Source organism: Ochotona curzoniae, unplaced genomic scaffold (genome assembly GCF_017591425.1).
Source record: "Ochotona curzoniae isolate NIBS_2020 unplaced genomic scaffold, NIBS_Ocur_1.0 contig_3819, whole genome shotgun sequence".
Lineage (NCBI taxonomy): Eukaryota > Metazoa > Chordata > Mammalia > Lagomorpha > Ochotonidae > Ochotona > Ochotona curzoniae.
The window spans coordinates 8,794,696-8,865,597 of NW_024466004.1; positions in this window are offsets into that span (position 1 = coordinate 8,794,696).

Consider the following 70,902-nt stretch of genomic DNA (forward strand, 5'->3'; position numbering starts at 1 on the left):
GTGGCCACTTGGGGAATGAATTATCTGACAGAAGATCTTCCTCTCTGTCTCTCCTCCTCTCTGTATATCTGACTTTCCAATAAAAACAAATAAATATTAAAGAAAAAAAAGATTCAACCCATGCACTCTGGGTGCTTCGATTAGCTCTGATACCATTCCTTCTTCCGATGTCCTGCTAATGTGCACCCTGGGAAGTGGCAAGTGATGGCTTAAGCAGGACCTAGAATGAGTTGCAGGCCAGCTGTTATGGACATCTAGGGAGTAAACCAGTGGATCAAAGGCTCTCTCTTTCTCTCTCTGCCTTTCAAATAAATACACAGATTTTTAAAATTCATGGAAATGTATGAAATAAAAGAAAATATGTGGTTGTATACCAATCAGACAATTGGGCTGTTTGGTTGTTGAGCTTTCTTTTTATTCTGAGCTTCAAGCCCTTTTCAGTTATATGATTTGCAAATGTTGTCTCCCATTGTATGGACTGCCCTTGTACCTTGTGGATGGTGCAGAAGCCATACTCATTTTCATGACTGGCCTTTGCTCTTGGTGCCAGCACTATGAGCTCCTTCAGCTGGGTCCCAGAGAGTCTCATGGTAGCCTACATGTCCCTGCACTGTGATGTCCTGTTTACATGGCTGACATTCTCCACCAGGTAAAGCACTCCTTAGGGGCCAGGACTCTGTTTCCTTGGTATAGAAGATGGCAACAGCAGGAGCACAGGGCCTAGCACACAGCAGGAGCACAGGGCCTAGCACACAGCAGGTGTACAGGGTGAAGAGGTGGATTGGACCTGTGTCTGATGCCAGGTGCTTTAGGCTGGGCATAGATGGTAGGTGGGAGAGGCATGGGCTCCCAGCACTGTGGGAGAGGGACACACAGGCAGTGGACAGCGACACGGCCAGGGCACAGACTCTGAGGCTGGAGTGCCAGATTCCAAACCTGCCTCGCTGGCTATTCAGGCTTGGACAGTGTACTCAACCCTTCTGTGAGGGCCTTGGCGTCTTGGCCAATTGTGCCATGGAAAAAAGAATGAGCTCCCACTCAGAAGGTTGGGTGTGAGAATCAAACGACTCGTAAAACCCGCAACAGGACGCAGCCCATGGTAAACACGGATCTGGGCCTGCTGATGTCACTGTGACTTTCAGCGTGGTCTCAGCTCTTTGCAGGTGGGCTGCTCTCTGTCTCCCACTGACCTGCACAGACCCCTCTGGGAGGTGAATTCCGGGCTCTCAGCTTTTCACGAAGGGATTCGGAGGCTGGGCGTCTGTGGTGGCAGGTCAGTAACCTCAGGCCTAGCCACACCTCGGCCATGTGAACCGTCACCTCACCAGAGCAGGTGGCAGGTCAGGAGGGTGGGGGCCGAAGGTGGTTGACACTCTTTGCTTTGCTTCCCTCTTTCTTCCTGTGTCCTGAGTCCTAGAATCAGGGGGCTAAAGGGTGGTCCTAGGGGCTTGGAACATGCATACCTTGTCTGTTTTCTTGACAGGGGTGGCATATGGCTCCCTTCTCTCTTGGTCTGGGATAGGAAGAGAAAGCGGCCCCATCCTCCAGCAAAGAGGGGCTCCCCTAGTTGGTCCCTGGACCCTCCTGCTATTCCCATAAGTACCCAGGAGCCAGGTCCCAGTGACCAGGGTGGAGGAATGGTCCTGTTCATCCCCTAGGCTACCCCACTGCCCTCCATTCCCTGGTCCCTGCCGCCAGGGCCAGCTGGATCCCAGGGGCCCCAGGCAGTCAGCTGTGCCCTCTGTCCAGGGCTTAGCCCTCGCTGGGTTCCCAATGTCCTGACTCCCCTGACGTCAGTCGCTTCGGATCCTGTGACTCGGCCCGCCCCGCTCTGAGGGCCCTTGTCCTTGAAGACTTTGGCCTGCCTTGGCTTCAGTGTGGCAGGTGGCGTCAGGTGGCAGTGGACGGTAGAGAGCCTTGGAGGTTGGCTTAGGGGCGGGGGCAGGGCTGGGGGTACCAGTTAGCCCTGTGTGGCTGACTGTAGGTGAGTCATGCCTGCCTGGTAGTGGGGGAGGGGGAAAAAGAGGAGAGAGGGCAGGGCATGGGTCCAGGGTATGTGTGGGTGTGGAGGGGTTGGGGAACTGGGGTTCACTCTGCAGAGGCTCCCATCTTCTGAGAAGCCAGTGGCTACTCTGTGTGTATGTGTGTGTGGTTTGGGGTGTGAGTGCAGAGTTACGGTGTGGATTATATATGGTGAGGATGCCGTGTGTGCTCCTGTGTACCTGTGACTTCTCAGTCCCGTGACTGTGTTCCCTCCTTGGCTGGGGTTGCGGGGGGAGCTGTCTATAGGGCAGGGGGTTGGGCTGGGTTGTCAGGGCAGGTGTGCTGAAGGGACTGGTCTGGAGTGTGACACCAAGCTTGGATGGCAGCAGGGGGGTAGGTGGCAGGGAGAAGAGGTCAGAGTAGAGAATGACCACAAAATGATAGTGTACCTTGATCTCTCTTTATTTTAATTTAACCTCAGCTTCTGCTAGTGCTCATGTTGTTGGGTAACTCTTAGGAGTGGACATGGAATCTAGGGCCTCCTGGTGTCAGTCACCCCAGTTGGCGACCATCATGTGGCCATCCTGGGCCACCGTGCCAGGCAGGTGAGGGCATGGGGTATGCACGTACGTGTGCCATGTCAGCCCAACTCTGTCTGTGTGCATCTGTGGAGGAGCCTGTGGCCGGCTTTGTTGGTGCTGAGGTGTATACGTCTGTGTGTGTCTCGCCCTGGGCAGTGCCTTCAGAGCCAATCTTATTTTCTTGATAGGTGGGGGGAGACAAATACTAGATCCACGTTTTTAAGATTATGCCAATGGAAAGAACACTGGAGAACTCAAGTCTAACAACACATGCCTTTGGCAGACTGTGAAAACTCAACCTTCTTAAACAGTGGAAAGCACAGGTGCTGCTTTAGTCCTTCTAACAAAAAGCGAATGGTGTTTTGATCACTTGCTTTCATTCCCATCAGCTAAAAGTAGCTCTTACTTGCTCATTGTCTTTCTTCCCTCACTGGAATGTAATCTCCCTGAGGGTAAGGAGTTCTGTGTCTCTTGGTGGCTTCTGTGTTCCTGGGACCTGGAATGGTGCAGACCAGCTCAACGGGGCTGAATGTGGTTTTTGGATAAGTGAAAGGGGAGGTGTCCAAGAGAATATAGAGTTGAGGTGGAGCCCTGAAGGGTGAGTGCATGTTAACTAGGTCAACAAAGGGTGAAGACTGTGGGTACAGCTCGTGCAAAGGTCCTGAGGCAGGAGGGGCGGAACCGACAGGTGGTTGGTGTAGGTGCAGTGCTGTGCGAGGTGTGTGATTAGGGTTTCCCCAGCAAGGAAAGGGACTTCTGAAGGACTTGAGGAGGGAATGTAAAGATCAAAGTCATGTTACTAAAGAAGCAAAGCTCCTTTTACTTCCCTTGTTACTGAAGAAGCTTTGGCTGCAGGAAGAGGGTGGGAGTGAGAGCCACAACCTCAGGCAGAGACCCCAGGTGAGAGGGGCTGGGTGGCTTGGTCCAGTCACTCCAGGAGAGGGTAGCAGCACTCGGGAGAGCCGGGAGATGATTTGGTCTTAGCCTCTGCAGAGCTCTAGAGACATGCTGCGAGAAGAGGGAGGAAGAAAAAGAGGTGCTGGGGTGAGGACTGGGAGTAGAGGGTTCCCTGCTGGTGGGGACAGTCATGGGCATGAAGGGCTGAACAGTTCCTAGTGTTGGGCGCATGGCTCCCTACTGCACTGTCCCAGCTGTCCTTGGTGACCCTCCGAGGCTGGGCAGGTGGTAATCCCCAAGGAGATGGAGGTCAGAGTGACCAAACCTCCTCTGTGGGGCTTGTTATGGGCCCAGGGACGTCCGCCCCACCAGGACTAGCCAGGCTTCTGGTCATGAGCAGAGGTGGTGAGCAGACAGGACCTGCACAGTGTCTACAGGCTGTCCGCACCAGAGATCTGCAGGGGGCTGGCACTGCTGCCTTCTGCTGCCAACTGAAGCCTTCCCTGGGCACAGACCCTTGACTAAGCCAACTCCTAGGTTCAGACATCTTGGCTTCTAAGTCTGGGTTGCTGACAGTGGGGCACCCACAGTTTTGGAGACATGCTCAAGGGCAGGACCCTTCCCGATGAGACCCCTGCCTCACCACCCACACCACTCTGTTGTGTTGGATTGAACCACATCATTGCAATAACAAACACAAGTGGCACACAAACTTGAAGACAGACACAGTGGCTCTTGGGACACACTGGGTGTGGTGGGGGGAGCCCCAGGATGACTACGACTCATGCCCTATGCCAGGAGGGGCTCCATCTGTGGACTGCCAGGGAACTTGGAGGGTTATAGGTAATGGTCTGGGCTAGGCCAGTTGCTAGCAGACACTGTTGTCAGTGTGGGAGCTGCCCCAGGTAACACTGCCTGAGAAATTTCACGAGAAAGCGAGTAGGTTTTCAGAGAGAGAGAGAAAGATGAATTTCATCTGTCAATTCACTTCCCAAATGGCCTCAGTCGCCAGGACCGGGCCAGGTCAGAGCCAGGAGCCTGCGACTCCATCTGGGTCCCCATCTTATTAGCACTTGGTCATCTTCCATGGCTGTCCCAGGCACATTAATAGAGAGCTGGATTGAAAGTAAAGCACCTGGGACTTGAACTAGTGCTTCTATGGAATGCTAGTATCACAGGTGGTGGCTTAACCTGCTGCACCAGACTGCTGGCCTCAAGGCTTTCTATTTATATCAGAGAAGAAAAGTGTTTCCCAGAAGCTCCCTTGAAAAATGTCCTCTTATGTCTCAAGGGCCAGGCCTTGGAGGAAAACCTATGGTTACGATGGCTTGCAAGGCCTATTGCCTGGGCACTTAGTCACCTGAAGGTGTGGGACAGAAAGGCTGTAAGGTAGAACATGCAGCGTTTGCCTCCCTGGGGAAAGCTAAGCTAGGTCCAGGATGCACACAGAAACCAGACCAGCAGGATTAGCCTGACTTGGGGGCTGGGAGGGGTGTCAGGGAGGGCTACTTGGAGGACGTGGCTCCTGGGTGAGGCCTTGACTAGTCTTGTGAAGACAGGAGGAATGTCATCCTTGGTGCATGGTCAATAAGAGCAGATGCATGGCAGTGGAGTGTGTCCAGTGAAGCCTGCCAGTGGGGAACTGGAGGAAACTAGCTCATGGTGGGCTCCACAAGTTGGGTGACCAGCAATGAAGCAGCATGGCCAGCTGTCCGTTTCTGAAAGATGCTTTCCTACTGATGTATATGGTAGGTGGATGGGGAAGACCAGGAGGTACTGAACCGACCACTGGGATCACGGCCACGGAGTGGCTGGGATGCGCTTCCCTGACTCAGGCTGCCAGTGTTTCTGTGACAGGCTAGGCAGGATTCCACAGCCCAATTCTTCTGGGAGGGACAGAAACTGGGAAACTCTTGAAAATGCACTATGGTCTATGCAATCACACACAGGGTCCTCTGTGCCCCAGTGAGGAAGAAAGAGGAAAGGTAATCAAGGGGTCTGTGTGTGTGAGGCAGTGAGCTTGGTGCAAAGTGGATGTGCTGAGTAGGATTGGAAGAACAGACACCAGGTGGGCATATGAACCCTGGAAGATGGCATCAGGGAGACAAAAATGGGCAGAGGTTTGGGATAGATGCTTGGAATCTAGCTTGCTCAGCTATGAGAGGAACCTGCATTGGGACAAAGGGAGGAGGAGGTAATGGTCAGGTCTGATGGGCATAAGGCGGTGGTGGGCTGGAGAAAGCCAGGGCTCCTGGTTGTCCCTTTGCCAACACCAGGGGAGGGGGGAGAGAGCCTGGGGGACTTCTGTGGGGGATGAGCCCCTTCCCAACAGCTGCTGCCTTCTCCTAAAGTAACAATGTGGGGCCAGAGGAGGCTTAGGCAGGAGACTGCTCAGAAGAAACTGCAGCACGGAGGGCCTGGAGAAGGGAGGAGTTGATTCTGAGTTGCAGGAAGAGCATGAGACTGGCATGTAGCCACGCAGCTGAAGGCTGGCTGGGGCAGCATCCTGGTGTATTGGGAAAGGCACAGTGAGTGAGCGCCTAGCAGAGGAAGGGCTCGCCAGCAGCCAGGGGGAGCGTGCCCTGCCTGGTGGTGTCCAGCCAATCAGAGAACAAGAGTATTGGGACACAGACAAGCAATGCCCATGGGATTGGAAGGGCCCATCGGGCTGCACGGTGAGAGGTCTCCACCTGATTCCAGACTCTCAGCCAATCTATTCCTCTCTGCAAAGACAGCCAATGCCCCACCTCTTAGACATTTGGTCTGACTGTCTATGAGGGCCTTCACAGAGTCTGCAGGAGCGGGTGTTGAGCTTAGGTGCCTGGGCATTCACATTCCACCTCGGGGTGTCTGGGCTTGATTCTTGGACTCCAGCTTTCTGTCAGTGCACAGCGCGGAAGGCAGCAGTGAGGATGCGATCACTGGGTTCATGTGCCTGCCGCCTCCACCACCATGGCAGAGACTTGGATTGTTTCTGGCTCCTGGCCGCAGCCCTGATGGCCCTTGTGTGTATTGGGGGGAATGAATCAGCAGGTGGGAGGTTTCTATTTGTTCTTCTGTTTCTCAAACAATGAAACTTTTTTTTAAAGTTTATGAAAAATGGAATTTTTAGCAAAAGTTTATTTTGGAGCAAAAAAATTTTTGAGACCAGACTATATTTTTTCATAACATGCATTTTAAATGAAGTTTTTGAAGATTCCTTAGATGCATGGATTTCAAATAGCTTTGCAGCAAAATGAACTTATCTTTTAACTCCGTTTTATTTTTGGTTTTTTTTCCCCCTTTCTTCCCTTTTCTCTCTTTATTATCCATCTGGACATTTAGAAAGCATATTTATTGATTTATTTGAGGTGAAGAAGAAGTATGAGAAAGAGAGAAAGAGAAAATGAGCTTGTGTCTGCTGGTTGGTGCACACTTCAAATGCTTGCCACAGCAAGCTTGGCCAAGGACTTGGTCAGGCCAAAGCCAGGCACCAGGAACTCAACCCAGGTCTCCCACTGAGTAGCAGGCACGCAAGCCACTGGAGACGTCACCTGTGACCTCCCAAGGGTACACTGTATCAAGAAGCTGGGATTGGCAGTGGAGCTGGGACTTGAACCTGGACATTCTGAAACAGGATGCAGGCAGCCCAAGCAGATTTTGAGTGTTATGCCAAGTTGGCACATCCATACTGGGGGATGGGAGTGAGAGCACCACGGAGTCAGGAGGGGCAGGGAGCTGAGGGCTGGGACAGGTCAGGAGGCTTTGCGCAAAGTGTGTGAAGACCTAGAATGTTGAACTTGGACAAATGCAGACCCTCGAAGGAAGGGCCGTTCTGGGGAGCCAGAGCTGATGTGCTCTGTGGGGCAAGAGATGATGGAGTGAGCGAGTGAGACAGACTTTGTGCCATGACCTTTTCTACACTGATTTGTGGATTCTCCATGAAATTTTGAAATTACGAAATTTTGAAATCCAGGCATACAAGGGATTTTCGAAAAGTTCATGGAACGTGTTTGTGATGAAGAGCCTATACATGGATTTCAAAAGAGTTTGAACTCAAATGAACTTATCTATTTTTAAGATTTGTTTATTTATTTGAAAGGCAGGATTAGAAAGAGAGAGAGAGAGAATCTTCTATCCTTTGGTTCACTCCCCAAATGGCCTCAACAACAAGGCTAGGTCAGGCTGAAGCCAGGAACTGCCCTGAACTACCCAGAACTGCCCTGTGAGTGCAGGAGCCCAAGGCCTTGAACCATCTTTTACCGCTTTTCCAGGTGTATTAGCAGAAAGCTGAGTTGGAAGTGGAGCAGTTGGGACTCGAAGTGGCACCTGTATGGAATGCTGGCAATGCAGGCCAGAGTTTAACTTGCTATGCTGCAGCCCTGATTCCTGTACCTTTTAAAATGAGATTTTCCCGTGGAATTTTTGAAGTCCACTCATTTGTATATATTTATCAAACCAAATATATACCCAAAAGATCATTTCAACTAATGATTCACATATGAACCCTGATTGAAGTAATTCTCATCATTTCCCTTTTTTGTCTTCCCAGCCTGCTCTTGTTGGAAACAGCAGCTGGTGGCTGGTGGTCACCACTCTGCCTTGTGGGAATGCGGGGGCCTTGTACCATCCATCTGCGGCCCTGGGCACCTGCTTCTGAGTGCAGAAGAGGCTCCCGAGTCCCCACGGAAGGAGGGGGGGTGCGTGGAGGGTTATAGGCCATGGGTGGGAAGTAAGCCCAGGTATCTGTGTGTGGTTTCCAGCGATGGTAAACATTAACGAGGCAGTGGGAGCCAGCCAAGCCCTGCAGGAGGCTTGGGTTCCCCCCAGGGCCAGGGCCAGGGCCGGAGGAATAGAGATAAAGCTGTGTACCTTAGATAGGACTTTGCAGCTGGTCTGCCTGGCCTCTGAGGCTGCAGGGCCAAGGGAATGTAGGTAGCAGGACTTTCGCTCCCTCTGTCAGGGTGCCTCTCCCTAGATTCCAAAGTGGCACTTGCCTCCCCACGTCCCTGTGGCCTCTGCCCACTCCTCCTCCTCACAGCCTCTCTGCCAGGAAGCACGCAGAGTCCCGAAGATTTCTTTAAAGGAACAAAAACTCAAACCCTTAAGTGCTGACTGAGCACTTGCTGACATTGGCGGGGCATGTGTGGCTGGTGCCTTTGCCGTAGCCTGTTGAGCTGTAATGGGTCCCCCTTCTGACCCTCTCAGCCCAGGAGAAGGGTGCAAGAGGCAAAAGGCTCTCATCCCAAAACCTGGCACAGATCTGGGCCTTTGGGTGGCATGTAGCCATCCTCAGGAAGCGCTATCTAGGGTTTGCACAGATTAACCCAGCAAAGCTGCAGAAGGAGCAGCTGTGACTGGGTGCATAAGAGGGGTCTTCCAGAGGGTCATGCAAAGTGCATTCTCTGGAGAGCTATGCATGATGGGTCAAATGTTTTACACCTAAAGCACTTATTATTTACTTATTTGAAAGGCAGAGTTACAGGAGGTGTTGAGTGAGAGGGAGATCTTCCATCCACTGGTTCATTCCCCAGATGGCTGCATCTGCCACTGGAGGGTCAGGCTGAAGCCGAGAGCTAGGAGCTTCCTCTGAGTCTCTCATATGTGTGGCAGGAGCCCAAGCACCCAGGTCCTCTTCTACTTCTTTCCCAAAGTACATTAGCAGGGAGCTGGACTGGAAGTAGAGTAGCTAGGGTATGAATTGGTACCCATATGGGATGCTGGGTGCTGCAGGCAGAGGCCTTACCAGCTACACTGTAGTGCTGGCCCCTGAACTTCTCTTACAACTCTGTTTCCCATGAAAATTGTGAGGTGCTGTTTTTGGTGAAGGGAATCAGGGTGCTGGAGAACTATTGGGTGCAAGAATTCTCAGGGTTAATTGTCTTGATATTTGACCCATATAGATATATAGCTTAATTAAAAAAAAAAAAAGAGGGAATGTCAGCTGTTTCTCTATCCAGGTAGATAAAAGTGTGTTTCTCAGAGTAGAAGAACTTGAGTCCCTAATTGAAATGTTCCTCATAGGTGAACATGTGTGTGGGGGTATATTTTCCATAAAGCTAATTTAATATAGGAAAAAAAGTGAGTTCTTCAGGCTCACTGCTTGGAATTGATCTTTAACTTCTGTGCTTCTCTTAACAAGCACCTTGCACCACCCAGAGTCAGCTAAGGGGAGACACAGCTCCGCCCTCAGGGAACCCAGTCCGCCGGGGAGACACAGCCCCATCCTCAAGGAGCCCCGGTATGAGTTGGGGAGTTCCCATGTTCAAAGTTCTCTGGACAAGGTGAAGTAGAGGATTCCCCTGTGGTCTGAAGAGCCCACTTCAGCCCTGGGCCTGGCTCCTCTCACAGCCCAGGAGCCCTCCTGGCTCTCAGCCTAGTCTCTGTGTCAACACTTGCCTGTTTCCCCTGAGAGTTTGTCAGGTCCTGTGGAAGAGTTCTGGGTGTCTTTTCCTGCCTCCAATCTCCTGGAGCCATGGGGCATGTGCCTGAGGCCTGGAGGTCCCCCAGAGGTGGCTTTGCTAATTCCAGGCCCAGGCTTCGCACCTGCTCCTCATCACCCCCACCACAGCCCCCCCAACTCCCTCTTCCCACCCTGCTCCACCTGCTTGGCTGGGGCTAGAGGAGGACAGCGCTGGGTGCTGCCTTGGCTTCTGGCAGGCAGCAGGCAGGCGGGGAGCCAGGGTGCTGTCTCCCCGCCTGCCTGGGGTCTCGGTGGAGCCAAGCTGGGGTGTGGAGAGGGAGGCCTCACTGTGGTTCCTGAAGTACCTGAGGTCACTGACCCGGGAAGGAAAGGGCGTGCCAGCAGGGCGGGCTGAGGCATACCTGCCAGCCTCAGTACAGCTGGCAGGACCAGCCAGGGCTCCTCAGCACCCCAGCTTGGGGGAATGCCAGGGGGTGGGGGGGGGAGTTCCCCCAAGCAGGGACATGGCTTGGCTGTGCCTGTTCCTTCCACAATTCCCTGCAGTCCCTTTCTTTGCTGTTCCTAGCAGCAGAGACCCTAGAGTGACTTGAAGCAGGCCTTGGAGTTTTGTGCCATTGATGCCATCTAGCTGGAAAGGGGAAAGTGGTGGCATGGCATGAAACTCCTCTTGGATACCTCTCAAACTGCAACCCCCCTTCAGTCATCTCCATTTCTAGTCTCCTCCCAACCCACCCATGAGGCAACAGGGAGACGCCAGCCACCAGGGGACTAGGTGGGCAAAAGGGAACCCAAGATGAGGGGAAGGGTCAGCAGCTTGTTCAGAAACTTAGGGCAGCTGGGATAATGGAGGGTTCCAGAGCTTTCTCCAAGCCATGCTGGACACAGCAGCACAGGGATGGGGACCCTGGAAAGATCCAGGGTTAGGGGAATGAAGTGACACAGGAAGGTGCCAAGGGAGTCCTCCCAGTGTGTGGAAGGCTTGGAAGACAACCCCACAGAGTCCATGTCAAGGTTGGGGTCAGTGCCTGGGAACACCAAATGGCAGGTATACCTCAGCTCTGCCTTAGCCGCCTTATGCAAGGCACTGCCCTTGGGCACCCTGATGGTCCTGTGTGGCATGGAGGTCAACACCCAGCCTGCTCAGGAGGACCCATCTCCTCACGAACAAATGATGCAAGAAGTGGGAGATAGTTTTCTCCATTTGGTATTTCTGCCTCTCCCTGTGCCTCACTTTCCACATCCATAAAACAGGAACAAAAACAATGCCTTTCCTGAATCCCACTCCAGCCAAATTGCTCCTAGTGGCCCCTGGAACCCCAACTTCAGACATATGATGCCACCCAGGGTGGTGAGCTCTCCACCCAGGGTCTCTGAGCTTGATCTGAGAGAGAGAACAGCTTCGTGGCTGACCTCAGAGGGGACCTGCGAGAGGCGTCCATGGAGGGCCCAGGAGAGGCATTCCCCCAGAAGGTCAATATTTGCTCAGCTCTCTCCCTGGTGTGGCCGGCGCTGCCTCTGGTCCTCACATTCCAGCCATCGCACCCCTATCTCAGGAACGTGCTTCCATCAACTTGTGGGGACCCCGCCCAGCATCAGCAGTGATCTACCACCACCACCAGGACCATTTTCAGGCAGGAAATCAAGGGGACCCTGGGAGCGAAAATGGTGAGCACACAGGCAGGGACCTGGAGTGCAGGTGGGTGGTGGACCCTCCCCTGACTCCCTTCCCTCACCCCAAGTTAAAGCCCCAGAGATGGGGGTGGGTTTGGTGGGGCCTCAACAGCTTTCTACCTAGATTCCTACTTGAAGTAGACAATGTTGAATAAATGTCCTCTAAGCACCTCCTGTGTTCCCAAGAGGATGTAAAAAGAAAGAAAAGACTTCCTGGGCTTTCTAGAAAATCATGGTCAGTTACTTGGGCTTTCCTCAATACCCAGCACTCTAACCTAGCAGCTGAGAGGAGCACTAGAGACATCAGTGTACCTGGGGATCGAGACATGGCTCTCCTCTCATTTCTAGCTTCCAGCAAATGCATGTTCTGGAAAGCAGTGGATGATGGTTCAAGTAGTTGGATCCCTGCCATTCACATGGGAGACCTGGATTAAGTGCTAGTTGCCTAGCTTAGACCTGGCCCAGCCCTGGCTGTTGCTGACATTTGTGGAATGGACCAATGGATATTAGATGTCTCTCTCTCTCTCTCTCTCTCTCCACTTCTCAAATAAGATACACACACACTCACACACACACACACACACACACACACACAAACACACACAATATATATAAAGGTCTTCACATTTATTAAGGGAAAATTATCCTCAGGGGATCCCAGTGTTGATAAAAAAAAATTACATTTACTTACACATGAACAAATATTCAATTCAGGTACAAAACACCTTCCACTTTCAGCTTAGACACAAGCCAAGAATGACAAGAAATAATGCCACCAGTTCACTCACATGTAGGGCATATAGGAGACCAAGCCATTGCCTGGCAGGGTGTACCACATACGCACCCCTGGAACCCAGCCCCTTGAACCTGGAAGTTCTTTGCTCTTTCTTGGCCCAGGACTTCATTTACACGTTTGGTTCCATCCCTAGTCCTGCTTCATTTTACTAGGACAGTTGATCCTGATATTATAATAATGCATTTCCACGGATTTCCTGAGGTTTGTGCTGAAACGGAAGGCTTTGCAGGCTTAGGGTTGGCAGCCTCGGGGACAGAATTATCTAGTGAGAATCCCCTCTCGGTCCTGACAGTCCCAGAACTCTCAACTTCATCCCCTACTCATTGGCTCTTGGCTCAAAGCTGGGGAAGTGAACAGGGCAAGGTTGCCCCCACTGATCTGAGCTTTGATTTTTCTATTTTGTCTCCTTGGGAGAAGACATGTCTCTTTTTTTAAAAAAAGATTTATTTATTTATTGGAAAGTCAGATATACAGAGAGGAGGAGAGACAGAGAGGAAGATCTTCTGTCCGATGATTCACTCCCCCAAGTGAGCGCAGCAGCCGATGCTATGCCGATCCGAAGCTAGGAGCCAGGAACCTCTTCCGGGTCTCCCACACGGGTGCAGGGTTCCAAGGCTATGGGCCGTCCTCGACTGCTTTCCCAGGCCACAAGCAGGGAGCTGGATGGGAAGTGGAGCTGCCAGGATTAGAACAGGTGCCGATATGGGATCCTGGCGCGTGCAAGGCATGCCGCCAGCCGGAAGAAGACATGCCTTTTTACACTTTCATTTTGTAGCAGAGAAAAAGAATACATGTTTCTGTTTCCTTCCTTTTCTCCACCTTTACACAGGATTCTGTGCCTCACCTGTTGAGCTTGCTCTGTCTGGATAGACTTTGCTAACCGTTGAGAGAGAAGCTACAGATCCATTTTTATGGCTGTGTAATATGCTATGGAAGGGCTGATTCAAGCATCATGCATTCAGCTGGTCTCCTAAGTCAGGTCATTGACATCTTTAGCGTCAACAATGAGTGCTGCAGTAATTTCCTACCTGTGTCATCCTGTTACCTGTATACAGTGTATCTGTAACATCAATGGCCAAAGGGGATGTATTTTTATAATCTTGATACTTATTAACAAATTGTTCTCCACCTCCCTTTTAACAATTAGACTCCCCCCAGGAACCTGTGAAGATGTTTATGTCCCCAAGGCCTGGCCAACAAAGTAGACTGTCATTTTTTTTTTTTTGGATTTGTGCCAATCTGATAGATGAAAACTTGTTATTTTATTACGGTTCTCCTTTGTGCTTTGATTTACAGGGTGTGTGGCTGGGGTGTGGGGAGTGAAGGATTTTCTAAGTGCAGCTGCCGCTGTGTTCAGAGCTCGGTCTGCTTCCTTGGGAATCACTGCAATCTTTGGCACCCATAGTCATCGTCACCATGTAGGAGGACTCTGGCATTTGCTGGCAGGCTCCAGCCCCAGGTCAATGGCACCTGGCCCTGCCTGGGACCCCAGGGCAACTTGATCCGGGATGAGGCATGTGAGTCAGCTTCCTAGCCTGTCTGGACCAACGACCCGGGAGCAGAAAGCAGTTTTCTTAGACCTAGGACATAAAATCTGGGAGCCAAAGAGACCTTACATGAGACCCAGTGCTTCTTGGACAGCTGTGGTCCCTGAGTCTTGGCTAAGCGAATGAATGGATCTCCCACGCCACAACACGATCCCTAACCAGCAAAGCAGAGCCAGGCTGAACATATGGGATCTGGACTTCTAAGCCAACCCTTGTTGAACACTCTGCCTTTAAGGCCTTCTACCAGCTAAACAGTAAGAGGTGAGGGCTTGGGGAGGAGCGGCCGGAGGAGGAGGGTGCATGCATGATGGCTCAATGGGCTAATCAGCTACATGCAAGTGCCAGCATCCAATAGGGATGCTGATTCATGTCCTGGTTGTTCCACTTCCCATCCAGCTCCCTGCTTGTGGCCTGGGAAAGCAGTGGAGGATGGCTCAAAGCCTTGGTACCCTACATCTGTGAGGGAGACCTGGAGGAGGCTCCTGGTTTTGGATAGGCTCAACTTTGGCCACTATGGCCATTTGGAGAGTGAACCAGCAAATGGAAGAGCTTTCTCTCCGTCTCTTCTCTCCTTTTGGCTGTAGATCTGCTTTTCCAATAAAAATAAATGTTTTTTTTTAAAGAATTGGGGGCTTGCTATGAGCCCCAGAGCAAGCCCTATGCCTTTTCTCTGGCCAAATGCAGCATGACAATTGCTGCTGTCACCACAGTTGTAGACACTGCTTGCCTGGTGAGGTTCCCCCTTAGAAGCGAGGGGTTGATGAGAGAATGTCTCCCACCCTAATGATGACAGAAAAACCCACACAGTTCCTGGCTCTTTCCTCCTGCCTCCCTCCCTTCTCTAGATATAGGCAAGGGAGCAGGTGGGGGGCATCTGCCTTCCCAGAAGTCAGCCTAATCCTTTTGCTTGTCTCAGGAACTTAATGAGTTCTGCTTCAAAAGAGGGGTGGGAGGTCGATCACACGAGCCCCTGTGCAAGTGCACAGGATTTCTGAGAAGCCCCTTCCCCTCCCAGCGTGTCCCACCCTCTCTGACTGCCTGTTCCTGGCAGGTGCATGCAAAGAAAAACATGGATTCAGGGTCAGTTGCCTCTTGGCTGCAGCCTTGCCACCCCTATCCCTGCTCCCCGCCCCCCTTTTCTTTCCTGTTGGGAACTTGTTTTGCGAAAGTCCTCTTCTGGGCCAACCTGCCCCGTACTGGTCGGCTCAGTTCACTTCTGAGTTGGGGGCAGGGGTGGGTGGGGGTGGAGGATCTTCCATAGCTTCTCCACCTGATGAGCTTTCACCTCCTGGAATCCTGGCTTGTCCTAAATTTAGTGAGTGCTAGCATAGATCAGGGGCAGGGTCACTTCTTCCTGTGGCAGGGCTGGGAACATCAGCGGAAGCATGTGTGTCTGGGTAGGAGGCTGTTATGGGAGGCAGTGTGGCATGCTCATCTCAAGGTCCCCCTTCCAGGGAGCAAGGGAGCTGGCATCAAATCCTGTGGTCCTAGGGGAAGGGCTGACAAAACGCTGACACTCCTGGCTGGTCACCTGCCCCCCACAGATCCAGGGGCAAGTACAGCAAACACATCAGATCAGCAGGTTGGTGCTGCTCACTGGTGTCACCGGATGCACCGTGCAGTCCTCTGGCCTGCAGGAATTCATCACCTGGAGGGGAGGTCACATGTGCATGGGTTGCATGGGTTGCATCCATCTTCCAGCACACAGGTACAGTTTGTGTCACGATGTAGGTGGCATCCTTGTTGGATGGTGAGCAAACTTAGAGGCTGGGGCTCAGGGGAGGAAAGCCTGCCGAGGAACAGGGCTGGCCAGGATCAGTCATTGCTCTGGGTATAAGGTGGGCAGAAGGAACAGCATGGGTGAAGGTGCATGGTGTGAGGTAGGGGTGGGGGTGGCACGCTCTGAGTAGGCTGTCAGCTGACCAGCTCTGCCACCATCTCTACCCCAGCTTAAGGGTCAGTTCAAGTTCAAACTCATTTCAAGATAGCAATTAATCTGAATTTGAACCAGGGAGGACTGGCTGATGTTGAATTTGCAAACACAGGAAGATTTGCTGGTGGAAGGAGCTTGGTGAGAAATGTGTCACTCACACTTTGTGAGTTGAGTCAGAGGCCTGAGACACAGGGCTCTTGGGCCTGGGTCCTCCATTTCCCGGAAGGCATTGGAATCTCCTGCAGATGTTTTGCGTCTTTTGAAAACCGTCTAATTCTTGGCCAATCATGAGTGGCCTTCAGCATGTTCATGGGGAAAGGAATTATAAGTTTATTTTGGTACAAAACATTTAAAAACCCATGCATATGAGAATTCTTTTTAAAAAAATCCATGTGAAATGCATATTGTGAAATACTATGCATCCAAATCAACTTATATTTTAATTCAACTTTTCCAAAAATTGTTGGAGTACCCTATATATAATTAGTACACTTGTGCATGTAGATCATTGTCAATGATTATGCATGGAGTGTGGATGGAGTGAGACGGTATATCATAGGCTTTTTAAAAAAGAATTATTTATTTTTGTTGAAAAGGCAGATCCACAGAGAGAAGAGACAGAGACAGATCTTCTGTCCATTGGTTCACTCCCCAAATGGCTGTGATGGCCAGAGCTGAGCCAATACAAAGCCAGGAGCCCGGAGCTCCCTCTACGTCTCCCACATGGGTGCAGGATCCCAAGGTTTGGGCCATTCTCTGCTGCTTTCCCAGGCCACAAGCAGGGAGCTGGATGGGAAGTGGGGCAGGGGCATGAACCAGCGCTCATATGGGATCCCGGCAGATACAAGGTGAGGATTTAGCCACTAGGCTATTGTGCTTGGTCCATATCATAGACTTTTAAACTGTTTTTGTAAGTACTTGAAAGACTGTGGGAAGGAGAAACGGAGAGAAGTCTCTTGTCTGCTGGTTCACTCCCCAAATGCCCACAGCAGCCAGAGTTGGGCCAGGCTGAAGCTGGGTACTTGGAATTCAACCCAGATCTCCCCATAAGGGCAGCAGGGACTCAGCTACCTGGGGCATCACCTGCCACCTCCCAGAGTGTGCATTAGCAGGAAGCTGGAATCATAGACAGAGTTGGGATGCCCATGCCCTCCAGTGTGGGCCATGGGTATCCCCAGAGGTCTCTTAGCCACACACCACACAGTGGCTGCTTGCTATTAATAAAAGTTTATGATCAAGAGACCTGCTTGTCTAACCAAAGTGAGTAATGGATGGGGGCCGGCTTGGGGTGTGCTGAGCATAAGGGAGCTAAGACCTGACTTCCCAGCAAGAAATTGACTAGGGCTTTTTCTCCAGGGGATGTCCCCACAGCCCCACCCTAGACTGTGGAACAGGTCTCCCCTACTCAGACATGCTCACCCTGCTTGGGGCTCACACTCTTGGCCGTAGAGACAGCCTCCATTTGGAGCCCTCATCCACAGCCCACAACCAAGAAGCTGAAGCCAGCCTGTGCTTTTTTCACCTCTGCCAGCTCCAGTGGGTCTGCTCCAGGTGCTGTGTCCCTGCTTTGAGGACCCCAGGCCTGCTAGCTGCCAGGTACTCATGCTCTCTGGGGCTGACTCAACACAACCCCTCCTCTGCCTCCCCGCCCCTCAACCTGGCCCCTCTGGTCTGCGCTACCATCGTCACTAATGACCTTAGTCATCTTTCCATCCATCCTTGAGCTAAGGGGAAAGGCAAACAGAACTTCGAGCAAATGTGGAAAATTCCTGCTGATGCGGTAGAAGGTGGTGGTGTTGGTCCTGGGGGGTAGGGGTAGAGGACACAGGGGTTTGACCTTCCCCAGTGGGATTCCAGAGAGGGTGCCCCTGCTTGTGAGCTGTTTTCGATCCATCAGGAGGTGGTGGGTAGCTTCTGTGGAGGACGGTGGCCTGCCTCCTTGGTTCAAGGTCCGGCTTATCAGCCACGGAGCAGGGCTTGGCTCAGGACAGATTGGTGTGGGTGATGGCGGCTGGAGCTCAGCCAGCGCAGCTGGAGCCCAGAGGTGTCGCGACTACGGCCTAGGTCTGTCTCCCAGGGGGCACTCTCAGCTCTGAGTCCCCCAGGATGGCCAGCCAGCTCTGTCAACTGAATAGGAGGGAGGATGGGGTGTGGGCAGCAGCTCTCTCACACCTGAGGCCTGTTAATGATTCTCCCTGGGGAGGGCAAGGCCCCGGCAGACAGCACTAATGAGCCTGTTAAATGACAGCTGGATCCTTTCCCCCTCACCTGCTCAGGAAAACAAGTCCTGGCCAGGGAACAACAGAACCCTTTGGGGCTGAAGCAGGGAGTTCCCTGAAGCCAGGGCCGTGTCTTCTTTGCTTCCGACTGGGGTTTCCTGAAGTACCTGGTGCCTTTCTCTGTGGTTGGTATGAGGCATTTGCTCCTCTTGTAGGTGGGTCCATCTTCACCGGGGACAGGTGGTCACCTGTGCTGTGGAACATTTTGGGATGGCGGCCATGGTTCTGCACCGTATCACATCAACTGCAGCTGCAGCCACCAACTCCTCATTGCAGCTCTACTTTGGAGGCATTGGATTGTTTTTTTTTCTTTTTAATAATAATAATAATTTAAAAAGTCTGATTTTTAGTCATTGACATTGAAATAGCCCCATGTGGCTATTTTAGCACAAGTCTGTGAATGTGCACATGGGGGGCCTTGGGTAAGGAGATGGATGCCACTTCTGAGCCTCTGTGGGTGTGTACAGCGGTGAGTCCCAGTACTGGATACTCACAGGGACCCTTCCTCCCCTAAAGCCCAGCTGAGGGGTCCAGAGGAACAGGGAGCTGGCTCAAAAGCACCTGCTCCTAATGAGGGTACCCGGGACCTTGCAAGCTCGCTTTCCACAACACATGGGCTGTATGCTGCCTAAATAAAGTAGATTTCTAGAAAGGCCCCTTACACAACAGGTGGATTTTCCAAGCCTCATTGGCTCTTCTGGTCTAAGGGTTCATTAAGGGGAGGACAGAAGGGACGCCCTGGCACATCCAGTTCTCAATCAGTCAACCTGAAGTCTCCATCAACATCACACCTCGGTCCCTGACTGGATGGCTTTGCGACAGGTCACTTTCTCTAGTAATACCAAAAGGTCCCCACCGCACAGTCAAGTCTGCCTCTGCTGCTTCTGGGGAAGGGGTGAGAGGGGAATAGTCTCCTTGCTTTGCAAGATTTCCAGAAGATATCACAATGTATGGCTTTGCTGGGCGATTCCCCAATGCCTTGGGATGACCTGGTTGGAACCTTCCCCCTTGGAACTAGCTTAACTTGCTCACTCCTTTAGGCCCACTTATTCAAGGTCAAGTGTGGGATTTCCCCAGTCAGACAACTTGAATGGGAAGGAGAAGCTGCCTTCCCCTGGCCATGACATGCCAAGCAGGGCCCATAGTCAGAGCTGGAACTTTTGCTGCAAAATGTACTCCCTCCCCCAGCAGACCAGCTGCCAACACCTGGGTCTCCCCGAGAAAATCCTTCTTGAGGACTGAGTAAAACCTCAACTCTCACCCCACAGCTGGGTTCTTTATCTAGTCTTAACTAGTATCTTCCAGAAAGCACCCATTTGCACGAAGGGGGTCAGTGGGTCTCTCAGGGTGGGGAGCTGTGGGTGCTAGCAGAGGAGCTGATTGAGACACTCTCAGAGGCAGGAACAGCCGGGGCAAAGGCTTGGAAGCAGATCAGTGGGGGCCCTGCTCCCCCCCAACCCCCTGGAATTGTGGTCAGGCATTCTGAACATCACTCACCATGGAGGACAGGCTGGCCATTGCCCTAGAAGGCTGGGATGTCCAGGTGATGGGGATGACTAGCCTTGTTAGGGGAAACTGGCTGGAGCATGAGGTGTTTATTATGGCTGTCCCTCTCCTGGGGGCAGTCAGAGCATGACAAGTTTATAGCGGCCCAGAATTCCATAAACACACTTGGTGAGTGTGTGTTTATACGTGTGTGTGTGTGGGTGGGTGGCGGTGGGTGGGTGGATGGATGAATGTCCCCCATGTCCAACCTTTTCGCCACAGGACATGCTGATCCTGACCTCTCTTATCCTTAAGACAGGAAAGAGGCTGCTGACTCTCTCAGGCCTGGTGACACTGGTAGGTGTGGATGGCATGAGGCCTTGGAGGACCTGTCTACTTCCTGTAGAGGAAGGCCTTGGGGAGCCTGTAGAATGGGTATGGGCAGGAGAGAGGACCTTCTGGGTCTAGGAGCAGCAGGAGCAAGGAGGGTGCGTGCAAGGGAGTGTGCACACGAGAGCGTGATTGGCAGTCACACAGCAGGAAACGAGGGTGAGCAGAGGGGACCGAAGCCCAGCGGGGCAAGTGGGCGTGGACATCGTGGCCTAGCACACCGAACCTCCACGCGCCATACCTGGCATTTCATAGCACCAGAATGCTGGTTTGGGTCCCAGCTCCTCTACTTTGTGTCCAGCTCCCTGCTAATGTACCCGAGAGGCAGCGGGTGTTGGTTCAAGTACTAGGGTGACTGCCACCTGTGTGAGAGACCTAGATGGGGACCCTGGCTCCTAACTTTGGTCTGGTCCAGCCCTGCTCTTATGACCATTTGGAAGATCTCTCTCTCTCTCTCTCTCTCTCTCTGACTTGGGGTTGGGACTGTCTGGCAGCCTTCTGGTTCAATGGGAGTCCTTAGACTGGACCTGATAATAGACAAGCAACTGGCACAAGGCCACATGTGTGTCTTTCCATTATCATTAATGGTGATGATATGAAGCAAGAGTTTTGCCAGGGGCCAGGACTGGGTTGTCTGAGCCCTCTGGAGTTGAATATGAGTGAGCGAGAATAGGATAGTAGCTGACCTCAGGCATGGCCTGTGGTCTCTGTCAGGGGTCAGCGGTGACCAGGGTGAGGGGTCAAGCAGTGGCCAGGATGGAGCAAGCTTGTGGTCAAGATTAAGGGTCAGTCATGGTTATGGCTGGTCACCGGCCAGGGCAGGGGCTAGGGGTCAGCTGCTGCCCAGGAACTGTTTTCTTTGTGTGCCTGCCCTGAAGAAGCTGACCTCACTTCAGAGCTGGAGAAGAGGTGGGAGACTTGGGGGTTAGCTGGGGTTCTGTCAACTTGTAGGTACCCAGTGACCCTAAGCTAGCTACCTCCCCATCTGGCTCGTGGGGAAGCACTACTTGCAGGTCAACCTGCTAGGTAAAGTGTGTCAGCTAGAGTGAGAGAGAGAGTGAGAAAGTCCAGTCTTTGGCTCACCCCCGAAATGCCCACAACAGTAGCTAGGGCTGGGCCAGGCTGAAGCCGGGAACTCAATCCAGGATTCCAACTGGAAACCCAATTCCTTGAGCCATCACTTAGCTGTCTCCCAGGATCTGTACCTACAGGAAGCTGACATCAGGCACCAGAACCCAGAACCAAACCATGTGCTCCAATGCCATGTCTTAATCATTGCTAAGTCAAATGCTGGTTCCCATTTTTAAAAGCGCCTCTGGATCACTCTCAAGTTTGGATCCCCAGTGGGTAGTGGATAGAATAAATGAACAATGAAGTGTTTTGACCAGTTACACCATGTGAGTTGTAGATGAGACAAGCTGGGGCCCCCTGATCCCCATCGGGTCGGGTCTGTATAACGGAGGTGCCATGGTATAACAGCGAGAGCCTGGAAGGAGAACTTCCCCCAGCAAAGCTGCCATGCCTCTGTCTGCATTGGCCACAAGAGCCCAAGTTCCACTTACCTCTCAGAGGATGCCGGGGCTCCAATGGAACCAAGCATACTGTGCCTGGTAAGAATTGATGCCAGCCAACAGACAATGCTAGGGCTGCTGTCCTTCCCCTCTGCCCGGATTCCTGCTGGGGGTCTGGAGTTAGGTCATGAGCAGCACGGCCCCTAGGGAACTGGGATTTCTTGTCCCTGGTGGGTACCCCTGTCCCCTGTTTTAAACATCTCCCTCAGCACCCTCAACACTACACACACACACTCCATGTACTCACATTTGATCAACATGTGTTTCGGTTTTGGTTTCTGAACACCCCGCACCACCACCATCACTACCTTATGAGTGGGGGGATTGAAGCTGGGGTTCTGTCCCATCTCACTCTTTGCAGAGGTGTGGGTGGAATGTAACAGAGCTTCTGGAAGCTTCTGCTTGGTAGTAGTGGTGGATATGTGCAGCCCCTAGCCAGGTTTCCCTGATTAGGTCCTACAGGTAAAGTGGAGTCTTTTCTTGCAGCCTTTGTGTCTTTAAGAAGCATGTGGGGGGAGGGGAGCACCTGCGGAGGTGTGTGTGGGGGGGAATTCTGACCCGTGGGTTCCTTTGAAATGGAAGTGACATCTAGTGGTCTGAGGGAGAACTGCCAAGCTGGCCCCCCAGCCCCTAAGACAGGCTCCTGGGGTCCCTCCCAGGAGGCCAGACTTCTCCTGGGCTGGCACCTTGTGGTGATGGGGTGGAAGCCTTAGCCTCAGGCTTCCTGGGCCAGGGGTCTTCTGCTGGCCCAACACTAAGTGGAACCCCTGGCCCTGCCCCCACCCTAATTCCCAAAGAGCTCAAGAGGCTAAGCCACGGCAGCTTGAGAGACGCTAGCCTTGCAGCGCCTGCCCAGCAAGTGAGGTAGGTCTGCTCTGCTGAGGTGGGCTCCTGGGGTCCCCCTGTCCATTGACTCGGAGGAGCTTCTTCCCCAGAGCTGTGCAGTCCACAGCGCTGAATCGGCCACAGTGCTGAATCATCGGAAACCTGTGGCTGTGACTGTTACGCAACGCTCCCACAGCAGCAGGCCTGGTGGTGCCAGCTGTTGCGGGCCTTGAGCCTCCCTTTCAGTGGGCACAGGGCCTTCAGGTGGACTTGCACCTCGACATGGAAGTTCTAGGCACGGGGGTCTGCATAGAACCTCTGGACTTAAAAGGGAAGGTAGGACAAGGGCTTGTCCTATAGTGCCCAACCTGTTGCTCTCCACGGCCTTGTTTTGAGTGGGCACACAGACAGCTCTGACCTCAGGAAACTCCAGTCTGAGGGGGCAGTCACAGTCAGTGGCACCCACAGTGCAGTGGGTGCGGGGAGGAGTGTGGAGGGCACCTGTGACTCTTGTCCCTTGCCAAGCACAAGAGCATCCAATGTGGATGATTGGAAGGTAGCAGGGTCTCAAGACCTGAGTGGGAACATGACAAGTGACAGGTCTGGGGATGGGGTAGCTGGCGTTAGGGAGCTCAGCCTGTGATGGCAGTGGACAACCCTTCCTGTCCTCCATGTGTTTAGACCCAGGATTCTCCCAGCATCTGGTTTAGCACATGAGGAACCTCAGAGACCAAGCCCAGCAACACCAGGGCCTGAGCAGCTAATGGAAGAGAGCAAAAGGGCTGTTGGTATCGTGGCAACCCTGAGTCCTGGCACAGACCAGTTCTCCTCCTCCCAGCCTGGACAGATCCCACTTGGGTGGAAGCAGTCTAAGGCCAGATCCAACGTGCCCTGAGCAAGACACAGTTGCTTCTGGCGATACTCTTTGGTCCTGGAAGCTTCCACAGGTCCCCCTCTCCAAGACCTTTGGCTCAGGTGTGACTCTCTGGATGAGGAAACATCTGCTCCAGAGGATCAGGTGCATCTGGCCTGATCGGAAGCACTCCTGCATCCCACCTGTGTCAGAGGGCCTGTGTTGGTGTCCCAGCTCTGGCTGCGGCTCCAGCCACCTGCCAGTGCACAGTCCTGGAGACAGCAAGATGGCTCAGGAACTTGGATTCCTGTCCCTCTTGTGGGAGACTTGGGTTGTGCTCCTGGCTCCTGACTTCAGTTCTGGCCCAGTGCTGGCTCTTGTGAACACATGGGAGTCTGTTGGCCTGTTTTGCTCTCTGTGTCTCAAATTAAAAAGGATGAGGTTTAGGGGGGAAGCTGTTTCAAGTCAGACTTTAAGAAAAGCTTTATAATCAGCTTACTTCTCAGATTTCTGTCCTTTCTTTCTGAGATTTCTTTCTTTCTTTTCTTCTTTCCTTTTTTTTTTTCTTTTTCTTCCTTTTCTTTCCCATTTTAAAGGTGTATTTAAAAGGCAGAGTTATAGAGAGACGGGGAGGTCTTCCATCTGCTGGTTCCCTCCCGAAATGGCTATAAAGGCCTGGGCTGGGCCAGGCAGAAGCCAGGAAGTGGAAGCTTCATCTGAATCTCTCATGTGGGTAGCAGGGGCCCAAGTGCTTGGGCCATTTCTGTTGCTTTCCCAGGTGTGTTAGAAAGTAGTTGGATTGAAAGTGGAGCATCCAGGATGGAACCGGTGCTTAAATGAAATATCTTCATCACAGGAGTCAGCTTAACTCACTGAGTCACAACAATGGCTCCACTGCTGAGAGATTTAAACAGTCAGCTGTTCAAATCTCCAGAATTTCTGCAGTTAAATATCCTGATTTCATTTTGTTGTTAACTTGTATTTTGAAGAGGCTCTTTGTGGATATGGTTAAAAAAAATGCAAGCGCAACAAAAATGCATGAGTCTAGGGTATCAGCACTTCTGTCTTAGAACTTTTCTGCTGGAAAATAACTCAAAATAAAATCGCAAGACAGCAGCAAATTCAAGCAGAAGTGGTAGGCTCTCTCTTATCCTCGGCTGGGCAGATTGTGGCTGGAGGCCACAAGTGACCAGTTTCCTGTGTATTCTTGGAAAGACACTCTACTATATGTATGTATATATTTGTAAACTTGGTTCTCCCGTGCAAATAGTGACATTCCTCCATGTAGTTCTGCACCTCTTCCTTTCACTTAATCTGCTCCCCGCCTTCGGAGCCCATGCCCGCCAAATGGCCCCACTCCTCTTCGTGACTCCTGTGTGTTGCTTCGAACAGATGGCTCCAGTGTTTATTTGGAAGACATTGTGCATGGGGTGGATAAGACTTTGGAGCTAGAGTGTGGATACTTGCGCTTAGCACAAACCAGTGGTTTCATATTGAGCCAGTTCACTTCAATTCAAAAACTTCATAGAAAATGAAATGGAAAGAAGTATTTATTTTGGTAGGAAATCCATGCATTTTCTGTGAACTCTCAGGAAGATTCCATGTCCAGGTAGGACTGTGCCTGGTATGCACCAAGCACCCAATTAATGCTAGCTGCGGCTCCCAAGCTGAGTCCGCCAGACCCATGTTGAGAGAGCTGGGCTGTTTCCAGGCCCTTATTATTATAAACAGAGCTGTAAACAAATCGCTTTGTCTGCACGTCATTTGGCACTTGGGGGAGTGTGTCTGGAGGAAAAATCCCAGGGAGGAGAATTGTTGGGTCAAAGGCCAAGTGCAGTTTTAATTTTGAAAGACACTGCAGGTTGCCTCCCCATCCCCCACAGGGGTGGTGCCAGTCACACTCAGACATGGCATTTGTCAGAGATATTTGGGCACAGAAACTTGCTGTGGAGCTTCTTGGGGCTGGCAATTCTCCCTCTCTCTCCCAACCCACAGCATCTATTTTGAAGCGGGGTATTCTGGGAGGGGCTCAGTCTACCTGTCGTGAGGTCCAGAGTGGTCTGTGATCTCCAGAGACTCCTGAAAGTTGACTGTATCAGGCCCCACTTTGCAGACCCTCATTCTTCCCACCTGGGTGCTCACAGAAGGTGTCTGCCTTGCTGGTGGCTGTCTTTTCCTGGGGGTGGGTAGGGTAGAGGTCTACTGGCACAGTGAAACTGGCAAGTCAATCAGACAATTTTTTTTTATTGGAAAGTTAGATGCACAAAGATGAGGAGAGACAGAGAGGGAGATCTTTTGTCAGATGGTTCACTCCCCAAGTGATTGCAGCAGTTGGAGCTGAACTGATCTGAAGCCAGGAGCCAGGAGCTTCTTCCGAGTCTCCCATGCAGGGTCCCAAGGCTTTGGGCTGTCCTCAATTGTTTTCCCAGGCCACAAGCAGGGAGCTGGATGGGAAGCAGAACAGCCGGGATTAGAACCAGTGCCCATATGGGATCACAGTGCGTTAAAGGCAAGGACTTTAGCCACTAGGCTACTGAGCCAGGCTCAAGAATATTCTCAAAGGTGCTGGTAGTCACCATGTCATTCTCGAGCTTGGGAGGCTTGCCATATTCCAATTCCCTTTGTTAACATTTTTCTCTTAATATTGAAGGCACGGGGCAAATGCCAGGCCTCAATGAATTTGGGATCAAGCAAAGTCTGAGGTTCCACTTGGAATGAGACTTCTTGGCCTGGCTGCTCTAGAAACTGACTTCTCTCCCACCACCCCACCCCCTGCCGTGTGTGGGAATTGAACTTGATGATAAAGGGGAAGACAGCCACACTTGGCACTGACAGACCCTTTTGTCCCAAACCGGAAACCTCACCAACCCCAAACATATCCAAGGGGTGAACATTCCTGTTGCATTCATTTTCTGGGATGTAGCATGCCATCTGCATGCAGGAAGTCAGGGGACTGGTGGGAGACAGTGGCTTTGAGTGGCCTCATGTGTATGTCCCCATGTCTTCACATCCTGCTTCTCCACAGCTTGCTCAGGTCCTGCTCTCCTACAGGCCCAGGCTGGAATGTTCCTTGATTCACTCTCCTGTTAGCTGGTATGTCAGACTTTCTAGGACTTTGCTGGGTTGTCCCAGGGCTAGCTAGCCAACCAGGCTACCATGGTCTCTTTCTCTCTCCTCTGACCTTGAGGTCCTGACAAATGTCAAGGACTTTGCTGACGTGACAGCATGCCCAGCTGGCTGAAAGTAACAAAAGTCGAGGCACTTGGCTTCCCCAGAAGCCCCCCAACAAGTCCCCTTAAGCTAAGCTTGTCCTTGGTGGAAGGTCAAATAGGCTTCTTTCTTTCTCCCCCAATTGTTTGATAAACCTTTGCTCTCTATAATTACAGCATACATGCAGGAAAGTACACAAATCGTAAGCTGATTTCTCACGTGCAGTTTATTATCTAGATTAAGAAATAGCACCTGCCAGCTTCCTACATGCCGCTGCTGGTGCCTTCTCCCAGGTGTCACTCACACTGAGGACAAGTGCTCTTCTGTCTCCCGTTCCCAACTGGCCTGCCTTTGGGACCGGACGTAATGGAATACAGCACATGGGACTGGTCGTGTCTGGTTCCTTTGGCCTAACATTGTGAAATCCCCCCATAGCGTGTGCATGCTGAATTTACTCCTGGCGCTGTCTATTGTTCCATGTTATGAACAGACACGTTTTAATCCATTGTGCTGATAATTATTGGGTTGTTCCCAGTTTCTGGCTATGGTGAATAATGCGTCTAACTTTCTTATCTATACCTTGTGGTGTGCGAGTGTACCCATTTCTATTACACACCAGGGAGTGGAGTTACTATGTCATAGGGTAGACACTGCTCGTGTTTCAGCACCATTGCATCCATTTCTACTTTCTGCACAGGGTGTGTGAGAGTACCAGCTTCTGCATATCGGGTCGCCAATATCAGTGTCTTTCATCTGAACCACTTTGGAAGCCAAAATTACCTTTCTAGTCCTTCAATCCCTTTACCACTTCCAGTTTTTTTTTTTTAAGTTCTCCAACATTGTGTCATACAAACTTTCAAAGCTACAGAAAAGCTGAACAAAACTGTACTCACAGTGGCTACTCACACCAACACTAATTATACAATCTAATCATATGGGTACCGGTTCAAGTCCCAACTGCTCTATGTCTCATCCAGCTCCCTGCTAATCCACCTAGGAAAGCTACAAAAGTTAGCCCAAGTGCCTGAGCTCCTGTCACCATGTGGGAGACCCAGATAAAGCTCCTGATTCATGGTTTCTGCCTTGTCCAGTCCTGGCCATTGCAACCATTTGGAGAGTATACCAGTTGATAGAAGCTCCAGCTCTCTGTCTATGCTCTTCCCCCAACCCCATCACCCTCTGTGTTTTTAGGTCTCTGTAACTCTGCCTTTCGGATAAATAAATTATATGAGCAAGAAAGAGACAGATAGGGGAGAGAGATCTCCCATTCACTGTTCACTCCCCAAATGCCCACAGTGATGAGGCTAGGCTAGAGTTGAAGCTGAGAACTTGAAACTCAAACCACTTCTTCCATTTGAGTGGCAGAACCCAACTGCTGGAGGCATTAGCGCTGCCTCCTCACGTTTTGCCTCAGCAGGAAGCTGGTCTGAGCAACCAGATCTAGGAACTGGACCCAGGAACCTCAATGTAAGACTTGAGCATTTTAATGGGTATCATAACCACTGGGTTAAATGCTTGTCTCCACATAACATTTTATTGCAACCATTCCTTCCCACCTGACTATCTGTCCACACATCAACTGCCTGCTTTTCTCATGGTCATGCCTCTTGGTGGGGGTAAAACTGACGTGCGGTGACATCACTCATTTCAAGCTCTTATCCAAAAACCGAAGTAAAATCATGTGCTTGTGCAACCACCAGCACAGTTCGGTTTTATAAATATTCTGTTAACCATCCCATCTCCCCCACCTCACAAATGTTGCCCTGAGCACCTGTAGCCAGTGCCTGTTCTGGCCTCTAGCCTCAGGTAAGTACTGATCTCTTTCCCTTTTCTCCGTGAAGCTTTGTCCTGCTAGAAGTCCAATATGAATAGAGCTTTACAACTTGGAGTCTCTTTTTGTGGCTTCTTTCGTGAACTTGATGCTTTTGAGATTCACTCTTGTTGTCGCAGGTTTTAATAGGTTGCCCCTTGCTAGTGATGATTAGGATTCCCACACAGTCCTCCCAATTTATCTGTTTATTATTCTATTGACCCAGTTTTTAGTGCTTTCATTTATTTATTTTCAGGTTTATCTGAAAGATAGAGAGAGATCCAGCTTTAACCCATTGCAATCATTGGTAGTGGTGATCGTGGTTGGTGAACCAATGGATGCAAGATCTCTCTCTAGTAGATTCATTTCTCAAATGATGAATAAATAAATTCTTAAAAAATAATAAATAAAAAAGAAACCAGAGGCTTTGATTCTACAGGTGAGGGGGCGCTGAGAGTTTGCATGTTTCCCACATGTGCAAGACAGCTGAGTGGTAACATTGGGGACCATGTTCTGAGAACGGCCATTTTCTAATGGCCTTTGGTTGCTCCCAGGGCTCAGCCTGATGCGGGTGGGAGGGATGGGTAAGGAGGGTGGCAGTGTCTGCCTCCTTCTCTGTGCACAGCCCCGAGAAACCTTTGGGTCACCGAGGCCTTGATGGTGCCCGTGAGAAGTTCATGGTTGAGTTGCCAGGGGCCCAAGGGACCTGGGTGTGGCTTAGCCTGGGGGAAGAGCAGGCGCCATGTTCTGATTCTTGTGTATCATGAAGATGAAGGCAGGCCCAAGCCAGAGAGGGTGTCTGAGAGCAAACAGGAGAGAGTCGTCACGCCACAGACCCCATCAGGAAGTCATCAGGCTGTTTTAAGTACAGTCATAAACCTAGTTTGTATTTTGGAGGCAACCCATGTAGGAAGATCTCTGAGATGACATGGGTCAGACAAGAGACTGAGTGTAACTTTTCTGGCAGTGTTCTGGAATGATGGTTGGGATTGCACTCAATTTTGTGGTCACCCTAGGCTTACCAAAAGGTCTTTGAGACTTTAACCCAGTCCTGTGAGGCAGATGTGTTCCTAGCCATGTTACAAAGGAGGAAACTGAGGCATGGTAGCTTGACGGGGATGTGATTTGTAGGATTCCATCAGGGTCCCCACTCAGCCTTGAATCCCCAAAGTGAAGAATCTGCTGTTGGTTTTACAGTGTATGACTAAGTGGCCATTCAGAGCACTTTGCATTGGCTAGACGTGGAAATGCTGCTTAAGACACCTGGCTCTCATGTTTGAGTGTGTGGGTTCAAGTCCTGGCTCTGCTCTCAATTCTACTTTCTTGCTAAATACACAGCCACGGAGGCAGCAGGTGATGGCTCAAGTACTTGGGTTCTGGGCCACCGCCTGGGAGACTCAGGCTGAATTTTGGGCTCCCGGCTTTGACTTGACCTGATCCTGACTACTGGGGGTGTTTGGGGAGTGAAACGGGGATGTGAGCTCTCTCTTTTCCCCTCACTTCTCTCTCTCGTAAATTCAAACTCAAAATTAAAAAAAAAATTTTTTTTTTTGGCCAGATTACAGGGACATCAGACTAGTTTGTTCTCTCAGTCAGGCACCTGGCTGGCACGGTGGAGGGGAAATCCCAGGACTCCAGTGTCAGACAGATTTGGAAACGGATTCCCCCATCCCTGCCCCTCCTCAGACTTATCTGAGCTTAAGAGTGGTGAGATTGATCGGGCAGGCACATCCGCTGGGATCACTCGTAATTGTTCTTGAGCACCTGGAAAAGCGTGTGTTTGAACAAGCCAGGTGTATTGCTTCGTGCTTGCACAGATTAGAGGGGTGCTGCCTCCGGCTGGGCCATCCTCCCCACTTGAGTTGTAGGGTTAGTAAGTCAGATAAAGATGCAGGCAGGTGACTGTTAGGAATGGACCCTGTTGCAAGGTGCAGCAGCTGAGCAGCAGGCAGAATGCCACTACCTCCTGGAATGGTCCCCGGCTCCCAGACTCTGGGTCTGGGTGGCACCACGTCCCAAGTTTACTGCTCCATACAGAATTTCAGTAAGGAGGGAGCTGGACTAGTTATTAGTCAGTGGCTTTCCAGGCTGGGCTGGTGAGTGCTTGTGGTCTCCGAGGTGCAAATGGACATGAAGAGAGGAAGTTGGAGGTAATGACTGGAGATGCCAAGGGAGAGGGAACCGCAATGGGAGATGGCAGTGTACAAGTTAGGAGCTTGGGAAAGATAGTTACTGGGCTGATGAGCTGGGTAGCTCAGGGAAGCAGCTGGAAAATTGAAAGCCAGGCCTCAGGGGTCTGAGTGTGGGTCTTGGTGGCTGGGGAGGGGCCAAGGAGGGCTGCTAAAGGAGGCGTTGCTTTCTGATCTGTCACTCTTATTTCCAAAGGCGCCCAATGAAGGTGTTTGCCAAATCTGTCCTAACAGTCCAGTCGGAAGTCCTTCCCGGTTGAGATTTAGCAAACCTGTTCCCATCGGAGGCCCTCAGCCCCACCACAGACAACAGGGTGCTGATGTCAGCGGCCTGCAGAGCTCGAGTCAGCTCTTTGTGGTACAGTCTCCTCTGTACCCAGCCCAGATGGGGAGGCAAAGCAAGGGGGCCACCCTGGGGGCATGGCCAAAACTGCTGAGGAGGTGACAGTTCTCACTTGGTGTCCCCGGGGATATGGGAATGGGAGGGGCCATTCATGAGCCATTGACTTTAATCTGATCTAGAGAAAAGAGAGGTCTCATGGTTCCAGTTTCTAAGAGAGGGAAATGGAGGCTTTAGGGCTGGTGCATTGGTTCAACTGGCTAATCCTGCCAGCACTGGCGTCCCATATGGGTACCAGGTTGTGTCTTAGCTGATCCATTTCCCATCCAGCTCCCTGATTGTAGCTTGGGAAAGCAGAAGAGAATGCTCAAGTTTTTGGGTCCCTGCACTCATGTGGGACCCCCAGAAGAAGTTCTTGGCTCCTGGCTTCAGACCAGCTCAGCTCTGGCTATTGTCACTGTTTGGCAGATGGAAAATCTTACTCCCTGTGTCTCTCCTTCTCTCTGTAAATCTGCCTTTCCAATAAAAATAAATAAATCTTAAACAAGCAAACAAACAAGCAAAACCAAGGAGAGGCATATACCCAGGATTACCCGGAGAGGCAGCAGCAGAACCTGGTTGCGAACTCTTCTGGCATTTTCACCTGTGTCTGTGCCTGCATGTAAGAGTGTGGGACAGTGAGCTCCCAGGGACTGCACCCAGATGGATTTGGGCAGGGCTCCTGTGTCTGCCATCCGCTTGGGGGTGAATATGACTTGTAGCATCTACTTCCCTTTCTGTAAAATGGGAGCACTTGTATAAGCCTCCTAGGATGTGGGAAGGATTAGGCATGGAATTGGTGTAAGTCAGGCACCCTGGGGACACTGGCCTGTTCCCCCCATCCTCCCTGATCATAGTCTTCTAAGTACTTCCATGTGCAACAAGTGTCAGGTATGTGAGCATATGCACAGGCGTCTGGATGGGTGTGTAAGGGTGTCACCCTCCTCATTCCTGCTCAGACAGCCATGATGAGAGGAAGCCACGGTCATGTTGGAGCCTCCAGGAAGGCTCTGGCTCAGGCTGTGATAGGAGGATGCAGAGTGGAGCAACTCTAGATGCCCTAGGCTGCAGCCCTGGGAGCTGGCAGGGCAGGGCAGAGCAGTGTCAGGCAGCTCCTCCTAGGAACTCAGCAAGTGGGCTCTGGCATATGGGGTGGCCCTGTGGGCATGGGTAAGGCCAGGAGGTAGGCAATGGACTTGAGGCTACCAGGGAAGAGGAGGGCAGGCAGGGTTGGGCCAGCAAGCCTCTGGGGCATCTTGCTTTCTTTGTAGTAGGAGGTGACCTAGCATCCTCTTTGATGAAAACTGAATGCAAAATCATACATTTGTGCTAATAGAGGCTGTGTGTGTGTATGTGACATACAATGCCTGGGAGATTGGGGGCATAGGACACAAATCCACTCGGTGACCTCCAGGGCATGTGACATCAGCTGCAAAACTGGACCCTCAAGGGAACTGCTAGCCAGGGCCTCCTGCCTCGGAGCTGCTTCTGACCTGCCTGTTCATTTCCATATTACGTTTACTGAGGCATAATGGTTGTGTTGCAGTCCTGGCTTTCCGGTACTGTCACACTTGACACACTGTCACACTTGACATGGCAAGAAGGAGGCCCCAGGAGGAGGTGTGACTTGCTCAAGATTAGGCAGCCAGCAACTGTGCTTGGGTCAGAGGCCAGGCCAGCTACTTCCCCACTCATTCTTTGACTTCCTAGGTGCAGCGGAGCCCTTTGGGTGAGCATCCTGTACATGCACACTCACACACAGACAGGTATGTACACACAAGGCATCATGTTCACATACCTAGGGCCTACCCCCTCCGTCCACATTCACCTTCAGCCATTCCTGCTCACAGCACCTGCTGTTGTAAACTTTTTTTTTTTAAGATTTTTTTGTTTTTGTTTGTTTTTTTTTGGAAAGGCAGACTTACAAAGAGAAGAGGGGAGACAGAAAAATCTCCTGTCTGTTGGGTCACTGCCCACATATCCACAACAACTGGGGCTGATCCGATCTGAAGCCAGGACCCAAGAAATTCTTCTGGTTCTCCCATGTGGGTGCAGGGTCCCAAGGCTTTGGGCCATCCACTACTGCTTTTCTGGGCCGCATAAAGGAGCTGAATGGGAAGAAGAGCAGCCAGGATACATACCAGTGCCCATATGGGATCCCATCAGTTGCAAGATGAGGACTTAGCCACTAGGCCATCGTGCTGGGTCCATTGTAAGCTTACATTGGTTTTGCCTGCCACCTCCTCTCCTAACTCAAAGGAAACCCCATGGAGACAAAATGCTCCCATCTCCTATTCATTTCTAGACCACAGAACCATGTGTTTTATCCCTTGTTTCATGTGTTCATTCATTCGTGGCTTACTTCTTAATGTGCCTGTGTCATTCCTGACCCTGATGACACCGACAGGTGTCAGATGTGGGTATCCTAGGCCCCTGCAGCTGAAGGTGCAAAGGATTGCAAGGGACCCCTGACCCTGGAAAGTCATGTGGTAGGGGTGCAGGAGAGGAATCAGGGTTCCAGGCAAAAGCCTCCCTGGGTGACCAGGGAACATTCCTGAAAACAGCCAGAGAAACGGGCTGGAGGGGTGACAAGACTGGGGTGAAGGTGAGGCAGGTGGAGACCCGTTTCAGGAGGGGGCAGCATGTGGAGCACTGTGGGATGAATGGCTACTGTGGAAGGGCCGGGCCTGGGCATCCAGGGTGGCTGTCAAGTGGAGCTGGGCTCCAGCTCTTATAGCACATGTGGTTAGAGTGGGGAAATGTCATATGTACCCCAAGAGGAGTTTTGGTTGGAAGCTTTTTTTTTTTTCTTGCCTGACAGATGGGGCTGAGGACATGGGCCAGATGTGAGGTAGGCAAGCTTCATGGAGGCAATCTCCGCATGCAGTGCCCTGCCTGGTGCCCCCATGTAGTCACCTGCCTGCCTCCACTCCCATCTCCCAGCCTCCCTTTTGCCTACCCTGCACAGTGGTATCTGGAGCTGGTGCCCCATGGAATGGGCACCAGTCCTTACCCTCTCTGTCCTCTAGCTGTTGTAGGGTCAATGACCGGAGAGGTCTCTCAGTTTATTTCGTCCCGGTTGACCAGAAACCTGTTGCTGTCTGGGTGCTGCGGGCTTCCTGGCCTGGGCCCAGGCCTCTCCTGGCTGAGGGCTGTGAGCAGGAGAGCAGCACACCAGATTTTGCAAGCCTGAAATAGTTTATGGCCAAGCTGAGGCAGGGGAGGAAGGAGGGCATGGCCCCAGGAATGCAGGAGGAATGCCTGCAAGGCTGACCTGCACTCCGCCCCCCGCCCCCCCAACCCTGCACAGCTCCCTAAGGGAAAGGAGCAAAGACCTCAGGCCTTCTGGGCACAGGCAATGGGGAGATGGTTAGGACGTTCCTGGGACAGGGCAAGTGAATAGGGGTACATGGGGGCTTAGTCTTCCTCCAAACATGGGAGTCACTTCCTCCATGGAGTTCCCGGGGACATCACCTGGCTGTCCACTCATTCAGTCTCTCCTGCTGACTTGTCAATAGTGCTGTTGGCTCAGATCTTGGCCCTCCTCCCTCTGTGTGTATGTGTATGCAAGTGCGTGTATGTGTGTGTGTGCACATCTGGGAGGGCAGGCTTCTGTGTCATCACAGCCAAGTTCTTGGAGCTTAGGGGTTTGTTTTTCCCTCTGACTGGGAATTATTGCCATTGAGGACTATCCCCAGGCAACAGAACCTTCCCACCTCAGGTACGCCCCCCGTCCTACATCCCACAAACCAAAAGATGCAGTTTCTACCCCCAATTCCTCGTGAACCTGGATGAAGAGCCGGTGGCCTGTGGAGGCTGGTGGCGCCTCATGGACCAATCAGCAGCCTGAAGCTTGCAGCCTTGCCTGCCGGTCCCTGTTTCCAGCAATCCAGCTTCCCCGTTACCCATTTGGACAGCACACCAGGCAGGCCCTGCTGGTTTAAGATTTGCTCTCCACACCCACCCCACCGTCGCCCCTCCCACCCACACCAGCTTGTGGCCTGGGAGGGGGAGTGACAAGAGGTCAAAAGTTAGGCCACAAAGTAGCAGGCTCGTTAATGATACCTGCACATTCCTGGGCCCCACAGCAGGGCCGGTCATCCTCCCATTCATGTTTGGCTTTGTGGGAGGCAGCCAGCAGGTGCAGTGGGGAGTGGGGGCCCTACGGCAGGGGCCGCTAGATGAGTGCAGAGTGACACCTGGTGCCCGGGTCATCTCTGTGTGGCTCTGCCTCTTCATTCCCACCAAAACTCTTGCTCTGCAATGAGAGTTGCTTACAGTTCCCCGCTTCTCTCTTTCTGCTCGTAGGATGCCTGCTCCAAGTGCCCCTGCTGACTCCTAGACCAGCCCCATGGGAAGGTTTATGGTCATTAAAGGTTTGGGCGATACATGCAGAGTTGGGTCAGTCTGCAGCTAAGACTGAGGGGAGAGGGGGCTGTTTTCCCGGTTAGGAACATTATTAGACTTTGATGAAACAGGGTTTAGGATCAGTGTATGCCCGGACCAGGGTTAAGTCTATACCCACAGATGGGGGGTCAGTTTGCATCAGGCTTAGGAATTAATCTGTATCCTTAACCAGGGGGTCGGGCTATGCCCAGTATATGGGGTCAGTTTATACTTAGGATTGGGTATCAGTTTATACCTATGATTGGGAATCAGTCTACATCTAGATTTAAAACCCAAGCTGTGTCTAAGACACTGGATCAGTCTATACTTCAGAAAGGGAGTTAGTCTATATCCAGGATCAAGGGTCAGGCTGTGCCCAGGAACAGAGTAGTCTACACCAGAATTAGAGGTGTATCTGTGACTTGGCCACAGGACATGACCCCAGGCCAGCTGGCCAAAAGGCAGAGGAGAGTAAGCTTGCTGTTCCGCTCCCTGAGCCAGCCACCTGCAGGAATTCCCTGGTGCAGGGTGAGACACCTCACCAGTCACAGACTGCAATTTGTGTCTCTGGGAGACCAGCCTCACCACCACAGGGGATGGAGCCTCGTGCCCAGGCAGGGTCCAGTAAGGGGCTCTGACTGTACTGCTGTACATGGAGAGACTCAGGGCCACCCCATGAACAGCGCCTCTGTTTACATCATGCCTCTCGAAACTCATTCACCGTCAGCGCATTCTGCAAACATTTCCTGAATACCTGCCGTGCTTGAGGCTGGAGAATCACCAGCCAGCCTGCTCTCCCTCTGGGGATGCTCCAGGAAGGACTGCCTTCTGCCCCCCACCCCCCAGAAGCCTGCAGCAGAAAGGCATAGGGGCTGCCGAGGAATCTGCACTTGCATCACCGTCCCTGGCTGGTGGCTTTAAGGCCATACTTTTGAAACCTCAAAGGGCCCATCAGGATTTTTTTAAGGTGCAAAAGAACAGTGATAAGAGCAGCCTGGTGCATTCTCTGGGCAGGGCAGGCTCCTCAGGCTCACAGAACGAAAGGGTGTGTACGAACATTTCTAGGGTAGGCTTTGTTTAGGATTCTTCTTTTTTCTTTCTTTCTTTTTTTCCCCCCTCTAAATTTCACCTGTCTTGTGGCAAGAATTGTCCAGAACTTATCCATCTAACCACCCCGTGTGCTCTGCGAAGGAGAACTCAGGGAGAAACCTGCACGAAAGATTAGCCCAGAGAGTTATGGTGTAGAACAAAGTGCAATTAATGCATTCAACGAGGCAAAGGGAAAGAATGCCAGAAGAAACGCTGCGTTTGTCCAGGAGTGGTGGGGGGAGGGCAGCTGTGTGGTTACTAAGCACTTGTCCCTTCCCTAGCCAGCCTTGCAGAGGCTCTGGTCCAAGCGCCATGCTCCCTTGCCTGGGTCTCCCAGCCCGCCACTGTGGCTGGTAGAGAAGCCAGCTGTGTGTGCCTCATTTCCTGAGCAGGACAAGACCCATTATCCATATTCTTCCCTCCCATGCCTGCCCCTGGGTTGTAACCCTCCCCTCCTCCAGGCTCTCCCTACCTACCAGTGGCACTAAAGTGTTGAATGATCTTGAGCACTTTAAGATACACACACAGAGAACTGGAAAGGGTGCTATTCCCCACTGCCTGCCATGACTAGGGCTCAGTGCCACATGTCATACTTCTGGAAGGTTCCAGAAACCTTTCTTTGTTTAACCTTTCTATTTTCCCTCTCATAATGAATGAGCTTCTGGGCCTGCCCCCCAGGGGGCAGGAGCTGAAAGGGGGACCCAGGGCTGGCCTGTGTCACAGGACCTACCCTGACTCCAGGCCCTCACGTGGGGGTGGCTGAAGGGGACCCGTTCATTCCCCTGAGCCGTGAGGAGGAATCCTCCCAATGCCCATACAGCGTCACCAAGTTGGTCTTGAGCCAGAGATGAGGGATTCCCCGGGCTTGTCTGGCAGCTAGCAGGGACTTTCCCAGCAATCCTGGATAGATAGTCCCACACCTGCAGAGGATTCTCCCCAGGCTCTTATTCATTCATTCATTCATTCATTCATTTGTTCATTCATTCACTGATTCACTGATTCATTCAACAGGCCTTTGCCGGACACCCACCAGGTAAGCCAGACAGGGCTAGGCTGTGGGATCCACATGTAGAAGATGCAGTTTGTGATATAGATGGATGGGTACAGGCCATGTAGGCCATGTTTTTCTAGAATGGCCTAAGAATGCCACAGGAAACAGGAGGGGTGGAAGAGGCACCTTGCTCAGCCTTGGGGTGGGGAGTAGAAAGCAAGGGAGAGTTCACACAGGAGGTGGTAAGCGGGCGAAGGGAGCAAAGAGTGGGGTGGGAATACACAGCCAGGGGCTGGCTGGCTTACAAACCACCCTCTAGGGGCTGGGTCTTGGGAGTGAGGCACGAGGGGTTAAGCTGAGGCTGGAGAGACCTGCAATGCTGAAGTCATGTCCCCTGTGGGTCATGGAGAGCCATAGGGGGCATGAGCGGGAAGGAGTGACCCTTTCAGATCTGCCGATGTGATGCCATCCAGTGCCATCAGTACCTGCTATAGCTCTTGTGGGGCTGTGGGCTGGGGACTTCTTTCTTAACAGAATGCGCTGGGAAGGCACACTGCCATAGGAACTGGACCGTATTGCCCTCCACCAACAGTAAAATTGTCCAAGACACACACAGAGATTTGGATTTGCATCCCTCCTGTCAGAGCATTGGCGAGGCATAAACCTCCGGGTGCCTCACCTGCAAACTTCAGGATGGCAGAGGGGTGGAGAGAGGGAGCAGCCTAGAGTGTAAACTGCTGGGGGTTGGGGGCAGCCCAGCAAAGAGCAGGGGCTGCAATGCATTCCTAAGCTGCAGCTGGGGACCAGAGCCAGGTCTCCCTGCCCCCTCCCCAGGGGCTGGCCGCCTAAGCAGCTGTCTGTGACGTCCTGCCTTGCGTGAGGTCTGATAACAGAGCCTGGGGAGCCATCCCCACCATAAACAGTTAGGCCCTGGGTTTCCCCTCGGCTCCTCATGTGGCCTGACAAGGAGTCGAGCAGAGAAGCGAGACTGATTCCAAACAAACCGTAAACCTACCATCCCACCCCACTCCTCCTGGGCAATTCCAAGCATTCTGGCCAGCAGGTGGCTAGGCTGCTGCCTTCTGGGACAGCCAGGGGCTGCCTGGTTTCTTAGGCATGGCTGGCCTGACTGGTGGGGGGAACAGAGCTGTAACATCCATGATGGAGAGAGCTCTGAGCAGAATCTGGACTTGTGGGTGCTAGCCCCAGCCCACTCAGCAGCTCACTCAGGGGGCACCCCAGCAGGTGCCTTCCTCTCTCTAGGCCCCAGTTCACCTTGGCTAAACACTGTATAGACTCTGAAACCTTCTATCTCGGGGTTCTTGGAGCCAGAATCCCAGCTATCTAGAAGCCCTGGAGAAGCCTTTGCATCACCCCTGCTTCTGATGTGGGGTACACATGTCCCTCTTCATATTTTCATTCATTTGTGCATTTGCTCATCCAATGAAACTGAAGACTGAATTCATGTATTCAACAAGCATGAGGGGGCACCTACTTTAAGCCAGACACCACAAGGACAGGATGGACAGGGGTCCTCTTCCTTATTGAAACCCACAGGCTGATCTGCCATGATTTTTCCTAAGAAGCTAGATTGGCAGCTGTCCCGTGAGGGATATCTACATGAAAGCTGCCAGAGTCCATAGACCCAGCAGCACCACTATGCACCCTAACCATGTAGAGCCCTGTTGTAAAGACTGGAGAGGGAGTAGCAGACAAAGCAGTGCACCCTGGCCCCCAGAAGCTCCCACTCAGGATAGGTACCCAGTCTTCACTCCTGGAACTGTTGTACAAGCCAGCCAAGCCTGTGGGGACTCTGCAAAGCTTGTGGGAGCCCACACTGTCCCCTCTCCTGGGTGGGTTTTGGGTGAGGGCAGCCAGTGACTCCCAAGGAGTGGATATCTCTTTCCCCTTTTTCCTCCTGGCTTTCTGCCCTGGTTTTAGGGCAGGAGCAGGCTCCAACTGAGAAGGAGGTATGGGAGCAGGAGTGAGAACAAACGGAGGCTGGGTGTGGGGCCATACATAGCCCTTGGGCTCTGGGAAGGCAGGCTGTGGAAGTGGCCATGCCCTGGGATGATTCTGGATGCTTTGAGAACCTGAGAAGGTGGAGCATCCTGGTCAGTGCCACATGAGCAGTGGTCTCCTTGATATCCCTTCCCACCGCTCCCAGCAAAGGCAAGCATGGTGGCCAAGCCTTGTCATTGCCTAGGAGTAGGTCCTGTGTTCAGCAGGGGACCATAGAGATCCAGATAGAAGCTCTTTCCTCTAGTCCCATGACTAGCTTCACTATGCCCTCCCCTGCCTGGCCTTCCAGGCCTCTCGAGAAGGGATACAGAGGCCAAGAACAGACCTCCTTTCTTCTCTGTCTCCAGCTGTACATCTCTTAACTGTGTCTCTATTTGATTCAGTCCAAGTCCAGTGGGGTAGTTTCCCATGGCATGTTTAATACGCTGCTAGCATGCACTGAATGGCTATGGCTTAGATAAGCTGGGCTCCGGAGAGAGGAAGAGGATGTGCTAAGGCTTACTCATCCACCAGGGCTAAGCTGGGATAGGATTTCAGCTCTCTTCAGATTCCAAGCCAGGTCCTTCTTGTTCCAAAGCTCTAGGCAAGGCCAGTTGCAGGATTTGTGAACAAAGATGTTGGGCCACTTCTTCAAAAAGTGTTAGGAATTTCAGGGCTGGGCTTGTGCTATAGTGGGTTAAGCCACCACCTGTGATACAGCCATCCCATTTTGGAGCTCCACGTCTGATCCAGTTCCCTCCCTGCTAATGTGCCTGGGAAGGCAGCAGAAGTTGGCCTAAGTATTTGGGCCCCTCCACGAATGTAAGAGAACTCGATGAGGCCTGGACCAACCTCAGCTGTGGTGGTGATTTGGAAAGTGAGCTTGCAGATGGAAAATCTCTTCCTTCTTATTTTTCAAAAGTTTTATTTATTTATTTGAAAGCCGAAGCTACAGAGAGAGTGAGAATAAGGGAGACAGGGAGAGGTGGGGAGTGAGAGAGAAAGGGAATCTTATGCTGATGGTTCATTTCCTAGATGGCAGCAGCCAGGGCTGGACCAGGCTGAAGCCAGGAGCCAGGAGCTTCTTCAGGTCTCCCATGTGGGTGCAGGGGCCCAAAAAATTGGGCCATCTTCTGTTGCTTTCTCGGACACATTAGCAGGGAGCTAGATGGGAACTGGAGCAGCTGGGACACAAACCCAGGGCTCTTGTGGGATGCTGGCTCTGGTAACTTTATCCAGTATGACACAGTGCGGGCTCCTGGAAGATGTCTTCTCTCTCTCTCTGCCTTGAAAATAAATAAACCTTGACTCTGGTGTGATGGTTCAGTGGCTAAACCCTTGCCTTGCTTGCGCCGGGATCTCATATGGGCACTGATTTGTGTCTCAGCTGTTCTACTACCCATCCAGCTCCCTGCTTGTGGTCTGGGAAAGCAGGCGAGGATGGCTCAAAGCCTTGGGACCCTGTACCCAAGTGGGAGACCTGGAGGAGGCTTCTGGCTCCTGGCTCTTGGCTTCGGATCAGCTCAGCTCTGGCTGTTGTGGCCATTTTGGGGAGTGAACCAGCAGATCAAAGATCTTTGTCTTTCCTTCTTTCTGCAAATCTGCCTTTCTGATATACATAAATAAATAAATCTTTAGAAATTACAAGAAAAAAAAAAAAGAAAAGGGAAGAAAAGAAGAGAAAAATACATCTTGAGAAAATAAAGAATTCTGATGAGGCAGTAGCCGACCCTTAGCCAGGAGATGGGGGAAAGGCTGGAGAGGAAGATTCCCCAGTCGGTTGGCTACTGGGTGGTCTGAGGATGTGGGGAGGGCTCCGGGCAGCCGGGCCCTCCAACCTTAAGACCAACAAAGCACATGGTTGGAGGTCCCCTCCTGCTCAGAAGGTCAGGCGCTGAAATGTGTCTCTTAGCTGTCCCCACAGTACAGTTACTGAGGACAGGATGCAGAAGTGAGATGGTGTGGGGTGATGGTTTGTGCGGGAAGGAGAGCAACGGGGCTTTGCTGGGGGGATTAGGAGATTAGGTGGCTGTGGGCCTCTCCCCCTCCCCCACTTTGCACAAACTCAGCTAGCCTCTTGGGATCTGATTAGCAACAGCCGCTGAAAGGGGAGATGTGAAAGCTCCCAGCCCCCCTCTCAGCGGTCCGCACAGCCTCCTGTCCCTGCCTGGGCCTCCTCACTGAGTTTAAGTCACTGCTGCCTCGCCCAGGTTTCCTGCCTGGGGTCTGGGTGAGGGGCTGTCCCCTCTGCCCACAGGCAACCCAGAGCCTTCCTGGGGAAGGAGTCGCTTGACCCCTGACCTGTTACCTCTGGCCTCTGGAGACGCAAGCTCTGAGCAGACTGGGTGGCCCAATTTGGACTCCGAACTGGGTCTGGCCCCTTGAGCTGATGCTTGGTCAAAACAAGTTTGGGGGATGCAGAGAGCGCTGCAGTTTCTGGGCCCCTCATTTCTGCTAATGGGGTGGGATCTAGGGGAGAACCAAAGCTGTCTGTGTGCTGGAGGTCTCCTGGCAGCCCCGTGACACCTGGTAGATCAGGAGCATCTTCAACAGTACTGGTGGTGTCTCATCTGTGGGAAAAGAAAAACTGGGGACCCTCTGGGGCCACATCTCACCATGTCCTCCCTGTGGGCCATGCTATAACAGCAGCAAATGGGCAGGCACTGCCTCCCTGTGCTGACTTTGCCCACTGCCTTTCCCTCCACTTCTTAAGACACCCTCCCCCAAGCGGGCAACACCCCAGGACACCCCTTCCTGCCCCTCCTGCTGGTGGCTCAGTGCCCAGGCTGACTTCACAGCATTCTCTTTCTCTCACTGTCTTGAATCCTGGCACCCAGCATGGGGTGCACAGCTCAAGCTCAGTTAAGACCTGGATGCCACTCAGGGGAGAGCAGGATGACTGTGTCGCTGAGCTGGAGCTGGAGCAGGAGCCAGGACGGGTGGGAGAAAGCGCTGGGGTGGCGGGATCTTAGGTTTTATCCCCAGGGAGCCAAGCAGTGCTATTAAAGGGGTTTAAACCAGGTGATGAGATTTGCATTTCTAAAAGATCACTTTCACTGCTGCATCTCAGAGTGGATTAGGCTGCGGGACAAGAGGCTATTGGTGTGCTGAGAAGAGACAGGGAGGAGAAGCACAAATGAAGAGGTTTGGGGGCAGGAGTTGACAGAACTTGGGGCCAGATTGGGTGACATGCAACAAGAAGGAGGGGAAAGACAGGCTTCCCAGAGGCTTCCAGCAAAAGAGAGCGCGCTGTATGTAGGGGCCCGCTCTCTCATGGGAGCCACAACTGGACAGGGCCTCCTCATCTTCAGAGCCCCAGGGGACAGAAATCAAGGACAAGTTCGCAGTTTCATGTTCCTGCACCCAAAACCTTGTGCAAAAGGGAAGGACACACCCCTTTTCATGGTATGATGCTTAAACCTTCATGGGAGTGGGATGGAAAGCTAAGTTTATTTTTGTGCCCAAAACGTTGATTTCCCTGCATAGAAAAGTTCATGAGATAGAACTGAGACTGCAGTATAGGAAGTTAAGTCTCTGCCTATGTACAAGGCATCTCATGGATGCTGGGTCTAATCCTGGCTGTTCTACTTCCAGCCCAGCTCCCTAGTAATGTACTTGGGAAAGCAATGGAAGATGATGCAAGTTCTTGGATCTCTGTACCTATGTACCTATGTACCTATGTACCTATGTGGGAGACCCAAAAGAAGCTCCAAGCTCCTGGCTCCTGGCTTTGGACCGGCCCCCTGTAGCTGTTATGGCTGTGTGAGGAGTGAACCAGAATATGGAGATTTTCTCTGTCTTTCCTTCTCTTCTTTGGAAATCTGCCACTCAAATAAAATAAATCATTTTAAAAGAAAAAGTTCACAAGACATGCATAGTGTGGAAACACTATACATAGACTTCAAAGTTGTTTGGCACCTGAAAAACCCAGCTTTTTATTGTCTTTCCCACCAAGATAAGCACATCAGGTAGGTGTGCACACCCTTGGCCAGCAGGTGTGTTCATGCACCTGCTTTGACAGGTGCACCCAGCCACCCAAACAAGCGAGCCCCTCTGTGCACGTGACTGTCTACAAATCCAGAGCTGTTCATCAGGAAGATAACTGGCATCTGCCGGTGCCCGATGCATGCCAGGTGCTATTAGACCCTTCATGTAAGCATTACTGAGTCCCCACCACAGCTGTGCAGAGGTGGCAAGGATCAGGGCGCCAAGGCCTAAGCAAGTCAGTTAGGAGGCAGAAGTGGGTTTAAACCCAGGTGGTCTGGCTCCTTGTCCCCACACCAGTGAGGGCTGTTGGCCATCTGTCCAGCTGCCACCTGCTATACAGTCCTATGGAGATGCACTAAGATAGTGGGTTTATGTGTTCCTCATGTGTGCGCACAAAGCATGTTCCCAGACACCTACACATTTTGCTATCAGTGTACCCAAGTTAAATGATAGCAGTACCAACTGCTGCAGAGATGTTTTCCACACACACAGATGCACATGTGCAGTGTGAATACAGAGGCACACGCTATAGGTGCTCAGTGTAGGGGACACACACACTAGCGCACTCACACTTTAATAACAAGCACATCCAGCTCACAAGTCATGCATGCTTTCTCATCTGTGTTGTATACACACAGTGGGTAGTTGGCATACACACGTGCCCATGTGTGCAATTCACACAAATGCAAATGTTCTTACCCTTTCTCACCCTGGGCAATTTATGGCCATCCGGGCTCATGTCCGGGCCTCCCACTAACATTAATGAGGTGACACTGCCTTGGTATTTAGAAACTCTTGTCCTGCAGGGGAAGGGGGAGGAGGAGGGTGGCCAGGCAGAGAGGACAGGAGGCCATGGTCACAGAGAAAACAGCTCATTATCCCTTTGACCAAAGCTTGATTGCTTTTCCCACGGTTGTTCCCACTGTCCCAACCCAGGGCCAGTTTCTGGTCCCACCAGACTGACGTAGGGGGCAGGAGAAGCCTGTGGTAGGGTGGGGAGACTGCCCTGAGTGGCCTGGACTGTCACTGCTCCCCACCTCAACCTTGCCCAGAGCTGTCTGAATGGTTCCGTGGAGTGACCACAGTTGCTAAAGGGTTGTGTATTTATTGGGACCCATCTTACTCATAGTCAAGGCAAGAACCTGCTCTCTGCGTCTGCTTCTCTGCACATTCACAGCTCAGGAGCTTCAATGTGCTGGCTCAGGGGGTCTGGAAAGGAGGGGGGGGGTCCTGCCATTTTGTAGATGGGAGGCTCAGCTCAATGATGGGACTTGATAGGACCCAGCTGGCCCCCAGGTATACTCGCCACCTCCAGGCAGACATGCCTCAGGGAGAATTGCTCTGTTTTCTAAGCAAAGAGCCCTGGAGCCCTGAAAGCCATTAGAGAAGCCCGGTCTCTGCCTTACTAGACCCAAGCTCTGCAGAGTTGACAGGGGTGGGGTAGAGGGTGGCAAGAGCAGTGCTGAGCAGACACAGCTCTCATGGGGCTTGGTGTCTGGTGGCAGAGAGAGTCAGGGCTTGGGGCCACAGAGCCTACATCTGGGTTTGTGAAGCTTCGCTGGCCTGGAGGACAAGTCTCTTGAAGCTCTCAAGTCCTTGGTCTTCCCATCTGCAGAACTGGAACACTCTGACTTCACCTGCTCTGCTCCCCACTTCTCCCCTCCCCCTGGCTACCTCCTCTTTACCAACTCTGCCTCTTTTGGATCTCAGCCTCAGGTGTGTGGTAACCCTGGAGGCTTCAGGTCCCAAATGTTCCCTGACAGCCTCTTTCTGTACTCCCACCCCGACTCCATCCCAGAGGGACTTGGAGACCAGTCATTGCCTCTTCCCCGTCCTTCTCCTCTACCATTACCTGCAAACCTGGCCTTCCCTGATTTCCAAGGAGACACTCTCTTAATCTCCATCAAAAGTTCTTGGGCCTGGCACAATGGCTCAGTGGTTAAATCCTTGCCTTGTATGCACCAGGATCCCATATGGGCCCCAGTTTGTGTACTTCTTCCCATCCAGCTCCCTGCTTGTAGCTGGGAAAGCAGTCAAGGGCAGCCCAAAGTCTTGGGACCCTGCACCCACGTGGGAGACCTGGAGGAGCTCCTGGCTCCTGGCTTTGGATCAGCTCAGCTCCAGCCATCACAGCCACTTGGGGAGTGAACCACCAGATGGAAGATCTTACTCTCTGTGAATCTGCTTTTCCCATAAAAAGAGAATAAATTTCTTTTTTAAAAGAAGAAAAAGAAGCAGCAGCAGCAGCTCTTGAGGCTGGAGGGAACTCAAGCCCTCACCATGCTGGCAAACAACTCCCTGCCAAGTTTGTTCTTAAATGCACAGACAGACTGACAGCCCTACCTGATGAGGCATCCCCCAAACCATTTCCCTTGCCTGGGGCACATTAGCACCCCTCTAGGCTCCACAGTGCTTCTCTGTTGCATGAGAATGGGAGGAGCAGCTGAAACTCTGAGGAGGCTCTGACTGACAGATTGTGACCTTGATGGGGACAAGGGAGAGATCAATGCCCATACAGTGGGGGGCGAGCACCCACTCCTGGGTACCTGTGCCTCCAATCATGACCTGAGTCTGCTCTGCCAGCTACTGACTTCTTCCTGGGAAGTGGGTTGAATGATCCTCAGCCCTTTTCACCCTCACTTATTCTGGCCCTGATGGCATGGCGGCAGGGGGAGGGGAGGTGTCTCATGAGACTTGGAAAGCCATGTAAGCACCTGTCTGTTTTATGCCCATGTTGCCGGCTCCTTCGTGGGGATTTGGGGAGGGTTGTAGAGGTCAGTCTAGACCATGGCATGGGGCCTGGTGGGTACCAGTGGCTGCGGGTGCTGAGGGCCCACGCTTCACTGCCCCTGCCCCTCCTCTGGTCTTTAGGCTGACTCCATGCGGGTAACAGGTCCTGCTGATGCCAGCACTGAGGGCAGAGCATCCCCTGGCTGCAGGGTTCCTGGGCAAGCTGAACCACCTGGGGAAGGTAGGCTAGGGGACACTCATGTAGGGATCTGGGCTCAGGGATTGCTCTGGGGGATGCCTAGGAGTCTGGACTGGGATGGGATAGACCTCTGCGAAAAGGGAGAGCCACATATAGGAACAAAGAGTGGTTTGAGGCTGTGGCTGGGACAAGGGTGAACACTGGTTGGCAGCCGTGGATGAACGAGGGCAGGGGCTGGGGCTGAGTGCTTGGGTGAGCCCGTCACACTGGGCTGTGAACAACGTGGTTCCCAGTACTGAGGCTACGCTATATCCCTGTGTTTCCAGCCTGCAGAGTAAAGTGAGGTTAAGAGGGCATCTGGGATGGGGAGCAGCTGAGATTTCTCCTTGTACCCCTAAATCAGGCCTCCAAGGCTTGAGGAGTATACCCTGTCCCCAAAGCCAAGGAGAAGCAGCCTGCAGCGACCCTTGGGTGTGCCATTCCGCTCCTGGCTGGGTGATGGAAAACAAAAGCCTCTATTAGACCACAATGCCCCTGGCCCACCATGGGCCAAAGAGGCCGTGGGCTCGGGGAATGGTGCTGGCCTCTAGAAGATGCTGACAGTGTTGTAGGGGGTGGTCTCGGTGGGGGAGGGGACCGTGGGGCTCCTGTGCAACCCCATACCCTGGGCCTAGTGCCAGGAGCTCACATTGCTTGAAGCACACAACTGGTCACGGTCACCGAATCCTCTTCTGCGCCTCAGTTTCTCAGCTTAGCTCTGCAGGTTCAGAATTCAGTGTTGAAATGAGTGTAGGCTTTGTGTTGCAGCTGTGGAGTGGATGCTGTGCTGTGAGCCATGTCTGCAGCCCCTGCTGAGTGGCTGGAGAGTGTCAGGTGGGGCCCGTGGGTCTCTCTCTTTGTGGAGGGAGCAGGGCCTTGCCAGGGACGGATGTGCAGAATGGCAAGGTTGGGCACTGGTCAGGCCCTACCCCTCAGCCTTTGTGAGGCCCTGGCAATGGCAGTGGGCTGTCGGGGAAAGGGGGTGAGGACAGGAAGCCGTTAGCTGATTCTCGGGTCTCACATATTGAATTCATCAGAAGCAGGGTCTGCTTCTGAATTTTCATGAGGCCTCCTATGGGCTGTGTTTTCTAGAACCTAGGGATTGAGAAGCTGGGAGATGGAGCAGCTTACTCTCCTGGGACGCTGGCTCAGGGGGAGCACCAGAGGGGGTGGGCACAGCCATGGGAGGATTTGAATTCTAGGAAGGCCATGGAGCAGGTGTATGGGCAGGGGATGGGGGTGGGAGGGGTTTCACTTCAGCAACACAAGGCCTCTGAGTCCCAGGCTTTGAAGGCACAGAGCTTCCAATTGCTGAATGTGGGAGGTTGACATCACATGAAAGAACCTAGGTATTCAGTTAAGATGCCTGCTGTCCCACAGCAGGTACCTGGGCTCATGCTCAGGCTGCTCTGGCTGTTGATTGCAGCTTGTTAAGCCCACTTGGAGGAAGCAGCAGGTGAGGGCTCCAATGATGGAGTACCTACCACTAATATAGAAAACCTGGATTGAGTTGCTCGCTCCTGGCTTTGACCCGGCCTATCCCTGGCTATGGCAGGCCTTTGGGCAGTGACTCCTCAGCCCATCTGCCCATCTGGGGATGTCCCCAGGGCATGGTTTGTGGCCCGGGGCTCTGAGGGCACTGTGCTCTTTGCAGGCTGTGGTGGAAGAAAGATGGAACCCACTGTCCTGCCAGCTCTGTGCCGGGAAGAGGGAGGTGCCGCCAGCAGTGAGTACCTTGTGAAATTGTAGCTGCAGGTAGGGTAGCCAAACTCTGCTCCCACCCAGAGGGCACTGTCCCCTTGGGGCCTTGGGTGAGGAAGTCAGAACTTCCATTCCTGGCTGGGAAGGGGGGTGACCCCTAGGAGAAGGCTTCTGGACATGGGTTCAAGGCCTGGGAAAAGCCCATATGGCCTGGGCTCCAGGATCAGGGACTTGGGGACACAGCATCTGGCCCTAGAGGATTCAGGTCCCTTCCCCAGCTGGTCTGCTGGGCCAGGGTGTGGGCAAGCAGCTCTGGCTGTCCTTCCTGGTGCTTCGGCTCTCCCAGGCCCCTCTGAGACTGAAAACAGGGCTGCACCCTGCTGTTCCTGAGCTTTCTATAAGCACCCACTGTGCACAGCCATCCCCCAGGCACATACTGTGTCCCAGACTTCCAAGGATCCTTCCAGAAGGAGGAAGAGACCAGAAAGCCTCATTGCCATGGCCAGATGTTTCCAGCCCTCCTGTGGCCACCCAGGCCTGAAGGGCAAGTCTCTCACAGAGCAGGATGCTCACTCAGTCCTGCTCCAATGATGCGGAGAGGGGCCAGGCGTGGAGGAGTGGGCTCCAGGGGGTGGGCAGCAGTGAGAGACAAACCCATACAGGGCTCACTCTCACCTGGCCATCCCACCCCATTCCCCCGCTGCTCCCAGCAGGTCCCCTGCAGCTGGGTGGGGCGGCTTCCCGGGCCTTGGTTTTTTACCTCCAGAATAATGTCAAGGATCCTGACGAGGTTTGTGATTCCTTTAGATCCACTTTGATTCAATCCTCTCTTTTTCAGCAGCCACCTTGTTTGTTCTTGACTTCATGGATTCATTTCTCAGAGCCATCGCTCACTGAGTCATTCACTCAGCCTACCTAAGGACTTTGTCAGGTTTGTTCCACCTTTTTCTGGGCTTCGGGGAACTAAGAAGTCCAAGAAGCACTGGCGGAGTTCTTCACTTTTCTGGGAGCCATAGGGAAAAAACAAAACAAAACAAGAAAACAGTTGCAGAATGATGAGGAACATCTGCCCACTCTCCTGGAAAGCTGCTTGTGTCACCAGCCCTAGTTAAAAATTCCAAGGTACTGGCAGCCCAGCCGGGAAGGCCAACAGACCTAGAATCAAAAGCGGTGAGGGGAATGTGAAGTGGGTTTTCTTTCTGGCTTGGCCTTCACTGAATCTCTCACCTCTCAGAGCCCTGGCCCTTCATCTCTGTAGCTGGGGGTTAGCGGCATCACCTCCTAGCATGCTGTGGACAGCACAGGGGATAAGCTCCAGAAAGCCCGTGGGAGTGTCGGGCGGGACAGGGGGGAATTGGGTGGTCATATGTGTGAGTGGGTGGGGGAGGACTAAGCAGGGACCTGGAGGAGGCCTCGCCTGAAGGGGTTCTGAAGGATGAGTGGGAATTCTGGACAACATCTCTCCTTTTTCACTTTAAAAAAATTATTTTCATTGGAAAGGCAGATTTGCAGAGAGGAGAGACAGAGAGAAGCTCTTCCATCTGCTGGTCTATTCCCCAAATGGTTATAATGGCCAAAGTTGAGCCAGATCCGAAGCCAGGAGTCAGGAACTTCTTCCAGATCTCCCATGCGGGTGCAGGGTACCAAGGCTTTGGGCCATCCTCTACTACTTTCCCAGGCCACAGGAAGGGAGCTGGATGAGAAGTGGGACATGAGCCAGGAGATGAACTGGTGCCCAAAAATGATGATAGCACTGTAGGCAGAGGCTTAGCTTTCTATGCCAATGCACAGACCTCCAAAACCCCAACTTTGAGTAGTGGAGGGAACATCAGCCTGGAGCCAGGAAAGCTAAGGTCAAGGTTCTGTTCTGTTCCTTATAATTCAATCTCTCAGGGCCTTAATGTCCTTGCATGAAAAATGAGACATTAATTCTAGTGTCCCAACTTTGGAGTAAGATTATAAAAGTCCCCATGCTCCTTCCTTAGCCTTAGCAAGGATCTCTTCTGCTGTCCCCTCCCCCAGCCAGGACAAATAGGTGGCTTGAAAGGTCCCAGGTTTTTTGTTGTTGTTGTTGTTGTTTTCAAAGATTCATTTATTGATATTTATTGGAAAGGTAGATGTATAGAGAGGAGAGTTAGAGAGAGGAAGATCTTCCATCTGCTGGTTCACTCCTCAAATGACTGCAGCAGTCAGAGCTGAGCTGATCTGAGGCCAGGAGCCAGGTGCTTCCTTTGGGTCTCCCATATGGGTGCAGGGTCCCAAGGCTTTGGCCCATCCTCCATTGTTTTCCCAAGGCCATAAGTGGGAAATGGGATGGTAAGTGAAGCAGCCGGGGCACGAATTGACATCCCTATGGAAAGCTGGCACTTGCATGTGGAAGATTAGCCAGTTGAGCCATTCTGCCAGCTCTAATGGCTGATTTCAATTTCATGCAAGGAATTTAGTGAGGCTCTTCATGAGGACATTAGCACCCTTTTCACTGTCCAGCTGTGCATGTGGCATGTCCCCAGAAGTGGGAGAAGGGTTGGATTGTAATTTGCCAGTGGCATTCTGTGGCACATCCCATTGTAAAGGAAAGAGCAGCTTCCCTGAGGGAGAATTTTTGAAAAGTTAGGTTTGTTTAAAAGCAAACAAGAGTTGGCACCCTGGGCTCCCATTTCACAGACCTTGCAATTAAGGTGCAGAGCCACCAGGTCCTGACTGGGGCGGAACCTGCAGAGAGAAAAGGCTTGAGCCCCAGAGAGGAGTGGAGGAGGGCCCTCTGCAGGCAGGGGTAGGAATTAGGAATTGAGGCCTGTGCTGCCCACAGGGGATCCAGGGCTGCAGCAGAGGCTCAGCTGGGTGTCTGGGGTATCTGACAGCATGGCATGCGCAGTGTGGCTTCTGCTGTGTTGGGCTCCCTTGCACTGCTGCCTGTCCCAGTCACCCTGCCTGGGTGACCAGCAGGCACGTGGTAGCACCAGGTTGATGCTGCTAAGGAGAGGGTAGGCACAGTGGGAGGCAATGGAGCAATCAAAAAGGGAAGTCAGGCCTTAGCCTCAAGGGTGCCCAGCTGTAGGAGCAGTTGGCCATCACCTGTGTCACAAGGAGAAGTAGAAGACACAGAGCCCAGGGGCCGAGGACAGCAGAAGGCTAAGATCTGCATGTCTAGATCCTTCATTCTCTAATTCCCTTATGTTCACCAACTCTTAACTACCAGGTACATTCTAGGCTCTGGAGACCTAGAAAACCGACAAAGTGAATGAAAACCACTGCTTGCAGGGAGCTTACATTCTAGTGGGTGGAGCTGATCATGAGCCAAACAAGCCTGTCCTTGTTCTGGAAAGAAAAAATCAGGGGAAACAGGTGTGTGTGTGTGGGGGGGGGCGGGGAATCAGAGGATGCCTTTCTGAGCAGGTGATACGGTTGTGGGGTTGAGGGAGGTAAGCTCTAGCTAGGCTTGCTCCAAGTTCTTGTCTCCATGGGTAAAAGTGAGCAAGACAGAAAGAAGGATGTAAAACAAAAGCACCAGAGGAATAAGTGTTGGCCAACTTGAGAGAGCGAGCCACAGCTGGCAAGCCTGGGTGAGGAGCTGTCTTTTTATACTCTTGGGAGGTCTGGGGGTGGTGCTTAACTGAATATGCAGAGGGCAGAATTGGGAGTGGGACTTAAGTGACAGCTGGTTCCACATTCTTTTTAAGGAAACTCAGAGGTGTCGTGGGGTCTGTGCCTGCCAGGAGGGGTAACTACAGGAGAATGACATTATCATGACTTTAAGGTTATCATGGGGACACAGCCTGCAGCCATATTGGATGTTTGTAGCTGATGCTGGCTCCCAGCTGTGAACCCTGGTCTCGGAGGCCTACCTGGAAGGGGCAGTGCATCCCAGGGGCTGGTGATCTTCAGCTCCCTGTTGCCAGCCACTTCCCTACTCTCAGCACGCTGGAACAGAGACCTGAGGGAGCCATGTGGGTGGATAAATGTGGAGAACGGCTTGATCCAATAGACAGAAGGAGCCATGAATGCAAAGCCCTGGGGCTAGTGCAGGCTTTGCTTGAAGGCCCATAGGTCTAGGGGAGGAGGAGGGGGCAGGTGGAGGGACTGAAGGCAGAGATAGCAGGGGAAGATATTTCATGGGTCATGGTGTGACCAGTAGTGACAGAAGCAGAGGACATGATCCTGTACTGGGCTGTGACAGCTCGCTGCAGGGGACAAGTTGAAGGCAGCAGCAGGAGATTTGTGAGGGGGCCCATCGCAGCCCAGGTGAAGGATGATGGCAGTTGGGGCCGTGTTGTAGCAGAGACCATGAGAGAGGCCTTGGGGCTCTCTGGCTGTGTGTCTCTTGGCAAGGTACCTAGCCTCTCTGCACCTGTTTTCTCATGAGATTGCTATTGGTCACTGCTCAGCTGGCAGCATCCTGGGATGCTTCTGTAAGACTGCAACACAGTGGTCGGCACACTTTTGGTGCTCACTTAATAAACACTGTCCCGGGGCCACATATTCAAGGCTGAATAAACAGAACCCAGGAAAATCTACGTAACCACAGGCTGGGCCCAGCCAAGAAGCTGGCACAACTGAAATCTCTTGGCATCTTAGGGCCCAGCCAGGAACTTTCTGCCTGTGGCCTTGCCTCCTGCATGCATGCCTCTGGGCAGAGGTGCCCTTTGGCCTCCTGTTTATTTATTTGCCTTTGGCCTGGCAGAGAAACCGGCCCCGCCAGTCACTGGGCCCAGTACCAGGGTGGGTTGAGGAACAATGCAGGAAGAGGGGGGGAGGTGTTGAGCACAGCCTTCCCTCCCACCCCCACCTGTCCCAACAAGCACGTTGCCCTTGGGAGGTAGCGATGGGGAACAAACCCAGGGAGCTGAGGACACAGGAGGAAATTCCCGCCTCGGCATGTGCTGAGGACGCACATCTACAGGATGGAGCCATCCAGGCTGTGTCCAGGCCCCCAATCCCTGAGCAAAGGGCTGGTTCTGGAGGCAGCTGGAGGATTTCCCTCCACATCCCTACCCTCTGCGGGGGCACCAGCCTGGGAACTGGAAGAACCAGGTCCTGAGGTGTCTTGGTGAGCCTATGCAGCCACCCTCTCTTTTGTCCACTTGCTTGAGACTTGCTCTATAGTTAGGCCTAAGCTGAAAATTTTGTCCCACCAGGTGCATCTGGTGGAGCAAGTGCATGCTGAGAGAAGCGGCATTCCCAAGTTTGCATACAAAAGGTGCTGTTACCTGGCCTACCGTGATCCCCTTGTCCAGTGCTCTGATCAGTGAGTGCTCCCGCACCCTCTTGGGTAGCACAGCCTGTGCCTGTCCCTTGAATAACACTGTGTTGTCTGGGTCTCTGGAACACAGGGGCCGGAGAGGACCTGTGCATGGTGCAACACGAGGAACTGGGGGGGGGGGGGGCGGTGGTGAGATGTGTACCCCATTTCTCCCGGGATGGGGGAGTCTTGGGCTGTGTTTGTACTTCTCACTGTAGCTAGGTCTGCCAAGGAAGTACATGCATGCACAGTAGGCGCTGCCACCCTGGGAGGTGTGGCCCGGGTACATGAAGCAGCCACTTGCTGGGTGATGCCACGTGGGTGAGTGTGCCAGGTGTGCTGCTGGTCTCAGATGTCTTCCTCTGTCCTCTGACCCCTGCCACAAAGGCCTTTCTCCCTGGCCCAGTCTCTGGGACCACAGTCTGGGGCCTGAGGTGTACTGCTAGTAGGCTACCTCTCAGCCCCTCCTTTCGCAGGTATCTGCAAAGGAGTGGGCCCTTAGGGAGGTCAGGGCTAGGGCCAGCAGGACCTGGGAGACTGCCAGGACCACGGGGGTCAGAGAGCCCAGCTTCTGTTTGCTGACTCCAGGCTGTGCACGCAGCAGCAGTGGCACCTCGCTTGCTGGACCCTCTGTAGTCCCTGTGCCTGCCCCAGTCCCAGTCCACCCCTTGACCACCCCACTCCAGGCCCAATCCAAGTGGGGCTTGCGTGTAAAAATAGCCTGGCTTTTTTGAGCTTGTTATCGACTATTTTTATCAGTTGGTCCAAACGGAGCATGGCCGAAAAAAGGGAAAATCATAGATCTCTGGTTGCCAAGCGCCATGGAAATAGCCACGGGGAGGGCTATTTTTAACAAGATGAACACCCCTGTCCTCTGAGGTCTTCCCTGGCCCTGTCCCAGCCTCCTTTGTCGCTCTGCCTGGACAGCAGATTTTAAATCACGCCCACAGAGACCAAACCACTAAACGCACCCAAGGCGGTGATCGCAGCAGCTGGAGCCAAGGAGGGCTGTGGTGGGGATTTTTTTTTCTTTTTTCCCTCTTCCCCTCCCCTGAAGGAAATCACATTCCTTGTGTTTGAAGAACCTTCCCCGCTGGTTTCCGGGGCCTTCTTCTGGTTGTCCCCTTCCCACGAGAACAGTAGGGGTTACTCTGAAACATGCCGTGGTTTGGACAACATGACCTGTGGTGGCGATGGCTCATGGTGGCTCCCGTGCGAGGCGAAGGCAGGGAGGAGCCAGGGCATTAGAGCTGGGGGGCACAGCAGCCGCAGGAGTGGTGGGAGAGGGGCTCAGGGGGAAGGCTGTTAGGTGGAGGCACCCATGGGTTCCACGCAGCTGAGCTGAGGCGTCACAGCGGCAGTTCTGCATGGCCAGGAGCTTGGCCATCACTAAGATTCAGTCTGCTGACAGCTCAAGAGTCCTTAGGGTCATAATTTGACGTAGGAAAGGATCCAAGGGTGTGGGACCCCACCTGTCTCTGTGGGGCAGGGCAGCCCAAGAGTGAGTCACTGGCCCTTTGCAAGTTTTAGTGAGCCTGGGCTCCCTGGAGTGTGTGTGTTTGGGCAGGAGAGTATGAGGGTAATACCACGTTGGCAACGATTTCCTTGGAGGCCAGGAAAGTAAAGAAAATAGGAACAGATAGTAATTTTAATTGACAGCTGAGGAGTGGGTCCAACCATTTAAATGACATGGGTTTATCTTATTCTGTTGTTAAAGATTTATTTATTTGAAAGGGAGAGAGAGGGAGAGATCGTTGAATTGTCAGTTCTCTCCCCAAATGACCACAACAGTTGGGGCTGGATCGGGCTGACGTCATTAGCCAGGGTCTCCATCTGAGTTCCCCATGTGGGTGGTATGGGCCTAAGTATTTAGGTCATCTCCTGCTGCCTTTCCAGGAGTGTTAGCAGGAAGCTGGATCAGAAGCAGGGCAGCTGGTACTCTAACGGGCTCAACCCCCTATGCTATGACACCAATCCCTACCTCACTCCATGTCTGGTGCTGAGTTAGCACCTCCCTCCTTTGCTGAGGTTGGCTCTCCTCCTTAGCAATCTTAAAGACCCTCCAGAAAGGACAGCCATAGGCAGTTCAGGGTCCACGTGCTCATTCCAAGACCCATTGTCTTTGTCAGGAGGATGGGAATTCGTGCTTGGTCATCACTGAGCCCAGGCCAGTCAGGGGCCTAAAACATAGGACACAGCTGCTGGCAGTCCTGCTTGAATCACAAATGTGGAAGACTGGCTTTCCCACCAGAGGCTTCTTGGGTGGGGTGGGGAGGGAAGACACTGGGCAGAGGAACTGGCAGTGCCCCCAAGAGGTGGTGGGGCCAAACTGCAGACACACCTGTGTGTGGCACCTGCTGCAGTCACCGACTTTTATCCATCAGATATGCTGCTACAAGCCGGGCAACAGATAGAGGAGGTGAGAACCCTAGTGTAGCCACTCTGACCACACTGGAGCCCCAGTCTGGGCCTCCTCCCATTTGTGTCCTGGCCCACACAAGTCCCTATCTCATTTCTAGGCCTTTACAAATGCTGTTTCCTCCATAGCAACGCGTACCTCCTCCAACACATGCGCGTGCACACACACACACACACACACACACACACACACACACGGTTCAAGAGCTCCTCTGGAGAGCCCAGACTGGACAGGTACTGGATCTCACTTGGAGTTTCAGTGTATGGTGACATGGTGATTGCCATGTGCTTGCCTGGGGCAGAGACCATGGCCCAAGTTGGTTCTGTCCCCAAGGGTCCAGGGCAGGAAGTATGAAAAACATTGCAATTGGATGGGAGAAAGGTGAAATAGAGGGAGAAGGAAAAGCAAGGAGAAATGAGTGGAGAGGGAAGAAGAAAAGGGAAGAACCAGATTGGGGCTGGGGCCAGGGACGAACCGAGGACCATGTCCAGGTGGGGGCTGCAGGTGCCCTGTCAATCACCTGCAGGTGGCCCCTGCACCTCACAGAGTGCTTGTCCTCAGCTGCTCCAGCAGTGGGCTGGGAGATGGGAGGAGCAGACTCCTCCCCACGCCTGTAGCTCTCACACATGGTGTTGCTCTTCTCTGGACAGTAGATATCTTCCCAGGCTGTGTGCCCACTGCTGTGGCCTGTGCTGCTCTTAGAGGCCCCAGGCAGCAGCAGAATGGAGAGCACCCCCCAACCCACACTTGAGCCCCACCCTGGCAGGAAGCTCTAAGAGGAATGAAGGCTACTCTTACCCATTTTGGGGAGTGAAGGCTACAGCTTCTGGCTTCCACTCAGGCTGGCTCCCCATATGCAGCCCTGCCCCAGGGGCTGGCTGGCTGGCTGCTGCCTGTCCTGGTGATGAACTGTCCTGAAGTTTGAGCTCTGTCTGAATAGCTTTGCTTCTGAAAGGGACAATGACAAAGGACACATTGACATATTCCATCAGGCGGAGAGGGGCCGCCTGTGTGCCCAGAGAATGGCAAAGCCGGGGGTCCTGGCGGCCTTTTACCCTCTCTGCCTGGTGGGCTTGTCCAGCTCTGCCACTGCCTTCCAGGTTCTGGGGCTGGAGGGGCTTTTGTCTAGAGGGCGGGTCACAGGCGACAGAGACCTCCTAGTGCCCAAGGGGCGGGTATGTGTGTGTGTGCAGAGGAAGGGAGGGAGGATGGGCGTAGCACAGCTGATTTCTGCAGGGCACTTGGTTGCTCAGTGAACTTGGGAGCAAGCTGCCTTTGGCTACACTTGCCCTTCTTGTGTTCTGCTGCTTCCGGCCAACCGTGCATTGCTAACTTCAGGGTCTCTGTCTCATCTATCTGAGGGGTCCCTGAGGCATCAGTTACGGTGACAGGCTGGGGTGCAGGTCCTTTTACTCACCACCCCAGTTGTGGATTCAGTCACTATTTGTTGGGAACAATGTGGTTTTTTGGTTGTTGATTCAAGCTTGTGTACATAGTTTGTGCACGCTGGAGTGTCCAGTGGTATGGTGCCCGCCTGGCCTGGAGCCCATCTGCAGGTCTGAAGCAACTCATGTGTTTGTTCAGTACACTTTTTTTTTTTTTTGGCCAGCACACAGTGTGCCAAGTCACAGCTGGACATGTGGAATCGCTTTGCTTCTTGGGCTCCCCAGTGCCCAGGCCCCCTTACGTCTGGTGGACTTGGAGTTGATGAACTCACAAGGTCAAGTCTTGGGGCAGCAGGAGTGGCTGTCCCTGGCCTGCAGCTATGTCATGTCACAGGACACGCTCCAAAAGCCTGCCTGATGTCATGCACCAACCCTGCAGGCAGTGGCATCCAAAGGTGCATGTGTGTGATCACCTGTGCCCACATGTGTGTACATACACGGGTATGCATGTGTGGACTCCTAGCTTTCTGGAAGGGGCACCAAGTAGGAATCCTGACTTTGCCACTCACCCAAAACAGCATAATGATAGCATATCTGTGGCTCAGTTTTCTATATGTAGAATGGGCACAGCTTCTTCTACACATGTGAGAATTGACTAAGTTCTTAGCCCATAATGTTACTCAATAACATTATAGTTTTGGTGTGCTGAGGTGTGCTATGCTAAGCCTCCACCTGCAGCACCAGCATCTCATATGGGCACCAGTTTGTTTTCCAATCTATCTCCCTGCTAATGTGCCTTGGAAAGCAGAAGGGTATGACCCAAAGCCTTGGGGCCCCATACCCATGTGGAAGACCTGGAGGTAGCTCCAGACTTCTGGCTTTGGATCAGATCAGTTCTGCCATTGTGGTCATTTGGGGACTGAACCAGTGGAGGGAAGATCTCTGTCACTTTACTTTTCAAATAAATATAAATAAGTAAAAAAAAAAAAAAAACCCAACATTGACCACTGTCACTGATATTATGGCCTCAGGATGTATCTGTGAGTTTCCCAGAGCAGATCTCACTGCCACATGACTCCTTGGCAAACTAGAAAGGGACCAGGGACTACAAGATGGGAAGGGACAAGGCCCTGGATGGGATTCCAGGTAGCATTGGTGGCATCAGCCTGGCCCTTTGGAGTGCCAGCAAAAGCCCAAGACAGTGCCCACTGAAGGCTTGGGAACTGGAACTCCTACCCTGCACCCTGTTAGCATGGGCCAGTGATTTCATCCGTAGTCCCAGGAAGCAGCAGAAAGAGCTTTGTGTCCGGTTACCCAACACCCAAGTGGATGAAGCTGGTAGCTTCCACCTGTACAGGCTTCGCTGCACCTGACCATGGACCCTGGTCCCAGGAAAAGAGAGAAACTGAGACAAGGTGACAGCTGTGATGAATGCCAGCTCACCTCCTGCCTTCTACCTCGGGCGGCTTGGCTACCCTTCCCCATTCAGTAAGAATGGAACTGCCCTGAGTGCCCCAACACCCTCCACATTTTGCTTGCTGTGCTCAATGCCCTCAGTTAAGGCACTAAGCCTTCCTGCAGGTGCCCAAGGGCTCTGGTGACCCCAGATCATGGTAATGAATGTGTCCTGGGACACCTCTCACTTGGATATCAGGAAGACTATCACAAAAAACTTAAAGACCTACACAGCTGGCTTCTGTGCCAAACTCAGGCATCTCTGGTGAGATCCTCATGGCCAGGGGGAACTCAAGCAAGGACAGGAAGGTCACCTATAGGCTGTGACACTAGAAAGGGATGCCACACTAAACATGACTAAAATAACCTGTTGTCACCCACAGTGTCCTGAGCCGTTGCTGTGTTTCAGCCTGGCCCCTCACCAGGAACGCTGCACCCTCCATGTCAACTCAGACCAAGACTGGGGGTCTGTGTGCTCATGTCCCAGTCCCTCGTTACTGCCCCTCCTGTGCCGCCTCCTCTGCCTACTCCTGGCGCAGCAGCATGGAGAGCCTGGGCTGGGGTGTGGGGCACAGCCATGCATGGGCTGCCCTCCCTCCTGACTCTGCAATGGTTGCTATGTCTTCAAGAACTAGCTCGTGCCCTGACTATCCTCCTACTCCCCTCTGCCTTACTCGCTGCCCTCAAGCCCCTTCCAGCTGCCTTTTTGCTGTTCCTCAGGATACCCCAAGCAGGCCCCTGTCTCAGGGGTCTTGAGCTGACTGATCCCTCTTCCCCCACTGCTTGGGTGCTCCCCTTGTCTGTAGGCCTCTGTCCTGGTGCCACCTCCTGCTCCACCTGGCAGCATCCTCCACTCCCATCTCTGTCCCAGTGTCACCTTCTGCCCCACCCGACAACATCCTCCACTCTCGCCACCCTGTTTATTGTGTGTACATGTATTTGTGCGTGAGTACATGCATGTGCATGTGTGTGCTGCCCATCTCTCTTCACTAAACACAAGCCCCCAAAAGGCAATGACTTTGCCTCTTGTTCACTGCTTGACCAGGTCCTTGGTCTGTTTGGCAGGGCCTCCTGCTTAAGAAATCTGTACTGAAAGATCAAACTGTGCCCTGCACGGAGCGGCCCTACCTGGTGCTTTGCACGGCTGCATGCTTGGCCGGCTGGCTTCGCGTCCCTCCTCCTGATCCTTTAGGCTGAGCTCCTCTTTTGGCCAGAGTTTCAATTCAGAGGCAGCTGCCAGGCTGTGCCTTGTATGCCTGCAGCGTTTCCTCCAGGAAGGCCTCCAGAACCTTGGACTGCCGTGCCCTCCAAATGCTACTTACAAGAGCGCCTGGGCTGCACCAGGTCAGAGAGGAGTGGACTCCCAGGAGCTCTCTGCTGGGCTGCCAGTTCCCAACGCAACCTAGCCCCAGGCATCAGCCAGAGGGTCTTGGATGCTGGAGCAGAGCAGATCTCCCATTCCTGATGTGGAAAGAGAGTCCCTAAATCAATCCTTCCCATTACTCCCATGAGGGAGAGAAGCTGCTTTTTAGGGCACCAGGTTAGAGAGCAACCCCTCAGGAGTGGAGAAAACTGGGCATTTTGTCCAAGGGAGGCTGGCCAGGCTGTGTCCTCTTCCTTGAAGTGAGTTCTCAGAAAGCCTCACCCTGTCCCAGCTCTCGAGCTCTCCTCTCTTCCCATGCCAGGCCGAATACCTTCCCTGGGCCCCGATGCCAGGAACTCCCAGAGGTCAAGGTGGGCATCTCCGCAGCCCACTCATGTCTCCTCCCCCACCAGTGGAGTGACTAGTGGCCTTCACCTGTGTCCTCAGAACGCAGGCCCCAGGCTGCCACCCGCCCTGCCCCACGTCTATGCAGGCCTCCTCATTCCAAGAACTCGGACATGTCAGACAGCTTTGCAAGTTTTCCCACATCATTGACCACTGGCAACGCATCCTAGAAGGAAAGACTTGAATGTTGTCACCAGGCCAGCCAATCAGTGTTCAGGAGCGTCTTCGGGAGAGTGCAGCAGATGGCGGTGGAGGGGACAGGTACAGTCACGGGGACCAGGTAAAGCCAGATAAAGTTCCATGTCGGCAGGGGTCTTCATGGCAAGAGACGGTATTCTGGCCTGGAGATAATTCAGAATGGCATTGGCAGTTGACCTGGAACTTCCTCTTTGGGCCTAAGAATCCTGAAGGGGTGGCAACAGCATGGGACCCTGAGGCCCTCGCTCCCTAGGGTCCTGTGCATTCCCCTCCACGTCCTTATAGCCCCGTGTTCATTTTCCCAGTGCCCCTACCAAACCAAGGGGCCCCGGGGAAGAGGTGAAATTTTATTTATTTATTTAAAAGGCAGAGAGACAGAAAGAACTTCTGTCCATCATTTATTGCCTCAGATAGCTGCCATGGGCCGGGACGAGACCAGGCTGAAGCCAGCCAGAAGCTGGGAACTTGGTCCTGCTCTCCCGAGGAGTGCCTAGGATCCAACTGCTCAAGGCAGCACCTGCTTCTTCCCATGGCTTGCCTTAGCAGGAAGCTGGAGTGAGGATTCAGAGCCAGGATCCATATCCAGTCTCCCTGAGGTCTCCTTTTTGTGGGTGGTATACCCTGAGGCAGCCCCAACTGGGGACTTCTGGGTCCCCTTGCTTCCCAGGGTTCTGCCCCGCAGGAAGATGGGTGCCAAGGTCCATCTGACAAACGCGGCCAGGAACCTCACAGCCCCAGCACATGTTATCATTTCCACCACGGGGATTGGACTGTCCCTCCATCCCCTGCATGGAGGCCACTGAAGGCCAGGACTCTGAGTGGCTGGACTGGGCTGTGTCGCCCAGGTGAAGGTGGCACATTTAGCAAAGGGAGCCTGGGTTCTGGCTTCCCCACCCGCACTCTCCAACTGTGCCCTAGATCTCCTGGGCCTTGGTTTTGTTATCTGTGAAATGGGCAAAAATGGCAGAACTGATTCATAGGACTGTGGGGATGTCAGCTGAGACAGTCCACAGGCAGCGCCTACAGCCGAGGGCAAAACCTACTAGGTGCTCGGAAGACACCATTCATTGCAGTCTTGTGTTTTTTTTGTTTGTTTGTTTGTTTTTTTTTTAAAGATTTATTTTTATTATTTTTTCATTGGAAAGGTGGATATACAGAGAGGAGAAACAGAGAGGAAGATCTTCCGTCCGATGATTCACTCCCCAAGTGAGCGCAACGGGCCGATACTATGCCGATCCGAAGCCAGGAGCCTCTTCAGGGTCTCCCACGCGGGTGCAGTTTCCCAAAGCTTTGGGCCGTCCTCTGCTGCTTTCCCAGGGCACAGGCAGGGAGCTGGAAGGGAAGCGGGGCTGCCGGGATTAGAACCGGCGCCCATATGGGATCCCAGGCGTGCAAGGCGAGGACCTTTAACCACTTGCACCACCGCGCCGGGCCCTGTTTGTTTTTTAAGATTAATTTATTTTTTGTTGAAAGGCAGATATACAGAGAGGAAAGACAGGGAAAAAGATCTTGTCCGACGGTTTGCTCCCCAAGCAGCCATGACGGCCAGAGCTGAGCCAATCCGAAGCCAGGAACCTCCTCTGGGTCTCCCACGCAGGTGCAGGGTCCCAAAATCTTGGGCCGTCCTCGACTGCATTCCCAGGCCACAGGCAGGGAGCTGGATGGGAAGCAGGGCTTCTGGGATTAGAACCGGTGCCCATGTGGGATCCTGGCGCGTTCAAGGTGAGGGCCTTAACCGCTACGCTATCGTACCAGGCCCCATTGCAGTCTTGTTGCAACATGCCTGAACCATGATGAAAAGTTCCTGGATTGGGGCCAGCTAAGCTTTCTCTGCAGGGTGATCTGAGTCTTTCGGAGATGGGGCCCTCCAAGCTGCCTCCAGTTTGAAGGGAAGGAGGTTGTGGCTGGCAAGCTTCAACTCCCTGCCCTGTTTGGATTGGGTTTCTATTCCCAACTCTGGGGAGAGGCCTGCTATTTATGGGCCCTGTATCCCACCCCCCAGGGCTGCCAGACAGTGCGTGGGCTGGGGACCACATGGCTGGCAGCCTGCTGCCACCTCTCCTTCCCTCCTGCCCGGGCACTGTGACCCGGGCACGTTTCACACATTGGTCAGCCCATTGGCGGGGTTGTGGCTTTCCTGGCTCAGCTTGGCCACCCTAGGAAGAAGCAGAGCCAAAGAGGAACCTGAGGCGGGGAGCTTGTCTTCATGTTGCACAGCACCTTTGCAAGGGGGTGGGCCCATAGCAGGTCCCTGCTATGCCCACCCTGAGACTGATACATGCATACATCGTGGGCTGTCTCACATGGTTTGCCTCTGGGTTCAAGTTCCACTTTCATCACTCACCAGGTATAGCCTTGGCAGGTGCATGGACCACTTGGTGTCTTATTTTCATCCACTGCAAGATGGAACAAGGACCAGTCCCTGCTCCACGGGGTTCCAGGGAGTGTTACAAGAACTGGTTACACGTGCCATGTGATGGCAGGACTCATGTGCCCCTGCAGTTTCCGACACTGGATGAACATCCCAGCCTTCTGCACAGGCTTCCTGTTCTCTGAGGAGCAGGCCTGCTGTTTCACTGTACTGTGCAGAAATTGAGCCCCAGAAGGGGGAAGTGACATCTCCAAGACTGCACAGCTGTGGGTGGCAGAACCCAAGCCCTTGGATTGCCACTTGGAACTAATCCTCCTCATCACTGCCTCATGCTCCGTCCCCCCCCCCACCTGCCCGCACCCTAAGGTATATTGGTTTACTTGAAAGGCAGAATCTTCCATCTGCAGGTTTGCTCCCCAAAAGACCACAATGGCCTAAGGTTGAGTTAGGGCAAAGCCAGGGACTTGGAACTCCATCTCCCATGTGGTTGGCACTTGGGTCATCTTACGTTTTCCTAAGCACATTAGCAAGGAGCTACATCAAAAATGGAACAGCTGGGACTTGAACTGGTGCCCATACAGAATGCCAGTGATGCAGACGGAGGTTTTACTTGCTGTGCCACAATGCCTGCCCTGCCTCTTGATCTTTTAACTGCCAGGATCTTCTGTCCAGCCCTCATCAAACAGGTCAGGGACTCTGCAGGCAAGCAGCAATGCAGGCAAGCACCCTCGCCGGGTTTGTCCAATTGGAGTCAGACTGAAGCTGCACCGTGGGCCAGCCTTTAGCTGCCCTGCCAGTCAAGTCGCTGAGGTGTGGGGCTATTTCCAGTCTGTGGTGTTTGCCTGGTGGTGGGGGATGTTTGTGTAGGGTCTGGCTGGTGGCGTCCCTTCACCTCCTCCAGCTGGAATCTGCTGTGTGGAAGAACCGACTGGCCAAATGTGAGAGGCTTTGGCGAGCCTGCTCCCTCCGTTGCAACATGCGGCCGTTTCTCCCGCCCGGGCCACCCTCCTGCCAAGCCCACAGCTTCTGTTACTGGCTTCCGGCCACCAACATGGTGACAGGCCTCCCAGGTCCGGTGGGATGAGCAAATTGGGCAAAGTGCGGTTTCCTGGTCCTGGTTTCCCTCTGCTAATAAACCTGTGGCTAACCAGCCGTGGCCTCATACTTCGTGGTTACAGCACCACACCAACAAGGCCAAGGTCAGACCCCGCCCCTGGCAGCCGGTTTCACTGGAGGTCTGCTGTGTCCCATGGCCTCAGCCTGCAGTCCTTGTCCGGGCTACTTAGGCTGCCTGGCTGAGGCAGGGGTATGGGCAGTGGAGAGCGGTGCAATTACACAGACCTGGGGTGTGCTAACAGCCAAGGAACCCTCTCTATACCCCAGTCCTCAAGAGGGACTCTCACTTAGCTGTTCCACCTGCCTGATGGTGGGTTGGATGTGGGGTCAGGAACCCTGCCACATGAAGGGGGAAGCACATAATCTGGAAACCACGAGAGACCAGCCAAGTGCCAGTTAAGCAAGCCCCAAACTGCACAGCCACCTGCTTGTAGGAGCCCCTGGAGAGGCAGCAGAGTGTGCCAGGTAAGAGAACGCGTGCAGAGGTTCAACCCCCATACAGGATCCTTCTTTTTTTTTTAAGATTTATTTTTATTAATTTTTTATTGGAAAGGCGGATATACAGAGAGGAGAGACAGAGAGGAAGATCTTCCGTCCGATGATTCACTCCCCTAAGTGACCGCAACAGCCGATGCTATGCTGATCTGAAGCCAGGAGCCTCTTCCGGGTCTCCCACGCGGGTGAGGGTCCCAAAGCTTTGGGCCGTCCTCGACTGCTTTCCCGGGCCACAGGCAGGGAGCTGGAAGGGAAGCGGGGCTGCCGGGATAGAACCAGCGCCCATATGGGATCCCGGGCATGCAAGGGGAGGACCTTATCCACTTTCGCCACCGCGCCAGGCCCCAGGATCCTTCTTTTGTATTGGTGCAGTCACCACGGGGTGCCTCAGTGTCCCTATCTGTCCACAGGGCTCTGTGCAGTGCAGTGAGCTGAGGCTGGGGCATTCAGGACAGCAGGTACTGTGCAAACAGCCAGCTTCCAGTCCCCATGGAGGACCTCGGTCCCCTGCCGTCAGGTGCCCAGTGCCCTGTAATGCAGATTTCTGGCCTGCAAATGCTTTCCCTTCTCCAAAGGGCACTTTCCTTCATACTAAGCCAAACCTTCACTGGCCTTGGGCCTTTGAACAATTGACACCAAGACCAATTACCTCCCTGGAAAGACAGGGGCTAGAATGGCTAGCTTCAGGCAGGCCCCTACCTCCTGCCCAGGCAGGATGAACCACCCCCATCCTGTGTCCTTGGGGCAGGAGGGCACGGGGCAGGTGCCTTCCTCATGGCTGTGGCTCCTGCCCAGGAGGGTGCGGCTCCTGAGCTCAGATCTATAAATAAGGTATCTGGGAGAAACAGCTTTAATTTGCACCTTACCTATTGCTGTTTACTTTGCTATTTCCAATATGGTCATTTGTGCTGCAAGGGAGCCTGGCTGGGGGGTGGGGGGAGGGCACCTGTCGCGTGCGGTTACCTGACCGCACCGGGAGTGACGGCCGTGTCCCAGTGACTCAGAGCCGGGACAGCCAGGGTCTGACGAGCATATAGGTGGATCGCTAGCGGGGCTGGGCTGGACTGGAGAGTCCCCCCAACACACATCCAGACCCACACGACCACCTCCCTTGGCTCTTCCTGCTAGTGGAAAGTGGAGCCAACATTCCTTTTCTGCCGCCAGAACCTGTGACTCGCCCCGCTGCTGCCAGGGGCCCGATTTCTGCCCAGAGACCCCGCCTCCTCGGGAACTCTGGGTGCTCTTTTCTTGTGGCTGCTTTGGCTACATGGCGCTGGTGGCAGAGCCTACTCCTCTCCCAACACGACTTCTCTGCTCCACTAGGTACTTCAAATTCTCTGTAAGTTCGGGGATCCCTGTCTCATCTGTAAGACGGGGGCTCCCTGAGAATGGGATTATGTTACCCCCCTCTGACTGGAGTTCTCTGAGTGCAATTGTGTCTGCTTCCCTCAGTCTATACTTTCTAGGTTTGAGACTTCCTGGCCCTGCCTCTCAAGGGCAGAGCTGGACCCAGATCTCACTTCTCAGTGCCCACTTCGCCTCTCTGGGCTACTCTGCCCCAGGGTGGCATCTCTAGGAGGCCTTGTCTTCATGGGGGTACAGCTGTGTCTGTCCCAGCAACCGTGCGGCCAGCCAACGTGGTGACCAGAGCTCTATCACATCCATTGGGGACCTGATGTGTTTTTGTTGTCTTGGGGCCCTTCCTCCATAAAAACAATCCCCAGAGCTCCATTTTGCAATGCTGAGGTGAGGACACAGGGAGGCACACGCACACCCTGGGAGTGCACTTGGGAAGGCTCATGGACAATGAACGAAAAAGGCACCTGCACGGAAGCACAGGAATTGTTGAGCTCCATGAGATGTCTTCATCATGTACATTTCCCAGACAGTTACATCCACCTTAAGGCTGCTGTTTTCGGCCCAGAGCAGTAGCCTAGCAGCTAAAGTCCTCACCTTGCATGAGCCAGTATCTCATATGGGCACTGCTTCTAATCCCGGCTGCTCTGCTTCCCATCCAGCTCCTTGCTTGTGGCCTGGGAAAGCAGTCTAGAACAGCCCAAAGCCTCATGATCCTGCACCCGTGTGAAGAAGCTCCTGACTTCAGATCGGCTCAGCTCCAGCTGTTGCAGTCACTTGGGGAGTGAACCAGTGGGTGGATTTTCCTCTCTGTGTGTTCTTCTCCCTGTAAATCTGCCTTCCCAATAAAAAATAAATAAAAAGAAGAAGAATACAGCCACATAGCTCACAGGCCCTGTAAAAGCATGGCGGGCATGGCTGGAGGGACTGCCTTCCCCTTGAGTGGTGAGCACCAGTAGTGTCACGTGGGGGTCAGATTTCTTGTCCTCCCCCCACTGTGGGCACCAGCATGGCAGCCACTACAGTGTTCACCCGCTGCATTGCTGGGGCTGCGCTGTGCACATGGCCCCCTCCATCCTACCCTCACAGCTGGCCTCTGGGGCAGGTGTTGTGCTGGCTTCCTGTTTCACAGACAAGTGAGGCTCTGAGGACAAAAGCAATGACCCTCTGATCACACAGTCATATAGGATGGGAAGGGAGAATAGGGTACTCTGGCTCCCCAAAGTCTTGATCCTTCTACTTTGGGGACAACCAGATAGGTGGGGGAGGTGGAGGGCAATGGAGGGGATCAGCTACAGAAACGGTTGGGATGAGTCTGGACATCACTGACAGGGACCTGGAAGTAACTGACCGTGGCGTGGCCTCCCCTGTGGCTTTCCCTCATGTTGGGCACAGGGGACAGGGTTTCCTGACTAAGGTGTGCTGTTCTCTTCCCCGCTCCCCCCAGGGCTGTTAACTTGGGCCACCTAAGTCTTGGTATCTCAGCTGGACTGGGAACTGGCAAGGGATGGCCCAGCCTGGTGGGAGAGATGCTGGGGGTAGGTGTAGATCCTAGGTGGGGTGGGCCAAGAGGCCCTTGTACAGCCCCTTTCCTGCCACCCCTCAGCCCCCACCCACCATCTCTGAGGTTCTGCAGCTGCTTCCTCTATTTCCTGCAGCACTGTCTTCTTTCCCCTCCATGCAGCGCCTCGTGCCTCCGTTCGCTGCCCTGCCCCATCTCCCCCATGTGCTCTCCACGCACCTGCTTTTCTCCCTGCCACCGCACGTGCTGTTCTCACCATCTCTCTTTGTCTTTCTTGCTCTCTCGTTATTCCGAGACATGACGGTGCCTGACACAGCAGGGACAACACATGTCACAGACGAACTACTCGGCAAAAGCGAGAGGAGAGCGAGCTCCTGGCGGCTGCGCGGGCCAGTCCTGCTTGTGATGTGCACTAGCAAGGGAGTGGACAGACAACGGGTGTGTGTGTAGTGGAAAGAGGGGGAAAGAGAGGAGGGAGCGTGTTGCCTGGCCAGGTATGAGCCGTGCAAGGAGAGCAGAAAAGGGTTTTGTACAGCCAGGGCTCTGGGCAGCTTTTAAGCGGGTCAGCTTTCTTCCAAAGCCAACCGTTTGATCCTGGAGAGACATGAAAGGAACCATCTGCATTTGTGTTTCCTGCAGGTACAGGACTGTGGGGGGAGGGGAAGGGCAGTAGATGTCTGCAGGATGCCGGGAGGGACTGCTCCGGCTGCGTGTTGGAGATCCAGCCCTGTGCCTTCTTGGGCAGGGATTTCTCTGCCAATGGGCATGCCTACAATAATTAAGAGGGCTGTTTTCAAGATCCACTAAGAGGATGTGCTGTAACAAAACAGTCTTGTGACGGCCAGCAGGAGAGCCACGCCCTCTCTGAGTGGCTCCCAGTGCTAACTGTAAATGCTTTCATTCATTTCCTTGGGGTACTTTGCCTCCTCTAGGAGATCTTCCCAGAGCAGCCCTGGGCTTCGGGGGTCTCTGATGGCTCTTAGGTTCCTAGTTCTCCCTGCAATCTAGAGTGTCTCTGACAGACTCAAGGGGGACCAGAGCAGGGCCACGCCTTCATGTTCTCCTGTGGCCTCAGACCCCTGGTGCAGGCAGTGTGCACCACGCATTCTTGGTTGTAACACTGCTCCCTACACTTCAAAGCCCCTCAGCACATCTCCCACTGCATTTGAGCCTCACCTAGCCTGGGCAGAAAAGCAGAACCTGGAACAGCACAGGCAAAGAAACTGAAGTGACAAAACTTGCAGTGAGGAAGTGGGACTAAACAAGAAGCCCAGGAACCTCTGTGCTATTCCATTTTCCACATGGAGGCTACTAAGGCAGAGAGCCAGGGCTTGCTGGAGGCAGGGTCAGAGTACCATTTTAAGTTTCAGGCTCTGTCTGCCGAGTCCTAATGCCGGCATCACCCTCCCATCCTCCACGTTTGAGGGGACACCAGGCTTCCGGAGAGGTCTCCAAGGGTGCCCCCTCACCTCATCAGGCACCTCACTGTAGGTGAGCTTGGTGGGCAGGCCTAGGGTGGGCCCCTGTAGCTCTGTGCATAAGGTCTACAGCTACAGGAGGCAGAGCCGCGGGCTGCCTGAAGATGCTCCTGCCCGGGCATAGCGGCTGTGCCTGGGTTCTGAGTTTTGTCTACCAAACACACCTGGCTTAGTAAGCACTTGTGCATGTTCCCATTTTCATAATGAGGAATGCCCACTCCTGGACTGATCCATGTTTCCTGGGCTACTGCATCAGAACACTGGCTAAGAGCAGAGGGGCTGATGTTGGGGTCAGAGGCTGCGGCTGCAGAGGAAGGAGTTGGGAAACATGGGAAAGGGCTCAAGGGCCGCCCTACCATCATCACAGGGCTCTGAGGCTTGGGGAACCCCAGGCTGGGACTACTTCAGGTAATTGTGGGACTCCTCCATGGCCCACTTGTGCACACACATGCACAGGTGCTCTAACATGCTCCAGGGCAGGAGGCACCTGCTGGCCAAGCCAGCCTCGCTACTCAGTACCTCCTGATTCCAGGATGCTGCGTTCTCACCAGAGGCTGCTTGCTTTTGGCCCTTCCCAAACCACAAGCTGTGCGGGACTGCAGGGCTGTCCACTGAGGTCAGGAAGTAAGATGGATGCATTGACATCCCAAGTCCACGGCCACGCACGGCAGAGGCCATGGGCAGGTACGTGTCTCGGGTCCACGAAGGGAAGAATGTAGGAGCTGCTGTGGTTTGGAACATCCCCACTGAAACTCAGATGGAAGTTCAATCCCCACTGTGAGGTGCTTAGAGGTGAGACCAGGAGTGGGTGTTAAGGTGCTGTTAGCAAGTTAAGCCACCATTGGAGATGCCTGCATGCTTTGTTGGAGTGCCTGATTTAAGTCCCGGCTACTCCACATTTCTGACCCAGCTCCCTGCTAACATACCTGAGAGGCAGTGGAGGATGGCCTCAAGTCTTTAGGTTCCTGCATCTACATGAGAGACTTGGATGAAGTTTCTGGCTTCTGGCTTCAACCTGACCTAGTCCTGGCTGATGAAATCATTTGGAGAGTAGATGGAAGATCTCTGTTTCTCTCTTTCCTATAAATGCAAAAGGTTTTTTTTTAAAAAAAACAGGTGGGACCTTTAAGGGGTATCATGAGGGTGGTGCACTTACAAACAAATGAGCCTGCTTGTGGATGGATGAATTCCCAGGCCAGCGGTGGTCTCAAGAGTAAGTCAGTGAAGGGACTCTTGGCTGTGCCCCTCACCATTGGCTGTCCTGCACGGCCTCAGGTCTCTGCCTGGAGGCCCGACCAGAGAGAAGATTCTCGCCAGAGGCAGCCCTTTGACCAGGGTTTTCCTTAGCTCCCAGAATGAAAAGAAGTGAATGCCTTTCCCTTGTAAGTCACTCAGCTTTGAAAACTCATGTGTAGCAGCAGAAATGGATTAAGACAGGGCCACGGGGCCGGCTTTGTTGTGCAGCAGTTTAAGCCACCACCTGTACTACCCACATCCATTATGAGTGTCAGTTCAAGTCCCAGATACTCCACTTCCCAACAAGCTCCCTACCTGTGACCTGGGAAAGCAGTAGAGAATGGCCCAAAGCCTTGGGACCCTGCACCAGTGTGGGAGACCCAGAGGAGGCTCCTGGCTTCCATTTGGCCCAGCCCTGGTCATTGCAGCCATTTGGGGAGTGAACCAGCAGGTGGAAGACCAGTGTCTCTGTGTGTCTGTTTCTTCCTCTCTGCCTTTTAAATAAATGGGTGGTGCAGTGTCTGGCATGGGGGAAGGGCACATTCAGTGCTTTGCTGCCAGGATCAGTCTGCGAATTCCATGGCCATGGCACTGAGGACTGGGTGTCTATCTGGCGGCCGCCTCTCTCTGAGACTCATGTATTTTACTTTAAACTTGCAGCATTTATTTTTTGCCAGCAGCTTTACTACCATAATTAGATCTGGCTGCAGCTAGTGTTAAAATTAGCGTGCCTTTCTTCAAGAAGGTACCCCAACAGATGGAGGGGGCTCAGTGTGCCTGGTGCCGGGGGAACCCTTGAGATGGGCCATGTCCTCCTGGGTAACAGAATCTGCAGCATCTGGCAGGTTCCTGGCAGAAGGACAGAGTGGTGAGTGCAGGTGGAAAGCCCAGGCAGATCCATCTTCCACCCAGGGTGTGGGGTGGAGTTCATGCACTCAC